The sequence below is a fragment of the Coregonus lavaretus genome (assembly GCF_964263955.1).
Source record: "Coregonus lavaretus genome assembly, chromosome: 23".
Classification (NCBI taxonomy): domain Eukaryota; kingdom Metazoa; phylum Chordata; class Actinopteri; order Salmoniformes; family Salmonidae; genus Coregonus; species Coregonus lavaretus.
The window spans coordinates 28548449-28620537 of NC_140010.1; the positions used below are offsets into that span (position 1 = coordinate 28548449).

The 72089-nt window shown below is 41.6% G+C and overlaps 1 protein-coding gene across 1 annotated transcript; it reads right to left on the reverse strand.

Moving 5' to 3' along the window:
- Positions 1-14318: 14318 nt before the first annotated feature.
- On the reverse strand, positions 14319-35342 carry LOC311098689 (zonadhesin-like; the record flags this gene model as incomplete). The annotated part of the gene is made up of 22 exons (XM_084139227.1): positions 14319-14437; positions 16400-16529; positions 18887-19305; positions 20750-20906; positions 21028-21236; positions 22135-22434; positions 22518-22602; positions 28782-29044; positions 29393-29530; positions 29657-29728; positions 29839-29923; positions 30035-30297; positions 30551-30688; positions 30788-30841; positions 31278-31543; positions 31744-32045; positions 32485-32871; positions 32967-33163; positions 33305-33860; positions 34372-34619; positions 34928-34968; positions 35266-35342. 22 exons carry the CDS (start codon positions 35340-35342, stop codon positions 14319-14321), a joined length of 4506 nt encoding a protein of 1501 aa, XP_083995353.1.
- Positions 35343-72089: the final 36747 nt, after the last annotated feature.

Consider the following 72089-nt stretch of genomic DNA (forward strand, 5'->3'; position numbering starts at 1 on the left):
GAAATTGGTACTTAATGCAGTTAAAAACAAGTATATGTTAATTTCCAAATCACTTAAAAATATATCTGATGATTTATGCATATGTACTTTGGATGATGCCCTCATTGGTGCACATATAAATATCATCCGGATTGATGAAAAAAAGCATGTTGATTAATTTGTTAAGAAATTAAGAATTAAAATAGTATTCTTCTATAAGAACAGGTCCTGTCTTTTGTTAAATAGCAGAAAACAAATAATTCAGTCAACATTCATTCCGGTTATTGACTATGGCGATATAGTTTATATGGGAGTCCCCTGTAGCTCAGTTGGTAGAGCATGGCACTTGCAACGCCAGGTTTGTGGGTTCGTTTCCCACGGGGAGCCAGTATGAAAATGTATGCACTCACTAACTGTAAGTCGCTCTGGATAAGAAGGTCTGCTAAATGATTCAAATGTAAATATGAATTCAACTGTGTTGAAGCCATTGGATGCAGTTTATCATAGCGTATTGTGCGTTAGGTTCAGTGAACGTCATTGCTTTTTGTATCAGAATGTGGGCTGGCCCTCCTAGAAGTCTTGTAGATCGGTTTTTTACGATTGTGTTTTCTTTATGTGTATTGTTGTGTATAATAACGTGTATTTTAATGTGTATATGAATGTGTAGTTTAGTGTGTTTATTGTATGTTAATGTGTATTGTGGTGCTATACAGGGCTCATCTGGAAAAGAGACCTTGGTCTAAGCATTGACTGGTCTAAAAAAAATCAAATAAATACAAGTTAGCCATAATCAAGCCCAAAGTTCCATGCTCCTACTCAGAGCCATGGCCTGAGTGGCATTCCTATGCCATTGCCTTGGGAAGTGATCCCTTGGGAGAAGCAAGCTAATACTGTATGTTCAGAGCTAAAGGGCTGGTCTGATTTCAACCCCTCAGTGACCCCATATGATCTGAGTTTACAAACCAAATGGCGAAAGGCGAACCCTTAGAATTGATCAGTCCAGAGAACTAACATAAATTGCATCTAGCAGGATAGTGGAGATGTGCGCAATGAGAACATACGCTTTCCATTTGCACCACGCACTGCTACAGCGATGCTTTGAAATAAGCAACCAGGATTGAGAGGGGGGACAACGACGACGCCGACGACGAACAACGTATGTTCTGTTCTACCTTTAGCGCCCCCTCCCGAATCCGTGACACGAGACGAGGCTCATATCACCATGGCATTTGAGGCAAATCAAACGCGCGCGCTCTGACCGCTTGTGATAGTGACAGTGCATGGAGCCAACGAGTCAAAGTAACGGATTGGAAACGGTCCAAAATTCCAAAATGCGCTCTTGCATGGTCAGATATTTGGCATGCGTTGGTACACTGAGAAAGTTTAGAAATTCCAGTTGAAACGAAAATAACATTTTTGTTGAAGTATGTTTATGAATTCATTCGCAAATGCAGCGATAATATGTTCATTATAAAAATGTAAGCTATGTGTTTTACAATTAATCGGCAGAGTGTTTGTAACTTAGTTCAGTGTCTTCGGTGGGGTAACCAAGGCTATTGTGGCTGAGAATAGCTGGGTAGGCCTAACCCATGACTGTCGGTACCTTTTAACAGCTTGGTCAAAGGCGGTGAGAGTAGGCCTTGAGGACAACCGAATTTCCCAGGTCAGAGGGAGCAGCATCCTGGGTCAGACCGTGCCTGCACTGTCCTAATTAGATCTAACAGACAGAGCGGGCGTAGTTATAAAAGACAACGCGGTCCCTGGGGCGTTGGAATCTCCTTCCTCTTCTCTCATAATTCGATTTTTGCGCGGTGCTCTTACTGCTCCTGCTTCCTCACTTCAGCGCCTGTTGACCTCTCTGCAGTTTGGAAGACGCGTAAAAGCGTAAAAATTTTTGGCTATGCCTACGAGAAAATGATGTGTAGCGGAAGGATAATATCACGCTGCTCTGGCGGATTTTGTTCTTTCATTTGCGTATACAAATCTGAATCCGTTAAAAACTGCACAAATTCTTTAACCTAAAAACGAAAACATTATGCGTGTATTTTTTTAATAATGCATTTGTTGCACAAATTGCACAAAATAACTTTGTTTTGTAGCCAACAGGTGTAGCGTGCCCTAAGAGACGTCTTTGCATGCCTACAGTTTTTTTGGACAACAAAGTCTACTTCATGAAATTGTAAATAGCTGTTGTATTACAGTTTTTTTTATTTTTTTTTGATGAATAATATTATTGTGACAAAAATGGGTTAAAACGAATATTTTGAAAGTCACTTATGAAAGTTCATTTATTACAGCGTTGAAACAAAAGAGGAAAGCTTATTTTACTGTGCTTCTATTGGAGAGATTAAAAGGTTCTACTGCCTCCTTGTGACAAATGCCCAAACAGCATCATACACCTACAATCGCATATGTCTGGCCAACCTGGTTAAATAAGGTTAAATATAAATAAATACAATAAACAGGCAATAGATTTCATTCGTCTGAAAAAGATATAGCCTGAACCAAAATCAAAATGGCTTAAAAGGGTGACCTGGCATTGTGGATATTCAGAGGTAGGTATATCTGTGGGGTCCAGGCTACACTCTTAGAAAAAAAGGTGCTATCTAGAACCTAAAAGGGTTCTTCGGCTGTCCCCATAGGAGAATCCTTTGAAGAACCATTTTTGGTTCCAGGTAGACCCTAGTTGATTCCACATGAGCCCTTTTGGATTCCATGAGGGTTCTACATGGAACCCAAAAGGGTTCTATCTGGAACCAAAAAGGGTTCTACCTGGAACCTATGGGGACAGCTGAAGAACCCTTCTGGAACCCTAGTGTATATTAGGGTTATAGGATGAGGGATAGTGCCAGGGTCCTCATAAGATTGTTTGGGTTAATGGTTTGGATCAAATGTTAGTCTCATATCCATCTGATGTTTCTGATCCTCAGCGTGCAGTCTAGTCTTTACAGTCCTCCCTCTGTAGAAAGGCTTGGACCTGGGCTGCAAGCTAGGAGGAGAGGAAGAGCAGTATCATGTAATAAATAAAGGCTTTCCTTCCTGGTGTCCCAACAGGTTGATTTAATATAGACTATTTATGGTTTATACCGGTTATGTAGTGATTTCTAATGTTTTATTGAATCATGAAGTCGTGTAAGAGTTGATGATTGTAAGCTTCACTTACATTGTGCAACGCCTCAATGATCTCCTCCTCACTTCTCTCCCCAGCTGAAACAATAGAGACCCTCAAATGGGCCATCAGAGTTTGGGTATCTGTGAGAAAAAAATATCACAATGATCCGTTTTTTGATGATGATCCTACCAATACTGGACAGTAAACTGTGGCCTATACAAAATCAATAATGTAATTCTTGAGCAACTTGGCAGTGGGGACTATAGCCTACCTTTGTAAGAGGTTATGATGTTCTTATGGTCTGTCTCAGTTGTTTCCTTGGAGACAATGGTTGTGATCAAAATGACTTGACTGCTGACTGGTAATGGTATGTATCGGGTTAGACACAGCAGGGATGGTATGTGTTGCTTGATGAGTCCATGTTGATCTAAGGGCTAAAATAATCCATGTATATGATAAACAATTTGTCATTTGCTGCATTCATTCTTGGTGCATACAACTAGGGGAAAGGTGTGATTAGAGGTGTGATTGACCGTTCAGATACTCACCCATAGTGGAGGCTGTGACTTTTGTGAATGTGCTGCTCTCTAGCGGTGATGGTGTAGTATTGCCGCCTCCTGTGACTCATCTGTTGTGAAAAGTGGAAAATGTGAAAAGTGATATTAGTAAGTGAGCACTATTTACAGATGTGGCATTCTTTGTCGAAACTGGTTCTTATCCTGGATCAAATGTTAAACTACACTGAACAAAAATAAACGCAATATGCAACAATTTCAAAGACTTTACTGAGTTACAGTCCATATAAGGAAATCAGTCAATTGAAATACATTCATCAGGCCCTAATCTATGGATTTCACATGACTGGTATGTATCTGTTGGTCACAGATACCTTAAAAGGTTGGGGTATGGATCAGAAAACCAGTCAATATCTGGTGTGACCACCATTTGCCTCATGCAGCGCAACACATTTTGTATTTATTTTTATTTAACTAGGCAAGTCAGTTAAGAACAAATTCTTACTTACAACGACGGCCTACACCGGCCAAACCCAGACAACGCTGGGCCAATTGTGCCCCGCCCTATGGGACACCCAATCACGGCCGGTTGTGATACAGCCTGGAATCGAACCAGAGGGTCTGTAGTGACACCTCAAGCACTGAGATGCAGTGCCTTAGACCGCTGCACCACTCGGAAGCACATCTCCTTTGCATAGAGTTGATCAGCCTGTTGATTGTGGCTTGTGGAATGTTGTCCCACTCCTCTTCAATGGCTGTGAGAAGTTGCTGGATATTGGCGGGAACTGGAACACGCTGTCGTATACGTCGATCCAGAGCATCCCAAACATGCTCAATGGGTGACATGTCGGGTGGGACATTTTCAGCTTCCAGGAATTGTGTACAGATCCTTGCCACATGCGGCCGTGCATTTTCATGCTGAAAAATGAGGTGATGGCGGCGGATGAATGGCACGACAATAGGCCACAGGATCTCGTCACGGTATCTCTGTGAATTCAAATTGCCATTGATAAAATGCAATTGTGTTCGTTGTCTGTAGTTTATGCCTGCCCATACCATAACCCCACTGCCACCATGGGGCACTTTGTTTACAACGTTGACATCAGCAAACCGCTCACCCACACGATGCCATACACACTGTCTGCCATCTGCCTGGTAAAGTTTAAACCGGGATTCATCCGTGAAGAGCACACTTCTCCAGCGTGCCAGTGGCCATCGAAGGTGAGTATTTACCCACTGAAGTTGGTTACACTGCCTAACTGCAGTCATGTCAAGATCCTGGTGAGGACGACGAGCATGCAGATGTATGCCGTATGTGGAAGTCCTGGATTGGCGTAGGTACACGTGGTCTGCGGTTGTGAGGCCGGTTGGACGTACTGCCAAGTTCTATTAAACAACGTTGGAGGTGGCTTATGGTAGAGAAATTAACATTCAGTTCTCAAGCTACAGGGCTCCCGAGTGGCGCAGCGGTCTAAGGCACTGCATCTCAGTGCTAGAGGTGTTACTACAGACCCTGGTTCAATTCCAGGCTGTATCACAACCCTGCTGTGATTGGGAGTCCCTTAGGGTGGCGCGCAATTGGCCCGGGGTAGGCCGGCATTGAAATTAAGAATTCGTTCTTAACTCACTTTCCTAGTTATATAAGAAAACAATTATACAGCTCTGGTGGACATTCCTTCATGCCAATTGCACGCTCCTTCAAAACTTTAGAGATCTGTGGCATGGTGTTGTGAGACAAAACTGCACATTTTAGAATAGCCTTTTATTGTCCCCAGCACAAGGTGCACCTGTATAATGATCATTCTGTTTAATCAGCTTCTTGATATGCCACACCTGTCAGGTGGATGGATTATCTTAGCAAAGGAGAAATGCTCACTAACAGGGATGTAAACAAATTTGTGCACACAATTTGAGAGAAATAAGCTTTTTGTGTGCATGAACATTTTCTGGGATCCATTATTTCAGCTCATGAAACATGGGACCAACACTTTACATGCTGCGTTTATATTTTTGTTCTGTATACATTGTTTTTTTCTACAGGATAGAATACTTGGTTATCATCATACACTCACCAAGAGGAGTGGACGTTGTGACTTCTGTTATTGTACTACCATCTTCTGGTGAAGGTGGAGTATTGCTGTCTACTGTGTTAGATTCTGAAGGTTTAGCAGTGCTGTCTACTGATGGTGAAGGTGTAGTACTGCTGTCTACTGATGGTGAAGGTGTAGTACTGCTGTCTACTGTATTAGATGGTGAAGGTGTAATACTTCTGTCTACTGTATTAGATGGTGAAGGTGTAATACTTCTGTCTACTGTATTAGATGGTGAAGGTGTAGTACTGCTGTCTACTGTATTAGATGGGAAGTTGAAGTAATACTTTCTCCTGTGGTTGTCTCTTGTGTGAAAACAAGGAACAATGGTGGCAGTTAAAAGTCACGATTCAAACAACAGACTGTTGAGAAAACATGTAAAATGTTATGAAATAAGTATGATTTCAACTGGTTGCTATTGTATGTACACTCTCAGAAATAAATGTGAATATTTTTTGCTTGTGGTACCCTGTAAGGTAATCCTTTGTACCTTTAGTTATATGTACAGTGCATTCGGAATGTATTCCGACCCCTTTACCTTTTCCACATTTTGTTACGTTACAGCCTTATTCTGAAATGGATTGAAAAAAAAAAATCCTCCTCAATCTACACAATACCCCATAATGACAAAGCGAAAACAGGTTTTTAGAAATGTTGGCAAATGTATTAAAAATAAGAAACAGAAATACCTTATTTACATAAGTATTCAGACCCTTTGCTATGAGACTCAAAATTGAGCTCAGGTACATCCTGTTTCCATTGATCAACCTTGAGATGTTTCTACAACTTGATTGGAGTCCACCTGTGGTAAATTAAACTGATTGGACATGATTTGGAAAGGCACACACCTGTCTATATAAGGTCCCACAGTTGACAGTGCATGTCAGAGCAAAAACCAAGCCATGAGGTCAAAGGAGTTGTCGGTAGAACTCCGAGACAGGATTGTGTCAAGGCACAGTTCTGGGAAAGGACACCAAAAAATGTCTGCAGCATTGAAGGTCCCCAAGAACACGGTGGCCTCCATCATTCTTAAATGGAAGAAGTTTGGAACCACCAAGACTCTTCCTAGAGCTAGCCGCCCAGCCAAACTGAGCAATCGGGGGAGAAGGGCCTTGGAACTCTGAAGGAGATGGGAGAACCTTCCAGAAGGACAACCATCTCTGCAGCACTCCACCAATCAGGACTTTATGGTAGAGTGGCTAGACGGAAGCTACTCCTCAGTCAAAGGCACAGTTTGACACAAGGCACCTAAAGACTCTCAGACCATGAGAAACAAGATTCTCTGATCTGATGAAACCAAGATTGAACTCTTTGGCCTGAATTCAAAGCGTCACATCTGGAGGAAACCTGGCACCATCCCTACGGTGAAGCACGGTGGTGGCAGCATTATGCTGTGGGGATGTTTTTCAGCGGCAGGTACTGGGAGACTAGTCAGGAAAGATGAACGGAGCAAAGTGCAGATAGATCCTTGTTGAAAACCTGCTCTAGAGCGCTCAGGAGCTCAGACTGGGGCAAATGTTCACCTTCCAACAGGACAATGACCCTAAGCACACAGCCAAGACAACCCAGGAGTGGCTTCGGGGACAAGTCTCTGAATGTCCTTAAGTGACTAAGCCAGAGCCCGGAGTTGAACCCGATCGAACATCTCTAGAGAGACCTGAAAATAGTTGTGCAGCGACGGTCCCCATCCAACCTGACAGAACTTGAGGGGATTTGCAGAGAAGAATGGGAGAAACGCCCCAAATACAGGTGTGCCAAGCTTGTAGCGTCATACCCAAGAAGACTCGAGGCTGTAATCGCTGCCAAAGATGCTTCAACAAAGTACTGAGTAAAGGGTCTGAATACTTACGTAAATGTAATATTTCAGTTTTGCTAAAACCTGTTTTTTCTTTGTCATTATTGGGTATTGTGTGTAGATTGATGAGGGAAAAAAACAATTTCATCCATTTTAGAATAAGGCTGTAACGTAACAAAATGTGGAAAAAGTCTAGGGGTCTGAATACTTTCCGAATGCAATGTACATACCCCTTCAAATTAGTGGATTTGGCTATTTCAGCCACACCTGTTGCTGACAGGTGTATAAAATCAAGCACACAGCCATGAAATATCCATAGACAAACATTGGCAGTAGAATGGCCCGTACTGAAGAGCTCAGTGTCTTTCAACGTGGCACTGTCATATGATGCCACCTTTCCAACATCAGTTCGTCAAATTTCTGCCCTGCTAGAGCTGCCCTGGTCAACTGCAAGTGCTGTTATTGTGAAGTGGAAATGTCTAGGAACAGTAACGGTTCAGCCACAAAGTGGTAGGTCACACAAGGTCACAGAACGGGACCGGCGAGTGCTGAAGCGCGTAGCGCGTAGAAATTGTATGTCCAAGGTTGCAACACTCACTACCGAGTTTCAAACTGTCTCTGGACGCAACGTCAGCACAATAACTGTTGTCGGGAGCTTCATGAAATGTGTTTCCATGGCCGAGCAGCTGCACACAAGCCTAAGATCACCATGCACAATGCCAAGCATCTGCTGGAGGGGTGTAAAGCTTGCCGCAATTGGACTCTGGAGCAGTGGAAACGCGTTCTCTGGAGTGATGAATCATGCTTCCCCATCTGGTAGTCCGACAGACAAATCTGGGTTTGGTGGATACCAAGAGAACGCTACCTGCCGAATGCATAGTGCAAACTCTAAAGTTTGGTGGAGGAGGAATAATGGTCTGGGGCTGTTTTTCATGGTTCGGGCTAGGCACCTAAGTTCCAGTGAAGGGACATCTTAACACTACAGCATACAATGACATTCTAGACGATTTTGTGCTTCCAACTTTGTGGTAACAGTTTGGGGAAGGACCTTTCCTGTATCAGCATGACAATGACATTCAAAATAATGTTTAATATAACTAAATATTTCAAATAAAACCAAAAAGTAAACAAGAAGAGTTTAATTCCAAAAACACTATACAGTGGGGAAAAAAGTATTTAGTCAGCCACCAATTGTGCAAGTTCTCCCACTTAAAAAGATGAGAGAGGCCTGTAATTTTCATCATAGGTACACGTCAACTATGACAGACAAATGTAGATTTTTTTTCTACAGAAAATCACATTGTAGGATTTTTTATGAATTTATTTGCAAATTATGGTGGAAAATAAGTATTTAGTCACCTACAAACAAGCAAGATTTCTGGCTCTCACAGACCTGTAACTTCTTCTTTAAGAGGCTCCTCTGTCCTCCACTCGTTACCTGTATTAATGGCACCTGTTTGAACTTGTTATCAGTATAAAAGACACCTGTCCACAACCTCAAACAGTCACACTCCAAACTCCACTATGGCCAAGACCAAAGAGCTGTCAAAGGACACCAGAAACAAAATTGTAGACCTGCACCAGGCTGGGAAGACTGAATCTGCAATAGGTAAGCAGCTTGGTTTGAAGAAATCAACTGTGGGAGCAATTATTAGGAAATGGAAGACATACAAGACCACTGATCATCTCCCTCGATCTGGGGCTCCACGCAAGATCTCACCCAGTGGGGTCAAAATGATCACAAGAACGGTGAGCAAAAATCCCAGAACCACACGGGGGGACCTAGTGAATGACCTGCAGAGAGCTGGGACCAAAGTAACAAAGCCTACCATCAGTAACACACTACGCCGCCAGGGACTCAAATCCTGCAGTGCCAGACGTGTCCCCCTGCTTAAGCCAGTACATGTCCAGGCCCGTCTGAAGTTTGCTAGAGTGCATTTGGATGATCCAGAAGAGGATTGGGAGAATGTCATATGGTCAGATGAAACCAAAATATAACTTTTTGGTAAAAACTCAACTCGTCGTGTTTGGAGGACAAAGAATGCTGAGTTGCATCCAAAGAACACCATACCTACTGTGAAGCATGGGGGTGGAAACATCATGCTTTGGGGCTGTTTTTCTGCAAAGGGACCAGGACTACTGATCCGTGTAAAGGAAAGAATGAATGGGGCCATGTATCGTGAGATTTTGAGTGAAAACCTCCTTCCATCAGCAAGGGCATTGAAGATGAAACGTTGCTGGGTCTTTCAGCATGACAATGATCCCAAACACACCGCCCGGGCAACGAAGGAGTGGCTTCGTAAGAAGCATTTCAAGGTCCTGGAGTGGCCTAGCCAGTCTCCAGATCTCAACCCCATAGAAAATCTTTGGAGGGAGTTGAAAGTCCGTGTTGCCCAGCGACAGCCCCAAAACATCACTGCTCTAGAGCAGATCTGCATGGAGGAATGGGCCAAAATACCAGCAACAGTGTGTGAAAACCTTGTGAAAACTTACAGAAAACGTTTGACCTGTGTCATTGCCAACAAAGGGTATATAGCAAAGTATTGAGAAACTTTTGTTATTGACCAAATACTTATTTTCCACCATAATATGCAAATAAATTCATGAAAAATCCTACAATGTGATTTTCTGGATTTTTTTTTCTCATTTTGTCTGTCATAGTTGACGTGTACCTATGATGAAAATTACAGGCCTCTCTCATCTTTTTAAGTGGGAGAACTTACACAATTGGTGGCTGACTAAATACTTTTTTTCCCCACTGTATTTCTGATGAAAAAACACAAATGTGTTATCGTGTCGCGTCGAATGCTGGTGCTCATTGCTGTCAAACAAAGGAGTCCGCTCATACTGAACCTGGATCATAAGTTTTATTTATATCACAAGCTTTCAGCATGAGTTACAGACTTGCAGGGTCTGGAGAAACAGCGTCCCAAACATAATCTGTCTGTTTCTGCCGCCTCTTTGTCTAGCCCATACTTATAAACAATGGCAAAAATGGGTTGCTCCCTCTTTCGTCCAATCACCGGTCTCCCCTGGGGCGTCACCCTACAAACGGCTACATTTAAACTAAGATAAACATCCTCTGGTTCCATTAAGAAAGTCATAATCTTTAATACACTACAGTGTAAAATTGGTGGATATAGCGTTTTGGAAATAAACTTCATCCCTCTTTTCCCTACCCGTTGGCAAGATCCCCTGTGGATGGTGAAGCAGCAACAGCATCAGAAACACAATGTGTGCTGTAGGCCCATCCATCCTGCTGTTTGGTAGCCAAACGTGGTAAATGTTAATTTATGTGGGTATGAATGAATACAATGTAAATCATATGCATGGGGGCACACATATGCAGACAAACAATCTAATTGTGTGCTAGGTGCACAAACACCTATTGTGCTTAGAGAAGTTGATAATATCCTATTACCTCAGACTTGACACCACAGTCGTACCCAATCATGTATATAAACCCTGGATTGCTGCTATGTATTGGCCATTGAGAGGCTTTGAAGCCACCGGTCGGCCATATTTGCGCTCCCCAGTAGGAGCAGTCCTCCATAGGAATGAATGGAATTCTACAGTATTTCAATAACATGTATTTAAGTATTTTGTTCTTGTAGTGGGGACAGTAACATTAGTAGTAAAAAAATAATACTTGAAAGAAAATGTTTTTATATATTTTCATTTAAAAAAAAGTTTAGCTCACATAATATAATTTAACAGTATGCAAGGTGTCTGTAATTGAATAAACGTGTCAAAAACGAAAACTAGACATTAATAAATGCATTTCTATAGCTTCCTAAATCTTTTTTACAATGGAGGAGGAGTACCAAGGCATCAGAATGGCTTCAATACAGTACCCCGTCAGTCATCCAGGCTTTATAGACATCACTGGTCGTACCTGTATCCCTAAAAGTCAAAGTGGCATCTAATGATTTACTAACAAGAACATTCTTTTCATTATTGGTTCATGTTTGACATGTAAGGAATGGTGTGTATTTCCTTTGAACAGTGTCCACTGACTAGACCAGTGGAGGCTCCTCAGAGGAGGAAGGGGACGACCATCCTACTCAGTGAATTTAATAAAAATATAAATTGTAATTATATAATTTTTTGATAAAACTATACTAAATATATTCACGTCACCAAATAATTGATTAAAATACACTGTTTTGCAATGAAGGACTACAGTAGCCTCAACAGCACTCTGTAGGGTAGCACCATGTTGTAGCCGGAGGACTGTTAGCTTCTGTCCTCCTCTGGGTATATTGACTTCAATGCAAAACCTAGGAGGCTCATGGTTCTCACCCCCTTCCTTAGACTTACACAGTCATTATGACAACTTCCGGAGGACATCCTCCAACCTATCAGAGCTCTTGCAGCATGAACTGACATGTTGTCCACCCAATCAAAGGATCAGAGAATGAATCTAGCACTGAAAGCATCAGCTACAGCTAGCTAGTACTGCAGTGCATAAAATGTGGTGAGTAGTTGACTCAAAGCGAGAGAAAGACAATAGTTGAACAGTTTTATACAAATACATTTCTTCCAAGAGAGAGCCAAGTCAAGGTAAGCTTTTGGTTTTACTAATTTATTGACACTTGGGCCCGCCGGTGTAAGTGCTAAACTGCTTACTGACTGTACACTGTAATGTTACTGCATGATTGTAGCGGGTTTACTAATGCGTTAGTTCTATTAGCTATGTTGACTATGACGTTACTTGGTGACTACGATGTAGGCTGTGGCACCAGTTATGATATGGTTTGGCTTGGAAAGGTTTATTGCCTGGTCACATACAGCTGATGTGTTGTGCATTGAAGTCCACAAGCGAGGGAAAAGGTGAGAGGAGAGCACATAGATGCGAGAAAGAATACAACGTGGCTGCTAGGAAAGTGAACTGTGTTTATGCGTGATCAGGGGTGTATTCATTCCGCAGATTCTGTTGAAAACGTTTCTTAAACGGAAGCAAACGGAACGAAATGGGGATAAACATACCTGCATTTTTCTAATAGAAACTCTTTTGCAACTGTTGTACTAATGATTACACCTAGATCAGCTAGATGCAGGCAAGAGTGTGCAAGGCAATATTGAATGTGTCACTGTCTGTCACATTACATTTTTCTCTTGACCTGTGTGCACCTACGTTGTAAACTTTCATTCATATGCTAGGTTGTAGCAACCTCAAGATGGGTATAGGGAAAATTTAAGTATCATGTAGCCTAAACCTATCGCAGTTACGTTGAACTGAGTGAATGGAATATGAATGACAGTCATCCAATATGCTGTAATAGAAATAAGGCCATGCTCATGAAAAACAATAATCGTGTTCCCTCATCTTAAACGGCACTGACCGCCACTGGACTAGACCAATGGAGACACACATGATCAGACTGATTGAGACAATAAATAATACACTACAACCAGGGCCCAGAGTTTTTCTAGGTCAAATCACTTGAGTTTTACAACGATGGCCCCTAAGCATTACATTTTTTTACCCCTTATTAAACTTGCCTCTGTCCTATTGTTTTCAACACATACAGAATCGGTGCAGTGTGAATAATAATTTATTATACACAAGATCTCATAAAATGCATATCAAGCATAGATAAATAATTCAAGAAATAAAACATAAGCTTAAACACTTGCATCATTGATTTACATAGTTTTCGATTATCATACAGTAATATTGTACATTACAGTCACTGAAATATTGGAAAGCAGCCTAAAGCTAAAGGAATGTGGGCGTACGAATAAATAGTACACGTTAGCAGTAATACACAAGTATAACCACACATGAAAAATAAACTATAGTATACTATGGTATAAATACTCTAGTATTCACTGTAGTGTTTTTTGCAGACTTTACTGTAGTATTCACTGTAGTGTTTACTGTAATATACTGTAGTATTTACAGTTAACTATGGTATATATACTATAGTAATTCATGTAGTGTTTTTGCGGATTGTAGTATACAGTATTATTTACTAAAGTGTTTTTGTTTTATTATCTTTGACATAGAAGTGGAGGCTTTCTCCTTGAGGAAACCTACTGGAGAAATACTGAAATAACACATTTTCCATAACCTGTAGGTAGGTAGAACTGGGGTCTGAACTGTAGTATTCTATAGTAAACTGTAGTATTTTTTCATGTGGGAAGTGTCATGTGTGTACATTGATTCTTTCACTAGGTAAACTGTGCAAAGAACCTAAGACTGTAAGGCACACAGGTGGGTCATAAGCTGCAGAAACAACAGGATTTAAACCAACAACCCTATAGAAGAAGTCGAATACTTGATTGATCCATTTTCCTTACAGTCCATAAAAACCCAAGCTTTTTTCAACCCAAGTGCTTTCAAATGCACTGTGTCCATTGTAGGAAGGAATGCGTCTGTCTATGAGAAAATAATTACACATTCAATGGTCTTGATGCATTGAGGTCAGGTCAGGTCACTGGCCATAGGCAAAGTTACAAAGGGAAGATGATCCTCTGAAAACATAAAAGAAGAATGAGTCAGTTTTAATGTTGGTGCTCTTTAAAGATGTAACATTTCCTTACAATAAAAAATAAGAATGATCATTAGCTTTTTCCCCAAGTAAGTCAAATATACTGTTGGTTAAGAGATAGTGGTTAAGAGATAGTCAAAAGTGAAACTTGAGATTCGACAAAGGTGAAATGAGAAGTGACAACTGAGGGAGTTCCTAATATGGATGCCATACTATACACCATACACATGATATTGCAGACATTAACATGGTAGTGGTAGCTAGTACTGTCTCTGTGACTTCATGCCTCTCCATGTTATGCTCAGTCTGTCCTTTTCAGCACTCTCCAAATTATTTGACGCTCTTGGCCTGGTTACCGTTCGGCTTCCTCACGTAATTCTTCTTCTTGTCATCAAAGTTGCCACATAGGCCTCCCAATCTCCTCTTGTAGATGTGGGGCAGGATGATTACTATGGAAAATAAATACATGGATGTGAGTTCATTCTGTCAGTATGTCTATGTTCTGTAACAGTTTACTATATATCATAAAGCATTTTACTGTATATCATAAAGCAGTTTACTGTATATCATAAAGCAGTTTACTGTATATCATAAAGCAGTTTACCGCATATCATAAAGCAGTTTACTGCATATCATAAAGCAGTTTACTGTATATCATAAAGCGTACAATACACATCTATAGCACATCATACACATTACATTTTATGGCACATCATACACATACAGTACCAGTCAAAAGTTTGGACACACCTACTCATTCAAGGATTTTTCCTTCTTTTTACTATTTTCTATATTGTAAAATAATAGTGAAGGCATCAAAACTATGAAATAACACATATGGAATCATGTAGTAACCAAAAAAGTGTTAAACAAATACAAATCTATTTAATAGCCACTGTTTGCCTTGATGACAGCTTTGCACACTCTTGGCATTCTCTCAACCAGCTTCACCTGGAATGCTTTTCCAACCATCTTGAAGGAGTTCCCACATATGCGGAGCACTTGTTGGCTGCTTTTCCTTCACTCTGGTGTCGGGGGATTGTGGAGGCCAGGTCATCTGATGCAGCACTCCATCACTCTCCTTCTTGGTAAAATAGCCCTTACACAGCCTGGAGGTGTGTTGGGTCATTGTCCTGTTGAAAAACAAATGATAGTCCCACTAAGCCCAAACCAGATGGGATGGCGTATCACTGCAGAATACGGTGGCAGCCATGCTGTTTAAGTGCGCCTTCAATTCTAAATAAATCACAGACAGTGTCACCAGGAAAGCACCCCCACACCATAACTTATGGTGGGAACTACACATGCAGAGATCATCCGTTCACCCACACCGCGTCTCACAAACACACGGTGGTTGGACCCAAAAATCTCAAATCTGGACTCTAGACCATAGGACAAATTTCCACCGGTCTAATGTCCATTGCTCATGTTTCTTGGCCAAAGCAGGTCTCTTCTTCTTATTGGTGTCCTTTAGTAGTGGTTTCTTTGCAGAAATTCAACCATGAAGGCCTGATTCACACAGTCCCCTCTGAACAGTTGATGTTGATATGTGTCTGTGACTTGAACTCTGTGAAGCATTTATTTGGGCTGCAATTTCTGAGGCTGGTAACTCTAATGAACTTATCCTCTGCAGCGGAGGTAACTCTGGGTCTTCCATTCCTGTGGCAGTCCTCATGAGAGCCAGTTTCATCAAAGCGCTACATGGTTTTTGCGACTGCACTTGAAGAAACGTTCAAAGTTCTTGACATTTTCCGTATTAACTGACCATGTCTTAAAGTAATGATGGACTGTTGTTTCTCTTTGCTTATTTGAGCTGTTCTTGCCATAATATGAACTTGGTCTTTTACCAAATAGGGGTATCTTCTGTATAGAAGGAAAGAAATTCCACAAATTAACTTTTAAGAAGGCACACCTGTTAATTGAAATGCATTCCAGGTGACTACCTCATGAAGCTGGTTGAGAGAATGCCAAGAGTGTGCAAAGCTGTCATCAAGGCAAAGGGTGGCTGTTTGAAGAATCTCAAATATAAAATATATTTTGATTTGTTTAACACTTTTTGGGTTACTATATGATTCCATACGTGTTATTTCATAGTTTTGATGACTTCACTATTATTCTACAATGTAAAAAATAGTAAAAATAAAGAAAAACCCTTGAATGAGTAGGTGTGTCCAAACGTTTGACTGGTAGTGTATGTGTTTGGATTGATACAGTATGTTGCCTTTCTGCAAGCTACGAAAAAAGGTATAAATGTTAATGATATTATTATGATGATATCTGTCCACAGATAAGAGACATATTGGGCAGTAAACACTGTCTGTACAGCTATCTTACTGTCCTATTATCAGAGAGACTGGTGAGATACCAAAAATGTAAACTCTCCTTTGGCTGTGATGTAACAGTGGTGTTACCTGCTCTGCTGTCTCCATCAAACTCCACGGAGAGGCCAAAGTCTGTCTTCAGGTAGATACGAGAGGAGGTCTCCAGAATCCTCAGACCCCCTGTTGGGGAGACAGGGGCATGCGTGCTCCTACCATCCAGCTGGAGAGAGGGAGCGTGGTGGGGAGAGAGAGAGAGAGACGGAGAGAAAGGAAGGAAGGAAGAAGAGAGGGAAGAAAGGAAGAATGGAAGGAAGGAAGGAAAGGGCAAGAGATCATATGTTCAACGTAATTTTGCTTATCTGTCAACAATAGAGGGCAGCAACCAATGAGGAAACAAATAATTGGGCTAAAAGTTAATCTGTTGTTACAGTGGCAAACAAAAGCAGCCAAGCTTGAAAGACTGTTACTGACCCAATGCCAATAAGTCAAAATGTGCTAGCAGTCTACTACACACATATATTTCTTGGGAAAACAATTATTTCACTGTAGGAATATAGCTATGATTTAATAGGTCGACTTAGGGCACAAAACATTTTCCAACTCCGCCCCTTTCTCAATTTTCTAACAGAAATGGGGTGTGCCTTTGGTGGTTCATCGATGTGTCATTCTGTTCATGCGCTCTGCGACCGACGTAGCTAGTTCGTTAGCTAAGCTAGCCACTTTAGTTAGCCAGTAACCTAACATAGCAGGCGTAAAAGAAACACCTGAAACTAGATCCCCTACATACTGGTCTTGACGAGAAGAAAAAAACTGTTGAGGGAGGTTCTGTTCAACCAATCCGGTAAATGTGGAGGAGTTAAGATGGAGTGTTGCCTTGTTAACGTCTAAAAGCGGAAGTCACGTCACAGGCTCTCTTTCCATTTCCCATGAAAACTGGAGCATCCGGTTGTTGGGGACTATGCAGAGGCCAGCTAGCCACACAGCAAACCGGGAACATTCCCAGAACATTAGCTAAGATTCCCATTAAGTTATAGTTAGGGTTTTATCTAACATTAGGATGATAACATCCCAAAAACATTCAGAGAATGTTTTTGATCAAATCTATTTATTTATCAAAAATGTTTTAGATGAAATATCCTTGGAATGTTCTCCTAGCATTCACTAAAATGTTGTGCACAACATCTGTAGCTCAGTTGGTAGAGCATGGCGCTCGCAACGCCAGGGTTGTGGGTTCGATTCCCACGGGGGGCCAGTATGAAAAATGTATGCAGTCACTAACTGTAAGTCGCTCTGGATAAGAGCTTCTGCTAAATGACTAAAATGTAAATCTGTAACAACCACCACAGACCATTCCCCCAAAGTTTGTATGTTTGTATAAAACATTTAGTTGATGTTGCAAAAACGTTCCTATAACACATTTAATCTGTTCTTTAAAAGGTTCCCAGAATGTTACATTAGGTTGTGGGAACAGTCTGGTGGGAACATCACAAAATATATGTTCCCAAAACACAAAAACTGTCCAGTTGTGCTGACATTCAGATAATGTTTGTATCAGGGTGCACAAAACTTTATGATTTTGTTATGCTCCTGTGATTTCTATGGATGTTTACTAGATTACTTGTAGTTTTTCATGTTGTCTGTCTGTAATTGTGTAATGACTTGGTGCTGCCTATCTTGGCCAGGACGCTCTTGAAAAAGAGATTTCAAATCTCAATGAGCCTTTCCTGGTTAAACAAAGGTTAAATATTTTTTTTTTTTAAAGCATAATTTTTTTTATTTAAAGCATTAAATGACCTAGTATGATGGTGCATTGATCAGCTATTTTTGCGTTTTTGCTCAAAGTCGACCTTTAAAGGCATCCAACGTATTTATGTCAGTAGGCCTAGTGAGTGTGTTTTAAGGTCAGGAGGGAAATAGGGAAGAAGTGAAAAAGTTATATATGGCTAGTTCTACATTCCTCTGAAGTTTAATGTACTACAACCCTGTCATGAACCATTTATCTTATCACACCTAGCCAGTGGCTATGAGGGTCAGGGTGAGACACACAGACGCATGCACATACTATAGACCCGGGTTCGATCCCGGGCTGTATCACAACTGGCCGTGATCGGGAGTCCCATAGGGCGGTGCACAATTGGCCCAGCGTCGTCCGGGTTAGGGGAGGGTTTGGCTGGGGTTGGCTTTACTTGGCTCATCGTGCTCTAGCAACTCCTTGTGGTGGGCCGGGAGCCTGCAGGCTGACTTCGGTTGTCAGGTGAACTGTGTTTCCTCCGACACATTGGTGCGGCTGGCTTCCAGGTTAAGCGGGTGGGTGTTAAGAAGCGCAGTTTGGCGGGTCATGTTTCGGAGGACGCATGACTCGACCTTAGCCTCCCGAGCCCGTTGGGGAGCTGCAGCGATGAGACAAGATCGAAATTGGGGAGAAAAAGCGGGGTAAAAAAACAAAAAAACAACCATAAAAAAGACATGGGGTAACAAATCAGAAAGAACATTATAAATAATGTGTAAAGAGGAGTACAGGTTAAGAATGGCCTTATAATTGCCGGATTACATAACGTAGAAGTCCTAAATACTTACAACAAGTTTCCTGTTCTTCCTGAACTCCACTGTGTGGTTGTAGACTCTGATCTTCAGCCCTCTGAGTCGCAGACGGCTGTTGTTCTCTTTTCTATCTTCATCACCGTCCTCATCGCTGTGATCATGCTTGTCTTCATTGTTCTCGCTTCTCATGCTGTCTTTATGCTTGTCATCCTCATCACTGCTATCACCATGACTACTGTCACCATGGCTACTGTCACCATGGCTACTGTCACTATGACTGTCATCACCATCCTGGTTGATGATGTCATTGATGGCCTCGATGTAGATGTCTGGCTGGTTCTTGGACAGGCCTGTGGCCTGGACCAGAACGTAAGAGTTCGTGCCCTCAAAGTCATGCTTCATGTTGTTAAATGTTCTGTACTCCGAGTCTCCCTTGATAGAGCACTCACTGAAGTCTTGAACGCAAAAATAGAAACAAGATTAATACCATAGGAACAACATGTGGTGAGAAAACACATACAGTGACTTGTGCAAGCATTCACCCCACTTGGCATTTTTCCTATTTTGTTGTCTTACATCCTGGAATTAAAATCGATTTTTGGGGGGTTTGTATGATTTGAATTACACAACATGCCTACCACGTTGAAGATGCAAAATATTTTTTTATTGTGAAACAAACAAGAAATATGACAAAAAAACAGAAAACTTGAGCGTGCGTAACTATTCACCCCCCTAAAGTCAATACTTTGTAGAGACACCTTTTGCAGCAATTACAGCTACAAGTCTCTTGGGGTATGTCTCTATAAGCTTGGCACATCTAGCCACTGGGAATTTTGCCCATTCTTCAAGGTAAAACTGCTTCAGCTCCTTCAAGTTGGATGGGTTCTGCTGGTGTACAGCAATCTTAAAGTCATACCACAGATTCTCAATTGGATTGAGGTCTGGGCTTTGACTAGGCCATTCCAAGACATTTAAATGTTTCCCCTTAAATCACTCAAGTGTTGCTTTAGCAGTACGCTTAGGTTCATTGTCCTGCAGGAAGGTGAACCTCCGTCCCAGTCTCAAATCTCTGGAAGACTGAAACAGGTTTCCCTCAATAATTTCCCTGTATTTAGCGCCATCCATCATTCCTTGAATTCTGACCAGTTTCCCAGTCCCTGCCGATGAAAAACATCCCCACAGCATGATGCTGCCACCACCATGCTTCAATGTGGGGATGGTGTTCTCGGGCTGATGAGAGCTGTTGGGTTTGCGCCAGATATAGCATTTTCCTTGATGGCCAAAAAGCTCAATTTTAGTCTCATCTGACCAGAGTACCTTCTTCCACATGCCTTTTGGTGAACACCAAACGTGTTTGCTTATTTATTTCTTAAGCAATGGCTTTTTTCTGGCCACTTTTCCGTAAAGCCCAGCTCTGTGGAGTGTATGGCTTAAAGTGGTCCTATGGACAGGGTTATCTTTGGTGTCTTTGTTGCCTCTCTGATTAATGCCCTCCTTGCCTGGTCCGTGAGTTTTGGTGGGCGGCCCTCTCTTGGCAGGTTTGTTGTGGTGCCATATTCTTTCAATTTTTTAATAATGGAATTAATGGTGCTCCTATTTTGTGTATGTCCATTACATGAAATCCAAATAAATATCCATTAAAATTATAGGTAGTAATGCAACAAAATAGGAAAAACGCCAAGGGGGGATGAATACTTTTGGCACTGTAGATAGGAACTATGATAGAAAACAGTGAAGGTCTATGAGACTTAACTGTTCTGGATTTGGTTTTAGAAAACTAGAGAACTTTAGGCCTTGACAGAGGTCTGTAGGTGATTGGCATTGAATGCAATTGAATGTCTGTTGAGTTTATGGGAGCCAGTTCCTAAGAGAGTCAAGTTTCTGAGAAGTGTGGCCTACCTGTTGACTTGCAGAAATACTGTCCGGCTTCATTCTGAAGACAGATGGCATCCCCATCCCACTCATATTCATCATCGCAGTCGATCTCCCCCACACCATCATCTTCAACACATTCACACTTCTGATGGCAGTGCTCAGTGTACCAGCTCTCTTTAAACTGAAATGAAAGTCCATCTTTAAAGTCATTACACTGCAGATTTCACACATGTAACTATGGGCACTGGGGCTACACCAAACATACTTCTAAAGCAGTTCTCATTGTGTGCTAGGTTACTTACGTGATGGCTGTTGCCATTGCTGTCCACACAGCCACACTGCTGGATGGGCACACACACCCTCTGTTTGAGCACAAAGCCGTCATCACACACACAGCCCTGTATGCAATGCTCGTCAGAGTGGCAGTCGGGTGGGCCGTGGAGGTGCTTACAGGTGGGCTGGCAGTCGGAGATGCAGGGGGTGAAGTGGCTGTTCTTTGGGCACGATGGTGCTAGAGAGCAAAGAACAGATGAAGAGTTTATTTCCATTAACGCTCTATCCACCAATTCTTCACCAGAAATGATTTCTTATTATGGGTAAATTGATGTGTGTAAAATATTATTGTTCTCAGATTTTTCATTCATAGGTTTTAGATGTGTATGAAAATGTAAACATTCTTTGGGTGCAAATGCTATATATCCATTTGCTTAGCTGGAATGTAATGTTTGTATCCTGTATATTTGACTGATGTGTGGTTGTCTCACCTAGCTATTTTAAGATGAATGCACTTACTGTAATTCACTCTGGATAAGAGCATCTGCTTTACTAAAATGTAAATGTTTTACATACAAATCTCATATTACTGTATTAAATATATTTTTTAAACATTAAATATTGATGTCACAAATGTATCATTTGTACATTTCTTTATAAAAGATGTAGTAATTTGTTACATTTCACTGTGTAAAACCTAGTAGTACTACTTATTCTCTGAGAGTGAGGCAGATATATAGCATTTAGCAGAAAACATGATTATTTGTCTCTCTGAAATGAAACCAAGTGATAGATTTGAAACAAATACATGTCTGTCATTGGCCAACCCCATGCCATGATTAGATAGTGAAAAAACACACCAATCTCTTTCATAATTTCTTTAAACAATAAAAGCTAATTTACCAACATTTCTGAAAATGGATATATAGTGTTTTGAATTAAACTCTTCAAATATAATGTTGAGTGTATAGAATATGTAGCACACTGACTGCAAGAATAAGTACAGATTACATTTTCTTTGTACTTAGTGTCTTTCCATTTGTAAAATACAGATTGTATAACACTTGTGTTAGAGAGGGGTCTGTAACGAATGAAGATTGTAACTTTGTGTTATCAAAGGGCACATAAAGACTTACTTGGTCTTGCTGTGATGGGCGGTTGTGGTCTTGCAGTTGTCGGTCTTGGTGGTCGTGCTATTTCAGTTGTGGGTGGTGCTGGTGTTTCTGGTCTTGATGTTTCTGGTCTCATAGTTGTTGGTGGTTGTGGCCTAGCAGTAGCTGAGGGTTTAGGTGTCATGGTTGAGTTAGTTGGAGCTGGTGCAGTGGTTGTTGGTCTTAGTGGTACTGGTCTCATGGTAATTGGAGCTGGTGGTGGTGCAGTGGTAGACTTGTCTACTGGCACAGGTTTTTCGGTTGGTGTTGTCGACTTAATCAGATCTAGGGATATCAACATTATAACAATTACCCCAAATGTGGTTGTGTTGTTCACCAATATGGACTGTGGAGGGAGTGACCCTTACCTTCACACTGTCCACGATGCAGAGAAACATCATCTATAGCCACATCAGATTGATCAGTGGTGCCTCTTCGGCCCTCGAAGATGATCTGAGTTCAAAGTAATAGCCAGGGAGAAACATTTATAACAGCGGATATATAGTTGAAGTCGGAAGTTTACATACACCTTAGCCAAATACATTTTAAACTCAGTTTTTCACAATTCCTGACATTTAATCCTAGTAAACATTCCCTGTCTTAGGTCAGTTAGGATAACCACTTTATTTGAAGAATGTGAAATGTCAGAATAATAGTACAGAGAATTATTTATTTCAGCTTTTATTTCTTTCATCACATTCCCAGTCGGTCAGAAGTTTACATACACTCAATTAGTATTTGGTAGCATTGCCTTTAAATTGTTTAACTTAGGTCAAACGTTTCGGGTAGCCTTCCACAAGCTTCCCACAATAAGTTGGGTGAATTTTGGTCCATTCCTCCTGACAGAGCTGGTGTAAATTAGTCAGGTTTGTAGGCCTCCTTGCTCGCACACGCTTTTTTATTTCTGCCCACTTATTTTCTATAGGATTGAGGTCTTTGACTTTGTTGTCCTTAAGCCATTTTGCCACAACTTTGGAAGTATGCTTGGGGTCATCGTCCATTTGGAAGACCCATTTGCGACCAAGCTTTAACTTCCTGACTGATGTCCTGAGCTGTTGCTTCAATATATCCACATAATTTTCGTTCCTTATGATGCCATCTATTTTGTGAAGTGCACCAGTCCCTCTTGCAGCAAAGCACACCCTCAGCATGATGCTGCCACCCCCGTGCTTCACGGTTGGGATGGTGTTCTTCGGCTTGCAAGCCTACCCCTTTTTCCTCCAAACATAACGATGGTCATTATTGCCAAACAGTTATATTTTAGTTTCATCAGACCAGAGGACATTTCTCCAAAAAGTACGATCTTTGTCCCCATGTGCAGTTGCAAACCGTAGTCTGGCTTTTTTATGGCAGTTTTGGAGCAGTGGCTTCTTCCTTGCTGAGCGGACTTTCAGGTTATGTCGATATAGGACTCGTTTTACTGTGGATATAGATACTTTTGTACCTGTTTCCTCCAGCATCTTCACAAGGTCCTTTGCTGTTGTTCTGGGATTGATTTGCACTTTTCGCACCAAAGTACTTTCATCTCTTGGAGACAGAACGCGTCTCCTTCCTGAGCAGTATGACGGCTGCGTGGTCCCATGGTGTTTATACTTGCGTGCTATTGTTTTTACAGATTAACGTGGTACCTTCAGGCGTTTGGAAATTGCTCCCAAGGATGAACCAGACTTTCTGAGGTCTTGGCTGATTTCTTTTGATTTTCCCATGATGTCAAGCAAAGAGGCACTGAGTTTGAAGGTAGGCCTTGAAATACATCTACAGGTACACCTCCAATTGACTCAAATGATGTCAATTAGCCTATTAGAAGCTTCTAAAGCCGTGACATCATTTTCTGGAATTTTCCAAGCAGTTTAAAGGCACAGTCAACTTAGTGTATGTAAACTTCTGACCCACTGGAATTGTGATACAGTGAATTATAAGTGAAATAATCTGTCTGTAAACAATTGTTGGAAAAATTACTTGTGTCATGCACAAAGTAGATGTCCTAACCGACTTGCCAAAACTATAGTTTGTTAACAAGAAATTTGTGGAGTGGTTGAAAAATGAGTTTTAATGACTCCAACCTAAGTGTATGTAAACTTCTGACTTCAACTGTATAGCAAACAGTTACAGTAAGCACATTTTGTCAAAGGGACCTTCCGGATGAATAGTGGTACACATGTCTGAGTTAGTCCAAACTCGTCTGACTTTTTAAGATTACAACACAGCATTAACAATGCTGCTTAAAGGCCCAGTGAAGTCAAAATTGTGTTTTTCCTGTATTTTGTATCATATTGCACAGCAGATGATGAAATGAACACTGTAGAAGTGTGAAAGATTTTGATCAGTGTTATTTCCTGATAGTTGCTGGTTGAAAATACAATCTACACAGGACCTTCTAATCAGCAGATTTGCATGGGCGGGAGATTTGGCTTTCTACAGTGACATCATCATGCGGTAAATTGGATAATATTATCTGGTTTATTCAGATCCTCATGAGCTTTTGCCGAAGCAGCAGCTATTCTTCTTGGGGTTCACACAAAAACATAAAACACGACAAGTAACAAAACACTGATAGACAAGAACAGTCACACAAATATAAAATACAACAATATTCAAACAATACTACTAAAGAATAATGTATGTAGATTGTGCGTGTTAGAGTGTGATAGTGTGTCTGTGTGTGTGTCATTTCACAGTCCTTATTGTACCATGAGATGTTGTTTTATCCATTTCTTAAAGGTAATTTTGCTGTTTGCTTGCGTAAATGGAAGGGAGTTCCATGCGATCATTTCTCTGTATTATACTGTGCGTTGCCGTGAATTCATTTTGGACCTGGGGACTGTGAAGAGACCCCTCGTGGCATGTCTTGTGGGGTATGTATGAGTGTCTGAGCTGTATGTTATTTGATTATGCAGACAACCTGGAATTTTCATCACAGTAATATTGATGTTAGTTCTTTAGGTGCAGTTAAGGGCAAGGTGTGCTGCTCCGTTTTGAGCCAGCTTCAGCTTTGCTAGGTCTTTCTTTGCTGCACTTGACCATATTACCAGCCAGTAATCAAGATGGGACAAGACCAAAGCTTGAACAACTAGCACAGTTGATTTTTGTGAACAAAACGCTTAACATATTTTTGTAACAGACATAGCCCTCCACATCTTCACAACAACTTTGTCAATATAACTTGACCATGATAATTGACCATCCAATGTTATACCTAAGAGTTTAGCTTCCTCAACTTGCTCAATGGTCACACCCTTTATACGAAGCTTTCATTGAAGAACACTCTCTGGGTTCTATTGGATAAATAACTCTCCAACCATGTGATGGCAGGTGATGTAAAACCATTGCAAGTTAGTTTTTTCAATAATAATTTATGATCAATAAGATTTAAAGCTGCACTGAAATCTAACAATACAGCTCCACTATCATCTTATTATCCATTTATTTTAACCAATCATCAGTCATCTGAAAAATAGCATTGTATTTGGTCAAACACAATTCTTTGCATCAGTCTACTAAAACAGGTAGCAAACTGATTGGGTGGCTGTTAAAGCCAGTAATGGGTGCTTTACTATTTGTAGGTAGAGGAATTACTTTAGCTTCCTTCCACACCTGTGGACACACACACACACACACACACACACACACACACACACACACACACACACACACACACACACACACACACACACACACACACACTCCTTAAGGTTAAAGATATAGCAAATAGGTGTGGCAATACAGTCTGCTACCATTCTCAATAGTTTCCTATCAAGGTTGTCTATACCTGGTGGCTTATCATTATTGATGGATAACAATAGTTTTTCCACCTTTCCCACACTAACTTGACCAAATTCAAAAAAGCAATCCTTCTCTTTCATTATTAGATATTTTATACAAAAATGTGATGGTTCACTGTTCAATGTTGTCATTTCACTTCTGAGTATTTCCACATTACTAGTGAAATAGTCATTGAAATGATTGGCAATATCGAAAGTTTTTAAAAAATAAATTACCCGATCAACGTCAATGAACAATGGAGATGAATTGGGTTTTCTGCCCATGATGTCATTTAAGGTACTCCAAAGTCTTTTTCCATTGTGTTTTATGTCATTCATCTTGGTTTTGTTAATATTAGTCTCAATTTACAGTATATCAACCAATCAACTGAGCAGCCTGACTTGTTTGCCACCTCTTTTGCATAATTTATTTGAACCATACCATTTTTCAATTTATCATCAATCCAGAGTACTCTAACAGTTCTCACAGTACATTTCTTAACAGGTGCATGCTTGTCAACAATTGGCATTCATTATTTTACAAATACTTCCAGTGCTGCATCTGCATTCACTTCCTCATACACATCAGACCAACATACATTTCATACATCTTCAACAAAAGAGTCCTAAGAAAACATTTAGTATGATCTCTTATAAATTACTTCAGGCCCAACCTTTGGCACTTTGGCTTTATATAATATAATAATATGCCATTTAGCAGACGCTTTTATCCAAAGCGACTTACAGTCATGTGTGCATACATTTTTTGTGTATGGGTGGTCCCGGGGATCGAACCCACTACCTTGGCGTTACAAGCGCCGTACTCTACCAGCTGAGCTACAGCTTGTTTTTGCCACAATGTTATGTTCACTACAGCCAATGGGAACTGATATTTATTTAGAGCAAAGCTCTGCAGCATTAGTGAAGATGTGATGATATTCATATGATGATATTCATATGATATGAACTTGCAACCACGACACTTGGCATGAGATCCTAATTAGCTTTACAGGAATATGGCTCTGAACATCTACAGCAACACCTCCCCCATCGCCATGCCTGTCTTTTCTGTATATGTTATATCCTTGTATTGCTACTGCTGTATCATCAAAGGAATGATCTAAGTGAGTTTCAGAGATGGCTTGTATATTAATGTTATTCAATGTTAGCAAGTTATTGATTTCAAGAACCTTATTACTAAGGCTACATATTGTATATTAATATGGGCTATTCTTAGCTCTTTCCTGGGTAGCTTATCAGAGATACATAATATTGAGATTTCCTTTTAAACATTGTTTGGCTAATAGAGTCAGTCTATCAGGCTCTTGTGAGTGTCAGTTGGTGTGTGTGTGTGTGTGTGTGTGTGTGTGTGTGTGTGTGTGTGTGTGTGTAATGTTGGGCTGAAGCTACTGACCCGGAAGCTTGGCTCTCTCACTCCTCTCAGGCTTTTGGGAGGGAGGTTGGACAATGAGCTTGTCAAAGTGGATTTAAGTAATGCCCCCACGCTCTCTGGCAGCTTTCATAGCTGGGATAAGTTATTTCCGCCTCTGGCGCACAACTTCAGAGAAGTCCTCCTGAGGAAGATGTTGGTTCCTTTGAAGTTCTTGGCTCTCTCCAGAACAGCCATCTTGTCCTTAGGAACTTGACCACTATCGGCCTGGGTCTGTCAACTGGGCTGGATACAGGTTTTCCAGACCTGTGGGCGCACTCCACCTCAATCTTTCTATGATCCTATAATTTGTATCTCTTTCTCCTCAGACTCTGTCCAGTTCTCATATGGAGTCTCTGGTATGCCATCCACAACAATGTTATTCCTCCCGGATTGTCCCTCTAGATAGTCTGTTTTCCCAGTCATTTGTAATAATGATTCACAGACAGTGCTGATGTCATCTCGTGTGGACTTACAGTTGATTGTAATTTTGCTGCAAGTCTCTTTCAGGACATCCACCTCTCCCTGGGAGAACTGAACACTTATCTTAAGGTCTTGGACCTCTCTGGTCAGATTGCCCATTATTTTGTTAGTTGAGTCCACCAGTATTTGGACAAAGCTCCTGAAGCTATTTTCCTGTTACTGTAACAATTGCTTGTAGACATATTTTTGTTGATTTAAAATATCATGCAGCTGTGATAGCAAAACACTGTCCTCTCCATTACTCCAATCTTCTTTATCTTTGGGCGGCATGATAGTAGCAACATAGGCTAACGCTGGTACTCCATGCAATTCCAGCCAGCACAGCTCGCAGGGCCGATGGAAAAAGCAACAAATAGCAGAGATTTAAACAGTCACAAGCCCAGGACTATCCACGGTCCCAGCCACAAGGGCTAACCGCTTTGCGGGCTGTGTTCAAACTGTCAAGGGAACCTGGCTAGATTAATAGCTAGCAGCTAGTCTAGCTGCTTCGCCAAGCAGCAGCTCTTCAGACTTTAGGGTTTGGCTGTATCCCGGGACAGATAGTAGCAGTCCCAGCAAGTGATCCAAATTAAACAGGTAGGCTAGTAACCTATTTGATTTCAAGGACTTTTTCAGAAACGTTCAAAACAACAAACCGAACTCTCTCTCGTTCCGCTTTCAGCATGCGCCAGGCTCTGATGATGTGGGACCAAAAACAAAGAGAGTTCCAAACCTCTCTGCCAATGACAGCGAGTTTTCAGTTTTCCCCTCCCCACTCAGACCACTTGTAGTCAGTCCTAGCAAAATTATTGCTTGAGGCATATTTTTTTGCTAAAAAGCTATTTTGCCAATTTTAATGGAAATCTATTACCGTAAGGTACTTCATTGTTACCATAAAAAAACGGCTGCATTGGACCTTTAATGTTCCAACCTCCAGAGGGAAGATTAAACCAAGACCACACATAACATAACTCACTCACCTGGAAAGGTCCAGTGGTCCTGAGGTCCAGCTGGGCTAGTTGCCAGGAGTCTCCCTGATTGTTCCTCTTCCACCATACCCTGTCGGCGTAGCGGTCCTGGAGTAGGTAGATGTGCAAGCCCATGGTTTTCGCTGAACCGGACATGTGGTACCAGAACTGCAGACACTGAAGACCGGGGTCAGAACACTCAGAGCTGAGGAGGCGAGCCGTGTCTCCGTTAGACACACTGTTGGCTTCGATGTACAAGTAGTGACCAACTGAACCTGAAGATTATAGGCAAGAGTAGATTAGATAAGATTAGAGATATGGTCACAGATTAAATTTAGATAGCAGTAGATTTTATTAGGGGTTCTTTCTGGAGTTCATACAGCAATGGGACAGGTCAGATTGTTTATGTGAGGATGTAGGTCTTGCAATACAGCCATTGAAGTTAATGGAGCAGAAAGAGTAGTACAGGGTAAGTCCTTTAATCCAATTTTGACTTTCAGGTTTGTTGTTTGAGCATTAGAGTTTTTGCAATCGTTCAGACAAAGCATTACAATGTCCAACAATGACAGCAATTAATATATTTTGTTATTCAGTTTGGGGTAAAAGTCCTAAGAGCACCCTACTTCCTTGAGTGTGGTCAGCTGATGGCCCAGTCATCGCAGTGGGGGTGGAGCCACTGTGCCTTGTCCAATCAAAAACATCCGTCATCAATTGGGTAAAACTGCAGAGGTCCTGCTCGAAAGTGCAATCGAAGTTGCAGACTGAACGGGGAACATGGGAAACATTTGTAAAAGTCAATGTGTCCAAAATTATAACACGTTATTCTGAAGTACCATAGAGTTTTTTTTTTTTTTTCATAAGAAAATGAGTCTATAGATGTAATATACCTGGGTGTGGGAAAAATGCTCCTTCAACTCGGGGAGGAACTGAAGGTCCTCCAATACCACCTGTTGAGGAACCTGCCAGAGGAAGCAGAGGAATGGCATTGGTCATAAAGGGTAAATGTTTCCTCATCTGACATCCAGTGTTTAGATGTAGCATGCGTCCCTATGATAGTTACAAAGTTCACCTGAACATGATCCATACTGGATGGAGACGTCGTCAAATGCCACGTCAGACTGAAGGTCAGAGCCTCGGATTCCCTCCATGATGATCTGAAACAGAGCCATTTTGTGTTGGGTGAAAAACAATCTCCCCTCTCTTGGTAAAACCACAATCATTTCACACTATTTAACCCTCTAAAAACCTCTGATACCTTCTCCTACCTGGAATGACCCATCGATATTGATATCCACTTTTGCAGGATACCATGTGGCGCCCTGGTTGTTGGCTTTGGACCACAGTTTCCTGTGTCTGTCGTGCTCGTCAAGCTGGTAGACATTGAGAATCATGGCCTTGGCCTGTCCGTACATGTGGTACCAGAAGTGCAGGCAGTATTGGGTCGCCCCTTTTTGGCACTTAGGGCTTATCATACGGGCAGAGTCTCCGTAATACACACCATCGCCCTCAATGTACATGTAGGAGCCACCTGACCAACAAACACACACAGACACTCTTTATCATCATGACTCCCAGCATATTAGCTCTGAAATGGCTAGCTTCCATGGTGTCTATGGTGTCCACTATGTAGATAGGTATTGATATATCACTGTTTGTACAAGTCGATAGGCTACAACCATGTATTGTCGCATTCATTGAATAATGTGCAATCTCAGAAACAGTGGATGATGCACTTTGGTCATTTCAGATTTTTTTGGGGGCACAACCATGTAACCTCTCACCTCCTGTGGTATGGTCCTGGGTTGGCCCTGTGAGGTCAGACGGGGTTGGGCCTCTCTGTCTCCTCCAATCAAAACTGTCCTGAACAATTTGCTCCCACCCACACTCGCTGTTGTCAAAGTTGCAGTCTAGAGGACAAACTGTAGGATGCCATAGAAAACTCAGTCACCAAATAAACCAGCTGGTATCAAAGGAATGGAAATGCTGCCATTGGAAAATCATGTGGTCAACGTTCTTACATTTCTTGTCAGGTGTAGTAACTGGTGGTTTTGTGGGAGGGCCAGGTAGACTATCTGCAATAATAAGACAGAGCAGGGTTTTTCACAGGAACACATTGGACAAGCCTCAGTTGGATGGGAGGAAGGGGAAAGTAAGAGGAGGAGGAGGGGGGAGGGGAGTAAAAAGAGGGCAGGAATAAGGGATGGAAGAGGGGAAGGAAAATAAGAATAGAGGAAGGAATGAAGAATCCAAGTTGAAGACCACAGCAAAAACCAAAGTGTAGGATGATGGATGGGGTGAGCAACCTCCATACAATCATAGTACGGTGTTGATATTAGGACAGCCTCACCGTAGTAGTGGGTCTATTACCAAATGTAAGTCAGATTAAAACCTAATGATTGGCTCTACATTAACTAAACCCAATCCGTCAGCATCATCATCATTGCCATCATCATCCTCAGCAGCAGCAGCATCATCATTATGAAAACAATCACACCATACCACACTCACCACAGGCAGTGTCATTACACCAGGGAGGCAGGGTAACATTGGCCACCTGACAGGCGGTCACGTAGGACTTCAGGGAGTAACATGTCACATGCATGTCCCCGCCGGAGGCACAGTGGTCGGACATACAGCTGTATATGTAGGACGTGGGGTGGACAAATGGGTGGCAGGGCTTGAAGGTGTCACGCAGCAGCTTGGAACACTCCTGGTAGCCCTGGTTGTCCAAATGGGGGTCACATGGTTGGGGGGCAGGTGGGGAGGCAACACAGCTAGAGGAGAGGGGAAATGAGAGGAGATCAGTGGTGTTATGTATTGGATTTATTGATATGTTAAAAGATTAGTGTTGATGATACAATGACGGTTCCGCATTTTTCAGTTGATGGCTGGATACGCTTATCCACTACAAACGTAATGGTAACATAATGTACAGTATGTTACCGTTATGGTTCAAAACATCCAACCCACTCACTGATCGTCCTCCGGACTCTTCACTCTCCAGCTGTTGGCGAACGTGACCACGTTGGTCTCGGGTTTGGTGCCATTGGGGGTCAGGAAGTCATCCCCCTGGTCGTCAGAGTAGGTACCACAGAGGCCGCACATCTCACCCTTGTAGCGCTCGTCCAGCTGCAGGAAGAGCCTGTGATGATCATCCAGCAGCATCTGGAGGCCAAAGGTTGTCTCCATGACAGTGTACTGCTTCTTCTTGTACAGCTTCACCTCGCCGTATGTGCCGTTTACTGCAATAGGAAGATGCTGCCAAACATGGTTCACCTGCAGTGGAGAGTAGGGATGGGTAGGGCAGAGTAAGGTAGAGTGGAGCCAAGTAAAATAGATGACAGTAGAACTGAACTGAATTAAATTGAATTGTTGTTTAGAGTAAAGTATGTCTCCACTGTCTCATTGGACAAATTGTAGAAACTAAAGTACACTGAACTGTTGCAAATACAAATAAAAACATAGAAGTGATAGGTATAGTTAGATTCTCTAGTACTAGTCTATATAGTTTATTTGACCTGTTGTACCAAAGCGACACAGGGAAGTGGGGAGGGGGTGGGGGTTAATAGGAGGGCAACGTCCAGTGGGTCAGCAATGCATGTTAATGTAACAAGTAAATAATAGGCAGAATCTACCGCACACTCAGAGCTGATTAGTGAAAGTTCTGGAGGCATAAATAAATATTATTTCAAAATGTCGTAGTTTTCATTCTTACAGTGGTGCTGCAGTTATCCATCTTCAAATGCAGACCGTTGGTCTCCAGAACCACTGCGGCCAGCTTAGCATTGCTCTCGCTACCCGGGTTCCAGTTCTGTCCCGTCACTGAGAACTGGACGGGTGTGTGTGTGCCGCATGTCTTGGCCAGGGTGTAGCTGCAGCCCCCCTGGAAGGTGTATGCCTTGCCGTCAAAGGTGATATAGTGGGGGTCTCCGTAGACGCGGCAGATGGCCGGGGTGGAGTGGAAGCAACCTTTGACCCCCTCTTTGACCTTGCACACCTCGTCAGCCGCGCAGGAGGAAGCAGAACACTGGAATCTGCCCCCGCCCCCGCCCATACACTGGCACACACGATCACACTCACCGTCCATGAACGTTGCTCCTTTCTGAAAAAAAGTGAAGAAAAGAGATGTGTTTGTGTGTGTGTTCTTACTGTCTGTCTGTGTTGATATTTTGCTATCAACCTAAATCTATTCCTTACCTCATAGTGCTCTCCGTTCATCCAGCAGCCACAGTCCTCTGCAGAGACACACCTCCCCCCACTGAGCTTGAAGCCCGGGTCGCACTCACACCTCTCCTCACAGCTTCCACATGCCCCTTGGGTGTCCATACTGGAGCAGGCCTCAGGGCAGCCCTCAGCACAGGTGTTGTAATGGCTGTTCGCACCACACTCCAGGGCTGGGGAGGGAAGGAAAGGGCAGAGAATTTAGTCAAATGTCTAGAAGGCTATCGTCATCATCATCAAGTTGTTTCCAACTTCAATAGTTAATAACAGCAGGATGGTTAGTAATCAAAAGAGGAAACCATAAAACAACTTACGACACATAGTCAAGTTCCTCCAGGCAGGTACGAGCCCCCCGGCCTTGAGGCACATATCAGCATAGGACTGCAGGGCCTCACACAGCACCTCCAGGCCACCACCTGCTCCACACATCCCCGCCACACAGCTCCGGAAGTAGCTCTCGGCTCCCAGGACAGACTGGCATTCTGCGAAGGGCCCGTGCCTGGAGACCAGGGACCCACAGTAGGGCTCGCTAGAGTACTCTGCCTCCTCCATGGGGGGACACTCATGGGGGACGACGGTTGACTGACAGGCCTTCTGGCTCTGCCAGCTCTGGCCAAACGTGGTAGCGTTGGGGGCCTCGGAACCGTCAGCTGTGCGGTAGTCATCGTCACTCAGGTGGTTGAAGTTCCCGCACATGCCGCAGACTTTACCGGAGTACGAGGCAGGGACGGTGATATGGACGGCACAGGTGTCATCGTAGGATACAAAAAGGTTGAAGTTAGTCTCCAGGATGATGGAAGCAGCATTGCCTCGGATGTTGATGGTACCACCGTTGAGGCTCAGTGGGAGTTTCTTCCAAATGCCGTTGACCTGAAAACATGATAAAGATTGGTTTGCTTCAAAGACTTTGGTCTTTCTTTGCCGTTCACACAGTAATCTACGGTAGCATGTAATAAATATTTACCGGATCAATGTGTTCAATACTTTGGAATAGGGGACAAAATACAAATCCTCTTATGTCCCATATAACTTTCAAAAACCTGATAAGGTTTCATATTCTTGTACATTATTGCGTAAACCAACTCTGAACTTTGTTGTACTGTAGTAAATACTCTTTCAGTTGATCAGTTCATGGCAGATACAGTATATGACCTTTTAGACCCAGTGACTAACTAAGTTTAGCACTATTATGCAGTGACTGTACAATTACTCAATTACAAATAGCACATTTTCCTGGGTCTAGATACATTACCTAACATTAACGTGGCCAGTTGGAATGTGAAAGGCCTAAATCATATGTGAAAGTGATTAGAACCAATAAACCATTATAACCCATTGTATAGTGAATAAACCTTATAATAACAACCAATATTGTACTCACCATGACCCGGTGGTTCTGTCTCTTGTGCAAGGAGACCCTGAGGTTCTCCACCTCCACGTTGACCTGCAGAACAGGAGACACAGAGGAGTTCCCTCGCAGCTCGTTCTTCACCTCCACACTGAAGTGGGACAGGGGCGTCTCAGAGGGCGAGCACACCCGGGCCAGGACGTAGGTACAGGGGACAACGAAGCGGAAGTTGGCCCAGTCAAAGGTGCTGTAGTGGAAGTCGCTGTGGACAGTGCAGGTCCCTGAGAGAGAGCGAGCGAGAGAGAGAGAGAACAAGAGAGAGAATAATCAATTAAAATAGTAAAGTAAATTTTTGAGAAACCTATTCTTTGTTTAGGCTTTTAATAAATAGTTAATTTGGGGTGTGGATGACACTGGAATTAACAACGTAAACCGCACAAAGGTGTAGCCTATAAGTCAGACTGATGAATAGGTTGCTAGTTCTACTGACAAATCTCACTTCTCCTTCAGCAATCATTGTGTTGGTTTGAGAAAAATAAAAAAAGCAAAACAACACTTAGCATTCTTTCTCCTTCATACTATTTCATACCTGCATCTCTCATTGTAACTGATGATCTGTCACCCTCAACACTGAAAGAAGACATTAGGATCAAATCAAAACAGTGGGAGAGAAACTGATATCAAAGTAAAACACTTTATTGCTAGCCTACACATCAATAAATCAACATCATAACCTCTATGTCATGGTGCATCAGAGAACAAGTTACAAACTAAAGTTCAGCATTTTTATTATTAATACTAATGTTGACATAATAATAACTAAGACAGTAAATCGTAGAAGTGAAAGAGTAAGACACAGCCAGGGAGAGTAACTAAGAGTATGTTAGATGTTAAACAATAGACCAACATTATGACAGTGAGACTCACCTTCCGCAAGTCCCTGCCTGTAGCAGACAGAGGAGGGCTGCTGTAGCCAGCAACCCAGTGTAGGTGCCTCCTAGCATGGCTGTTCTTCTTGCTGTGGTCCCTTACGGAGGCTAAGATAAAATACTCTTTACACTGCCTGTGTAGAGAGAGTGAAGAGTACTGGAGTCTCACTCTAATTCTGACTAGGGAGGGGAGAGCGTGCAGACTTTTATAAGGGTCCTGGGGACCCAGAGCAGTGGGCGGGGAAAGGGGGAGGGACAAACAGGAAAGGACAGTTCAAGTTTATGGCGTCAAAAAGACATCGAATTGACAACATTGATTAAGACATAGTTACTGTAAAGGGTGTCAGCAACCAGTTACAAATTTAATAATTTAATTAAAGATTGCTGATAATCAAACAAAGCAGTTTTATTATGGGGAACCCAGACTGTTTTTCACTTCTTAGGAGCTAGCTAGACACATCTAAGAATCATAAGGTTAAAGGAACAGACAATGCATGTACTGTATTGAACTTGGCATCACTGCATGACACTTCCTCCTTGGTTAAAAAGTGAATCTGTTATTCAGAGACACCAGGGGTGGAAATCAGGGGAAACCAGGTTCTGTGAGTGAATTTCCAGCAGTAGAATTTAGCTTTACATTTAGCAGACATCCACAACGACTTACAGGAGCAATTAGGTTTAAGAGCCTTGCTCAAGGGCACAGACTTTTCACGTAGTCGGCTCGGGGATTCAAACCAGGTGGAGACCCTGAGGTTCTCCACCTCCACGTTGGCCTGCAGAGCAGCAGACACGGAGGAGTTCCCTCTCAGCTTGTTCTTCACATCCACATTGAAGTGGGACAGGGGGGGTGTCAGAGGGCGAGCACAGTCGGGCCATGATGTAGGTACAGGGGACAACGAAGCAGAAGTTGGCACAGTCAAAGGTGCTGTCGTGGGAGTCACTGTGGACAGTGCAGATCCCTGAGAGAGAGCGAGAGAGAGAGAGAGAGAGAGAGATAACAAGAGAGCGAATAGTCAAGTAAAATAGTAAAATTTTTTAGAAACCTATTCTGTGTTTAGGCTTTGAATGATATAAGCAAGTTTGGTAGTACTGTTTGAAATCAGAACTTTCCCTTTTCCTCTTGTCGTATCTGATGAATGGTGGTCATTATTGCTGTCAACAAAGAGTCCGTTATGCTGTATCGTGTTAGAGGTTTTTATTAAAATCACGAGGTTTACAGCATAAGTACAGACCCGCGGTGTCCGGAGAACGGCTCCTCCGATTGCTATGGCCGTTCTGACGTCTCATCGTTTAACCCCTATTTATAAACAATGCAAAAAGAGGGGTGGCTCCCTCTTCTGGCCAATCACCAGTTTACAACACACTTCCTGTCTATTATGTGACATTATACTAAACATTGCCTTTTGATACTAACATAACCAACATTCCATTTCTTCATGAAAAACATTTAACAAAGGCATAATCTTCAGATACGATATTCCCCCCTTCGAGACGAAATAAACGTCTCGAAAACAAACAGAATAGGATTATGACTATTAACCATTTATCTTATTGAGTATCTTTAACATTAAACCAAACACATTCTCCTCTAGAGTGTAAATACCTTTCTATGAAATACCTGTTTATGAAGTGTGAATACATTACTATGACATATGAAGTGTGAATACATTACTATCTTTATGAAGTGTGAATACATTACTATGAAATATGAAGAAATCTCTATGGAGTGTAAGAGCGAAAAACTGTCCGGCAGCCATCTTTTCAGATATCCATCCATCAATCAAGACAGTAAAATTCTCTCACGGTCCCTCTGCCCCAGGCAACCACCGTCGGTACTCCAGATAACCTCATTAACCATGTAAATGCATTTGAAACTATGATGCAATTAAATACACATGTAAGCCCCTGCAAACAAAATCCTATCCAATAACATCCATTGTACGGCTGGTCAACCCATAGGACCGTACAATGAAACTCTCCCTTCCTAGCCTCTCTGTCCCTAAACATTCACGAAATAAACAAAAACATCTAGGATCCTCCCATGTATTCAATAACATCAAACATCATTCTACAAAAATTAATCCCTAAGGCTATGACACAATTATGTATTACACATGTCTATATTTCATTGCAGACACTGGAATGTAGTCCACTACACTTCATCTCCCCGTAGTCCCCTCTTCCAATGGACTTGTTGATGATGGAATCAGCCACACCCTCCTTGTTTCATCTCCTCCAGTCATATTGTCCCTTCATATTGTCTTTGTTTGAGTATTTCAATCTCCACATGTTCCCCCAAATGCCTCTGGAATGAAAAGAAAAGAAACGACCAAACAGTATCTTTTGCAAAACAACCACTTTCAAATTAAACCTCAATTTCACCTAAGAATTTAAAAAATGATATATAAATGATGTATGAATCACATAAACCTATTCCCCCCTTTGATTCATAAATCATACCAACATCACCCCAATATTGAGAGAATTTTTTTTTTTTTGAAAAATCATCCAATAATCAAAAATTATATTTATCCATCAGTTCCACGTGTCCATCTTTATCCAGATCAGGAACAGTCAACACCGGCATCTGAGTGTTGTCTCCAGGCATCACTCTCCAACCTATCTCAATATCATCACTTTCTCAAAGGTAAGTAACAAATTCACAGTGTTATCAAAGCTGAAACTAAAATCTGACCCATCACTGCCCCTACTGGCCTAACTGATTTTGCAACCAAGTCTTCCAAATGCATCCCTTATTTCCTTCAATGCATATCAATATGATCTTCCCAAATGTTACACCATACCATGAACAAAGTCCCCCCTTCTCCCTTAGACTTATCCTTCAATGATAGGCTTGAAGCCTATGACATGTCGCCATGTCACCCTTTTAACCCTAGATTCAGATTAATCTGTGTTCGGTGCTACCCCTCTTATAATGGTAAAAACCTCATATGGAAGCTTCAATGTTGACATGTAACCAAATCCTGTCCATCCATAATGTAAGAATATATATTTTATCATCACAAACCCACCAAATATCTCTAAAATTCTCCATAGTCACATTGTCAGTCAAAAGCTAATCGTTTAACCATCAACGTCCTGCTCTTCTTACTACCTGGTACCTAAAAAGTAACATATTTCTCATTACTACCCTTAAGGTCATGCTTATCCAAAGTTATCATATAACATCCCAATCTGATCTTCCCATAAACACACCCCCTACCTCACATGTTTCAGTAGAACAAAAACAACTTTTAGCCCTCAATGTTTCACCTGAATACTTCAGGATTCCGTTGTTACCTGATTTTCCTTTCCCATTTAACAAATGCACCCAAATTAATTCACTTAACCCAATTCCACCTACCCCTAGGCTTAAACCACTGTTCTGACAGCGACATTCTTTTATCTGTCAATGACTGTTGCTGATACCACAGTCATGACAAAGCATAAGACTGAACCACACCTGATAGAGGCCGCGCGACCGTCTAACATGTTTGGTGTTGGAATCCTCAACAGACATGGACCCTCAAGATTCCTCACTGATCTTACAGAATGAGTTAATCTATCTCTAATTTCCACAACAGAAGAACGAGCGGTACTGATCAGATACCTCTCCTTGTCTGTCATCAAAATCAAAGATCTCATCCTGTCCTCCATGATGAATCTATATTCTCTCTACTACTATCTGTTCTCCTATTTTAACCCCATTCGTACTATCATTGACAGCACTCTCCATCCATAACATAACCCATGAGTCTAAAATTCCCCATTTAATTTCAGAAAAGTTGTTGTCGATGTCATACTCCCTCTTTTGCTATTGCCATCGTATCACTAATCCCTTCCAAAGTTACCATTAAAGTAGTTGACTTAGTTGCTGTATCAACCCTAATTACTTCTAGTGCAAAGGTTCCCATTATCCTCTGTGTCTTATCTACTGTTGGAGTGACTGTAATCTACTCTTCCTGAACTCCTTTGGTGACTGTGGAGGCTACAAACCTTAACTCTTCCATTATAAGCGTTACTTTATGAATTACATAGTCCTTTAACCCATACTTCCTAACCGGAACAACTTCTAATGCTTGCACTAGATAAGTACACATATCTTCTCCCTGACCTTTCTCTGTAACACTACGCAACATAAGTGAACAGTCCCTCCTAACCCTCTTCCAAACTATACCTCCTTTGACTAGGTGCAACAGCTTCTACTCCTGGTCCTGATAACAATACTTATTCTCCATAATTATCTCTCCATGTGGGAGGAACGTCCCCATCCTAACCCCTAATAAGTATTTTTTCCCCTAAAATTGGTGCTGTATTGGTTCCCTTATAACCAAATGCGATATATTTATGGCTTTAATAACTATCAATGTTGAAAGAGTTAAATTGCTTCTCACTGTTGTTATAATAGACTGAAGTGTTAATGTCCTTAGTTACTCCTAATTTTCCCCAGTTTTCCCCTAAGACTTTGAACTCTTTACTTGTACTTCCATCGATCACCACTAGTGTCACTTTTTCCCCAAATCTCCGTCCTTTCTCTAAATCCCTGACTTTCAAACTACAAAATACCCCTATAATTACCTTGATCTCCCTGCTGGGAACTGTAACTATAGATACTCAATCACCCTCAATCTTTTCTTATCATTCAGCAACACATACTTTCTCAATGCATCTGCCCCTAACAGATCTAACCTCCTACCATATCTTCCCACTAAACTTCTAAAAATGTCATTCACCACTTCTCTCTCTGTCTTATTACTAACTTTGAAACTTAGCTTACTGTCTCAGAGTTCCTTCAACCCTAATCTACTCCTAACTTATTTTAATCTAATCTTTTCTCTCATAACATTTACAACTTTTCCCCCTGATTTTTCACACAATCCCTTACCACCAAATGTTTAGAATATGTGATTGGGAAAGTTCCCCACCTGCTTCTGACTCATTACACCCAGACTTGGCAAACGTCTAAACACCTTTTAGCCTAGCCTGAAATCCCTTAGTGTAAGAATGTAACCCAGAATAATAGTCACCCCCTTTTAACTTTATTTTCCCAGACAGATCGTCTAGTGTACATTTTATTGTACAATTCAATTTAAACAATGCATCTCTTGCCAACACTGCAATAACAGTTTCTTCTAATATTAGTATGTCTATTTTGATTTCTCTTTGATTTTTATAGCGGAGCTCCATTGATTCCCTAACTTCAATTGTTAGCTATTTTCTCTTCTTCTCTAATCAATTCCCTCAGCAATGCACCCCCCTTCCGGATCTTCTAGACACTAACAGGTGATCTTCACTTGCTACTTCATCTTCCTCTGTTGTTTTCTCCCGACTCATTTTCATCACAGGTAAAATACCAATCTGTCCACAATTATAACAGTCTTCTGAAAGTTGCTGAAAGTGTAGCTGAACTCTTCCTCCTTTTTCTCCTCGTCAATTCTGTGTCTGTCCAAAAACTGGCTTTGGATATGAATCAACTGGTACCCCCTTGGCTGGTACAATTGCATTTGATATTGTTCAGTTGAAGCTGTAACAGTAATTGTTGATTTGGTTCACTCTGATCTTCTCCACCCGTTGTATGATTGAGTTTTCTCCAAACAATGCATCTCTTCGTCCTGTTCTTTCTTGCTCTCCAATTCTTGGGATCCTCTCAGCAGTTTCTCCTCTTCTGTATCTTCAGCGTCTCGAGCTGTTCCTCTAGCTCTCTTACCTCTCCCAAAGTCATCACTTCCTCCAGGCCTGATAAACATCGGTCTATTTCTCCTTTCTTCTTTGCTAGTCATTATAGGATAAAATCCTCTTAAACATAAAGCACCTTTAATCTCCAAATCTTCATCGCTTTCTTCATCAGAACTCGAATCTCTTGTCTCCTTCTTTGTCTCTTGCCAACTTCCTTCTGATCTTGTGTACACTGAAAATACCCATAAACAAAGCCTCTAACCCTATCATTCCTCCAATTCCCATAAACCCCTTGCTCTATCAGATAAGTTATCTTTAAATCATCTTAAATTTACAGAATAATGTCAGTCCTGGATCCCAACAGAACTCCAATCAAACCCCAGTGATACACAGAGCCACCAAAATGCAATTTTTAATGAAATAGTATTTGCCAAGCCTATGTGAAATTGTCATAACATCACATATTTTGTTAGGATGATTTTGTGTACTAGCCTGATCTGATCCTCTCGTCTGCCTCGTCACACCTTGTCACGTGACGCACACGTCAGCCCCTTCTCTCTCTCTCCTCTCGTTCCATATTCCTCTCAAGATTTTTATTTCAAAAAAACATAGAAACAGACAAGATTTCAACAGTTACTGCAATCACTGAGTATTTCCAACCATTCAATATTCGTTCGTTCTACATTATTCACTCTAAGACTAAACTCAGAACTAAATAGATCGCTCAAAAAACATTTTTATTTTAATCCGTCTTTAATTTAATTCACTTTATTATAATCCGTTACCATATATCTAATTTATAAATTCAATAGGTCACAAAACAAATTTCATCTTTAACCAATCGCAGTTTAAACTAGAATCATCGTGTTAAAATTTCTCCTCTGTCTATTTTCCCTTGCAGGGTAACGCCAAATGGGACCTATGACCTGTACCCACCATTTTGTTTTGTAGGCTTAGCCCAACCTCATGTCGTAGTTTTTTAGCCCCATAAAATCAACACGTGTCCTAATCTCGTGTCATAAACTCCCCCTTTCTGTAGGGTAGTATCGCAAAATTAAACGCATGCGCATACCCATTCCTCAATACAATTTCACCGTGGACGGGCGATTTTCTACTCCCCCCTAGTCAAACAGAATAACAGTCCAGCTGTACCTCTCGTTTCCCCCTCCTAGTCAAACAACATTTAACAGCGCTCACAAAACATATAACCTGACTTACAGACAGTGACAAGTTTAAGAGACTTTAATCCATCGCAATGGAATCTCTAAGGATATCCGTTAACATGTAGCACGCAACACAATTAGCATTAGCCTCTAGCCACGATGTACCATGTAGCATGAAACCCACTCCCATTTAGCCTTGACATTAGCATTAGCCTCTAGCTAACTGCAGCCTATTACACAAAGACATATCCTGCACTGGCCTATTTATTTTTGAACCTATTTCTCCTACCGTTTTTGTTGCCGAGAATTGACGACCATTACACCGAGAAATCAGACCTAATCAAACACCCCGTCGGACGAGAGTCAAATCATAATCACAATCAGATAAATTCCACCAACCCGAGTTCTCTTCAAAAACTCACCGAATATACATTCTATCGTACACACGGGTTTGCCAGCCCATTATCTAAAATGGCCCCCTCGGGGTCTTCAAGCGGTCCAGTGCCCTAAAGAATGCGCATATCTGAATTTACCAACCATTGTCACCCGTTACCAATGAAATATACACTTTCAATACTTAAATCCTACCGTTTAATGCTCTACATTCCAATTATCTGCCGTTTCAATGGAATAACATTTTAGCAGACTCTAGTCGACCAGCAACAACGCCACCCGAGGCAAGGTCGAAATGGTACATCTCTCCAGTGTACACAAGTCGTATCCAATCTAACAAACTCCGAAGCGGTAAGAAAAACTCACCCTTTCGGCCATGCTTCAGAGCAGGTTAGCCTGGCGATTGACTGAAACAAGGAAGAGACGCAAACCCAGCCCCACGTTGGGCGCCATTATGTCGTATCTGATGAATGGTGGTCATTATTGCTGTCAACAAATAGTCCGTTATGCTGTATCGTGTTAGAGGCTTTTATTAAAATCACGAGGTTTACAGCATAAGTACAGACCCGCGGTGTCCGGAGAACGGCTCCTCCGATTGCTATGGCCGTTCTGACGTCTCATCGTTTAACCCCTATTTATAAACAATGCAAAAAGAGGGGTGGCTCCCTCTTCTGGCCAATCACCAGTTTACAACACACTTCCTGTCTATTATGTGACTTTATACTAAACATTGCCTTTTGATACTAACATAACCAACATTCCATTTCTTCATGAAAAACATTTAACAAAGGCATAATCTTCAGATACAATACTCTACAATCAATATTAACCTGGTTTATTTAAATCAATAATGGCAAAACAATATCATGCAGAACTTAGAACCATCTTTCGTGGCACATCGGTCATAGACAATAAGAGTTATTTACTCAATGGTTACTACCACCAGCATCATGGATTCAATGTATTGAAAATGAAGGCACATACATACATTCATTAGGCCCTAATCTATTTCACATGACTGGAAATACAGATATGCATCTGTTGGCCACAGATACCTTAAAAAAAGGATGAGCGTGGAGGCATAATATGGCGCCGGAGGGGATGGCTGCCGTTTTACGGGCTCCCAACCAACTCTGCTTTTATTTTATTATTTTTTGCATTGTTTGTAACTCATTTTGTACATAATGTTGCTGCTACCATCTCTTATGACCGAAAAGAGCTTCTGGACATCAGAACAGCGATTACTCACCTTGAACTGGACGAAGAGTTTTTCTTTAATGAGTCCGACGTGAAGGATATACTGCTTTGTCGAGACAAGGCCCAAATCTCTGTCATCCACGTGAAGAAAAGACGGAGAAAAAGGGGGAGGAGGACGGGGTGCCTTGTAAGAATTTTCCGCCGAGTAGGTAAACCACCACTACCCTCCATATTATTGGCCAACGTGCAATCATAGGAAAATAAACTCTAGACCACCTTTACTCCACACACAGAGACGCATACAAAGCTCTCCCTCGCCATCCATTTAGTAAATCTGACCATAATTATATCCTCCTGATTCCTGCTTACAAGCAAAAACTAAAGCAGGAAGTACTAGTGACTCGCTCAATACGGAAGTGGTCAAATGACGTGGATAATACGCTACAGGACTGTTTTGCTAGCACAGACTAGAATATGTTTCGGGATTCATCCAATGGCATTGAGGAGTATCCCACCTCAGTCACCGGCTTCGTCAATAAGTGCATTGACGACGTCGTCCCCACAGTGACCGTACGTACATATCCCAAACAGAAGCCATGGCAACATCCGCACCGAGCTAAAGGCTAGAGCTGCCGCTTTCAAGGAGCGGGACACTAATCCGGACGCTTATAAGAAATCCCGCTATGCCCTCAGATGAACCATAAAACAGGCAAAGCGTCAATACAGGACTAAGATTGAATCCTACTACACCGCCTCTTACGCTCGTCGGATGTGGCAGGGCTTGAAAACTATTATGGACTACAAAGGGAAACCCAGCCTCGAGCTGCCCAGTGACGCGAGCCTACCAGACAAACTAAATGCCTTTTATGCTCGCTTCGAGGCATGCAACACTGAAGCATGCATGAGAGCACCAGCTGTTCTGGACGACTGTGTGATCACGCTCTCCGTAGCCGATGTGAGCAAGACCTTTAAACAGGTCAACATTCACAAAGCCGCGGAGCCAGATGGATTACCAGGACGTGTACTCAAAGCATGCAACTGGCAAGTGTCTTCACTGACATTTCCAACCTCTCCCTGACCGAGTCTGTAATACCTACATGTTTCAAACAGTCCACCATAGTCCCTGTGCCCAAGAAAGCAAAGGTAACCTACCTAAATTATTACTGCCCGTAGCACTCACGTCGGTAGCCATGAAGCGCTTTGAATGGCTGGTCATGGCTCACATCAACACCATTATGCCAGAAACCCTAGACCCACTCCAATTCGCATACCGCCCCAACAGATCCACAGATGAGGCAATCTCAATCGCACTCCACACTGCCCTTTCCCACCTGGGCAAAGGGAACACCTATGTGAGAGTTAATTGACTACAGCTCAGCATTCAACACCATAGTGCCCACAAAGCTCATCACTAAGCTAAGGACCCTGGGGCTAAAAACCTCACCCTGCAACTGGATCCTGGACTTCCTGACGGGCCACCCCCAGGTGGTAAGGGTAGGCAACAACATATCTGCCACACTGATCCTCAACACTGGGGCCCCTCATGGGTGCATACTTATTTCCCTCCTGTACTCCCTGTTCACCCACGACTGCGTGTCCAAGCACGACTCCAACACCATCATTAAGTTTGCTGACGACACAACAGTGGTAGGCCTGATCACCGACAACGATGAGACAGCCTATAGGGAGGAGGTCAGAGACCTGGCAGTGTGGTGCCAGGACAGCAACCTCTCCCTCAATGTGAGCAAGAAAAAATGAGCTGATCGTGGACTATAGGAAAAGGAAGGCTGAACAGGCCCCCATTAACATCGATGGGGCTAAAGTTGAGCGGGTCGAGAGTATCAAGTTACTCGGTGTCCACATCACCAACGAACTATCATGGTCCAAACACACCAAGACAGTTGTGAAGAGTGCACGACAACACCTTTTCCCCCTCAGGAGACTGAAAAGGTTTGGCATGGGTCCCCAGATCCTCAAAAAGTTATACAGCTGCACCAACGAGAGCATCCTGACCGGTTGCATCACCGCCTGGTATGGCAACTGCTCGGCATCAGACCGTAAGGTGCCACAGAGGGTAGTGCGTACGGCCCAGTACATCTCTGGGGCCAAGCTTCCTGACATCCAGGACCTATATTCTAGGTGGTGTCAGAGGAAGGCCCAATAAATTGTCAAAGAAAATTACCTCGACTAACCTGTACCCCCACACATTGACTCGGTACCGGTACCCCCTGTATATAGCCTCATTATTGTTATGTAATTTTTTTACTTTAGTTTATTTAGTAAATATTTTCTTAACTCTATTTCTTGAACTGCATTGTTGGTTAAGGGCTTTTAAGTAAGCATTTCACGGTAAGGTCTACACCTGTTGTATTCGGCGCATGTGACAAATACCATTTGATTTGATTACATTTGATTTGATCAGAAAACCAGTCAGTATCTGGTGTGCCCACCATTTTCCTCATGCAGCGCGACACGTCTCCTTTGCATAGAGTTGATCAGGCTGTTGATGACTTGTCTGGTGATCATGCAGACCATGGAAGAACTGGGACATTTTCAGCTTCCAGGAATTGTGTACAGATCCTTGCAACATGGGGCTGTGCATTATCATGCTGAAACATGAGGCCGATGAATGGCACGGCAATGGGCCTCAGGATCTCGTCACGGTATCCCTGTGCATTCAAACTGCCATCGATAAAATGCAATTGTGTTCGTTGTCCGTAGCTTATGCCTGCCCATACCATAACCCCACTGCCACCAGTGGTACTCTGTTCACAACGTTGACATCAGCAAACCACTCGCACACGACTCCATACACGCCGTCTGCCATCTGCCCGGTACAGTTGAAACCGGGATTCATCCGTGAAGAGCACACTTCTCCAGTGTGCCAGTGGCCATCGAAGGTGAGCATTTGCCCACTGAAGACGGTTACGATGCCGAACTGCAGTCAAGTCAAGACCCTGGGTAGGACAATGAGCACGCACATGAGCTTCCCTGAGACGGTTTCTGACAGTTTGTGCAGAAATTATTCGGTTGTGCAAACCCACAGTTTCATCAGCTGTCCGGGTGGCTGGTCTCAGACAATCCCACAGGTGAAGAAGCCCGATGTGGAGGTCCTGGGCTGGCGTGGTTACACGTGGTCTGCAGTTGTGAGGCCGGTTGGACGTACTGCCAAATTCTCTAAAATGACGTTGGAGGTGGTTTATGGTAGAAAAATGAGGCATTGTGGCATTGTGTTGTGTGACAAAACCGCACATTTTAGAGTGGCCTTTTATTGTCCTCAGAACAAGGTGCACCTGTGTAATAATCATGCTGTTTAATCAGCTTCTTGATATGCCACACCTGTCAGGTGGATGGATTATCTTGGCAAAGGAGATGCTCACTAACAAGGATGTAAACAAATTTGTGCACAAAATTTGAGAGAAATAAGCTTTTTGTGCATTTGTTTTTTAAGCTTTTGAATACAGACTTCTGGTGCCAAATTCATCTGTAAAAGTACACTTTAGAGATTTATGCTTGTGGTCTTGAGCCCATTTTGAGAAATCATATGAAACTTCTCAGAATCATACTAGACTACTCAACTGGTAGAGCACGGCGCTTGTAACGCCAAGGTAGTGGGTTCGATCCCCGGGACCACCCATACACAAAAATGTATGCACGCATGACTGTAAGTCGCTTTGGATAAAAGCGTCTGCTAAAAATGGCATATTATTATTAATAATGCATTATAATGATAAGTACAACTTAAACTTTTCATTCTTTCCCCTATTGTGACCGATGGGGTTAAATGGGTTAATCTGTAATCCAGGGACTACTGGTATCTTCATTTTGACCATTATGATAACATTGTTCCACCAGTAGCAGTAGTAACATCAATGATGGTAACACCAATGAGACGTTTGAGGTAAATTAGGATTTTCTGAAAAGGAGGCCACAAATGCTCAAATCTAAGGTAATCAATCCTTTGATTTTATTAATCATTTTGCCCACAATGTTATTTCCCTTAATTTAAACTGACTAACACCAAGTGACACTTGTCACGGATCCCCCCGGTACTGCTGCTCATTCCGTTCACCAGTTGCGGAGGTCTAAGTCACCGGCTTTCTAGGCGTCACTGACATGGATCATTACCACCAACCCTGGACTGTCTTGTCTCATTACGCACACCTGGTTCCCATTTCCCCTGATTAGCATGTGTATATATGTGCCCTCTGTTCCCATTGTCCTTGTTGATTATTGTCCCATGTCTGTTGGTCTCGTGAGTACCTTGTATTGTGCTATTGCTATTACGGGTCTCGTCCCGTGTATTGTTTAGAGATTGTGCTCTTGGTATTACGGGTCTCGTCCCGTGTATTGTTTAGAGGTTTACACCCCGCTCTTTTGTTTGGGTTACATCCCTGTGTAATATATATATATACAGTGGGGAGAACAAGTATTTGATACACTGCCGATTTTGCAGGTTTTCCTACTTACAAAGCATGTAGAGGTCTGTAGTTTTTATCATAGGTACACTTCAACTGTGAGGGACGGAATCTAAAACAAAAATCCAGAAAATCACATTGTATGATTTTTAAGTAATTAATTTGCATTTTATTGCATGACATAAGTATTTGATCACCTACCAACCAGTAAGAATTCCGTCTCTCACAGACCTGTTCGTTTTTCTTTATGAAGCCCTCCTGTTCTCCACTCATTATCTGTATTAACTGTACCTGTTTGAACTTGTTACCTGTATAAAAGACACCTGTCCACACACTCAATCAAACAGACTCCAACCTCTCCACAATGGCCAAGACCAGAGAGATGTGTAAGGACATCAGGGATAAAATTGTAGACCTGCACAAGGCTGGGATGGGCTACAGGACAATAGGCAAGCAGCTTGGTGAGAAGGCAACAACTGTTGGCGCAATTATTAGAAAATGGAAGAAGTTCAAGATGACGGTCAATCACCCTCGGTCTGGGGCTCCATGCAAGATCTCACCTTGTGGGGCATCAATGATCATGAGGAAGGTGAGGGATCAGCCCAGAACTACACGGCAGGACCTGGTCAATGACCTGAAGAGAGCTGGGACCACAGTCTCAAAGAAAACCATTAGTAACACACTACGCCGTCATGGATTAAAATCCTGCAGCGCACGCAAGGTCCCCCTGCTCAAGCCAGCGCATGTCCAGGCCCGTCTGAAGTTTGCCAATGACAATCTGGATGATCCAGAGGAGGAATGGGAGAAGGTCATGTGGTCTGATGAGACAAAAATAGAGCTTTTTGGTCTAAACTCCACTCGCCGTGTTTGGAGGAAGAAGAAGGATGAGTACAACCCCAAGAACACCATCCCAACCGTGAAGCATGGAGGTGGAAACATCATTCTTTGGGGATGCTTTTCTGCAAAGGGGACAGGACAACTGCACCGTATTGAGGGGAGGATGGATGGGGCCATGTATCGCGAGATCTTGGCCAACAACCTCCTTCCCTCAGTAAGAGCATTGAAGATGGGTCGTGGCTGGTTCTTCCAGCATGACAACGACCCGAAACACACAGCCAGGGCAACTAAGGAGTGGCTCCGTAAGAAGCATCTCAAGGTCCTGGAATGGACTAGCCAGTCTCCAGACCTGAACCTAATAGAAAATCTTTGGAGGGAGCTGAAAGTCCGTATTGCCCAGCGACAGCCCCGAAACCTGAAGGATCTGGAGAAGGTCTGTATGGAGGAGTGGGCCAAAATCCCTGCTGCAGTGTGTGCAAACCTGGTCAAGACCTACAGGAAACGTATGATCTCTGTAATTGCAAACAAAGGTTTCTGTACCAAATATTAAGTTCTGCTTTTCTGATGTATCAAATACTTATGTCATGCAATAAAATGCAAATTAATTACTTAAAAATCATACAATGTGATTTTCTGGATTTTTGTTTTAGATTCCGTCTCTCACAGTTGATGTGTACCTATGATAAAAATGACAGACCTCTACATGCTTTGTAAGTAGGAAAACCTGCAAAATCGGCAGTGTATCAAATACTTGTTCTCCCCACTGTATATATACAGTGGCTTGCGAAAGTATTCACCTCCTTGGCATTTTTCCTATTATGTTGCCTTACAACCTGGAATTAAAATGGATTTTTTGGGGGTTTGTATCATTTGATTTACACAACATGCCTACCATTTTGAAGATGCCCCCCCAAAAAATTCTGAACTTGAACGTGCATAACTATTCAATCCCCAAAGTCAATACTTTGTAGAGCCACCTTTTGCTGCAATTACAGCTGCAAGTCTCTTGGAGTATGTCTCTATAAGCTTGGCACATCTAGCCACTGGGATTTTTGCCCATTCTTCAAGGCAAAACTGCTCCAGCTCCTTAAAGTTGGATGGGTTCTGCTGGTGTACAGCAATCTTTAAGTCATACCACTCACAATTGGATTGAGGTCTGGGTTTTGAGTAGGCCATTTCAAGACATTTAAATGTTTCCCCTAAAACCACTCAAGTGTTGCTTTAGCAGTATGCTTAGGGTCATTGTCCTGCTGGAATGTGAACCTCCGTCCCATTCTCAAATCACTGGAAGACTGAAACAGGTTTCCCTCAATAATTTCCCTGTATTTAGCGCCATCCATCATTCCTTGAATTCTGACCAGTTTCCCAGTCCCTGCCAATGAAAAACATCCCCACAGCATGATGCTGCCACCACCATGCTTCACTGTGGGGATGGTGTTCTCGGGGTGATGAGAGCTGTTGGGTTTGCGCCAGACATTTTCCTTGATGGCCAAAAAGCTCAATTTTAGTCTCATCTGACCAGAGTACCTTCTTCCATATGTTTGGGGAGTCTCCCACTTGCCTTCTGACAAACACGTGTTTGCTTATTTATTTATGGCTTTTTTTCTGGCCACTTTTCCGTAAAGCCCAGCTCTGTGGAGTGTAAGGCTTAAAGTGGTCCTATGGACAGATACTCCAATCTCCGCTGTGGAGCTTTGCAGCTCCTTCAGGGTTGTCTTTGGTGTCTTTATTGCCTCTCTGATTAATGCCCTCCTTGCCTGGTCCGTGAGTTTTGGTGGGCAGCCCTCTCTTGGCAGGTTTGTTGTGGTGGAATTTTTTGAAACAAGTCATTTTTTCATTTCACTTCACCAATTTGGACTATTTTGTGTATGTCCATTACATGAAATCCAAATAAAAATCAATTTAAATTACAGGTTGTAATGCAACAAAATAGGAAAAACGGCAAGGGGGATGAATACTTTTGCAAGGCACTGTACATGTTTGTTTTGGGCTTCGTCCCCGTCGTTGTTCATGACGTACCTTGAGTTGGGTGGAGAAAATAAAACCCCTATTACGTATTCCTGCGTCTGTCTTCAAATCCTTATATAACGTGACAACACTTTGAATTCAGACAGACAATTAAATCCTCTAATTTATGACTTACTAGCTAATAATTCTCTTTAATATGGAACCCTTCCCAGATAACAGTTTGCCACTGGACAGAATGCTCAAGGTCCTTGTATATCTTTGTAATCATTAATTTTCACGGCTGTAACACCAATCACGTAAAACTGAGGTACACACATTATATTAGTAAAGATTTGATATTGATCTATACAATATATTAAATACTTTTGTTTACTGTCTAGCATTCTATCTAATCAAAATAATATAGATATCTCTGAATCCCCAAAACATGTCACTACACCTCAACACACCACCAGTGGGATGAGCCAATTTGCTAGCTCCCAGTCTTTTCTACAAAGCATACAAATAGATGTGTTGCCGTATAAGACTTACGTATGTTTTCTTATTAAATAAAACCGTAATTCAAGAATGACCCATATGCATGTCCAGTTACTCAACCCTGCACCTTAGAGGCTGCTGCTCTATGAAAATAGACCTGGAATCACTGGTCACGTTAATAATGGAACACTGGTCACTTTAAACATGGTTACATACTGTTTTACTTATTTCATATGTACAGTTGAAGTCGGAAGTTTACGTACCCCTTAGCCAAATACATTTTAACTCAATTTTTCACAATTCCTGACATTTAATCCTAGTAAAAAGTCCCTGTCTTAGGTCAGTTAGGATAACAACTTTATTTTAAGAATGTGAAATGTCAGAATAATAGTAGAGAGAATGATTTATTTCAGGTTTTATTTATTTCATCACATTCCCAGTGGCTCAGAAGTTTACATACACTCAATTAATATTTGGTAGAATTGCCTGTAAATTGTTTAACTTGGATCAAACGTTTCGGGTAGCCTTCCATAAGCTTCCCACAATAAGTTGGGTGAATTTTGGCCCATTCCTCCTGACAGAGCTGTTGTAACTGAGTCAGGTATGTAGGCCTCCTTGCTCGCATACGCTTTTTCAGTTCTGCCCACAAATTTGATATAGGATGAGGTCAGGGCTTTGTGATGGCCACTCCAATACCTTGACTTTGTTGTCCTTAAGCCATTTTGCCACAACTTCGGAAGTATGCTTTGGGTCATTGTCCATTTGGAAGACCCATTTGCGACCAAGCTTTAACTTCCTGACTGATGTCTTGAGATGTTTCTTCAATATATCCACATAATTTTCCTTCCTCATGATGCCATCTATTTTGTGAAGTGCACCAGTCCCTCCTGCAGCAAAGCACCCCTACAGCATGATGCTGCCACCCCCGTGCTTCACGGTTGGGATGGTGTTCTTCGGCTTGCAAGCACCCCACTTTTTCCTCCAAACATAACGATGGTCATTATGGCCAAACAGTTCTATTTTAGTTTCATCAGACCAGATTACATTTCTCCAAAAACTACGATCTTTGTCCCCATGTGCAGTTTTAAACCGTATTCTGGCTTTTTTATGGCAGTTTTTTCATCTTTAGGAGACAGAACGCGTCTCCTTCCTGAGCGGTATGACGGCTGCGTGGTCCCATGGTGTTTATACTTGCGTACTATTGTTTGTACAGATGAACGTGGTACCTTCAGGCATTTGGAAATTGCTCCCAAGGATGAACCAGACTTGTGGAGGTCTACACATTTTTTTCTGAGTCTTGGCTGATTTCTTTAGATTTTCCCATGATGTCAAGCAAAGAGGTACTGAGTTTGAAGATAGGCCTTGAAATACATCCACAGGTACTCCTCCAATTGACTCAAATTATGTCAATTAGCCTATTAGAAGCTTCTAAAGCCATGACATCATTTTCTGGAATTTTCCAAGCTGTTTAAAGGCACAGTCAACTTAGTGTATGTAAACGTCTGACCCACTGGAATTGTGATACAGTAAATTATAAGTGAAATAATCTGTCTGTAAACAATTGTTGGAAAAATTACTTGTGCCATGCACAAAGTAGATGTCATAACCGACTTGCCAAAACTATAGTTTGTTAACAAGAAATTTGTGGAGTGGTTGAAAAACAAGTTTTAATGACTCCAACCTAAGTGTATGTAAACTTCCGACTTCAACTGTATATTCTGTATTCTAGTCAATACCATCCTATTCAAATGTTGCTGTATATATACTATTCTATCCTACATATTCTACAGATCCACATATTGTCAATAATGTCTATACATCCCATCCCACACACACACACACACACACACAGTACCACTCAAAAGTTTGGACAAACCTACTCATTCAAGGGTTTTTCTTTATTTTTACTATTTTCTACATTGTAGAATAATAGTGAAGACATCAAAACGATGAAATAACACATATGGAATCACTTAGTAACCAAAAAAGTATTAAACAAATCAAAACATATGTTATATTTGAGATTCTTCCAAGTAGCCACCCTTTGCCTTGATGACAGCTTTGCACACTCTTGGCATTCTCTCAACCAGCTTCATGAGGTAGTCACCTGGAATGCATTTCAATTAACAGGTGTGCCTTCTTAAAAGTTAATTTGTGGAATTTATTTCCTTCTTAATGCATTTGAGCCAATCAGTTGTGTTGTGACAAGGTAAGGGGGTTATACAGAAGATAGCCCTATTTGGTAAAAGACCAAGTCCATATTATGGCAAGAACAGCTCAAATAAGCAAAAAGAAATGACAGTCCATCATTACTTTAAGACATGCAGGTCAGTCAATATCAAACATTTCAAGAACCTTGAACGTTTCTGCAAGTGCAGTCGCAAAAACCATCAAGCGCTATGATGAAACTGGCTCTCATGAGGACCACCACAGGAATGGAAAACCCGGAGTTACCTCTGCTGCAGAGCACAAGTTCATTAGAGTTACCAGCCTCAGAAATTGCAGCCCAAATAAATGCTTCACAAAGTTTAAGTCACAGAGACATATCAACAATAAACTGTTCAGAGGGAACTGTGTGAATCAGGCCTTCATGGTCGAATTGCTGCAAAGAAACCACTACTAAAGGACACCATTAAGAAGAAGAGACCTGCTTGGGCCAAGAAACACGAGCAATGGACATTAGACCAGTGGAAATTTGTCCTATGGTCTAGAGTCCAGATTTGAGATGTTTGGGTCCAACCGCCGTGTCTTTGTGAGACGCGGTGTGGGTGAACGGATGATCTCTGCATGTGTAGTTCCCACCGTAAAGCATGGAGGAGAAGGTGTTATTGTGTGGGGGTGCTTTGCTGGTGACACTGTCTGTGATTTATTTAGAATTCAAGGCACACTTAACCAGCATGGCTACCACAGCATTCTGCAGTGATACGCCATCACATCTGGTTTGGGCTTAGTGGGACTATCATTTGCTTTTCCTTCACTCTGCCGTCCGACTCATCCCAAACCATCTCAATTGGGTTTAGGTCGGGGGTTTGTGGAGGCCAGGTCAACTGATGCAGCACTCCATCACTCTCCCTCTTGGTAAAATAGCCTTTACCCAGCCTGGAGGTGTGTTGGGTCATTATCCTGTTGAAAAACAAATGATAGTCCCACTAAGCCCAAACCAGATGGGATGGCGTATCGTTGCAGAATGCTGTGGTAGCACTCTGCAATCTTACCTTAAAATTAGATCCGACGGATCAGCTCCAAGAGAGAAATTATCACCTATGGCTGCAAATATTGAGGCGGCTTATTCTAATGCTTAGTTTATCCACTAAATTGAATATTTGGCACATTATTGCGCACATGTTGTTACACATCATGAAATTGACGCAAAAGTTACAGACAGTAACCTACAATTAGCCAAATGGAACTGAATTGATTGAACATTAAATTGATTTCAATATGATTTTATCTTTTAATGCAGTCATCTCTGTTTTCATTTGACACATATTTTTACCCTTTGCTTGTTTATAACAATTGCAAAGACATTGGCAACTTTATATTGTAGTCTACTTCATTCTGAAGTTATCGGCAGTCACAGAGAGATAGATAAACATCTTGATTCTATGTTTAGCTGAGATCTTCTGTGTATTAAGTGGCGCGGAAGGGCAAAAAAGCACCTAATGATGGAGATTTTTTAGTAAACTATTGGATAACCAAAGTTAATTACACACATGACAAACAAGGAGTAAATTTAACATTGGTACATTGCTGTTGCTAGGCAAGAACTTAGTGAATTCCTCTCACTAGGTTTGTGTGTGTGTAAAATGGGCATCTGACCTGTCATTGGGTCAAATTCTACAGTTGTCTTATGTTATCTGTGACTGCAACCAGACTATGACCCTGTGGCTCTCCTTAGGCATATCCCTGGAACGAGCCAGGGTTGAACAGAGTTCAGGCTAAACCTTTGTCTCCACTTGGCTATCTTCTTGATTGATTACAGCATGATGGGGTGGGGTTTGTGTATGTTTGAAAGATTAAGTATGGACCTGTCATGTCCAACAATCAATCTTCAGGTCAAGCCTGGGAGAGCTGGGGTTGAACAGAGTTTAAACTGAACATGAGTGTTTTTGCAAGATAAGGGATAGATTGATTGTATTACTATTGATTCTGAACTGAATAAAAGTCCAATTTAGCCGCTATCATAGACTAAGGGAGTGGGCGGAGCGGTAGAGAGAGGGAAACCAGAATGGTGGTAGGGGAACACCAAGAGGGAGGGGCTTTAAGCTAGGATGTGTGTGAATATGACTATATAAACAGAGAGCCAAGGGAGAGATGGGGGTGCTCTGCTGACCATCACAGCTTTGTCCATTGTAATAAAATCAATCTTGATTATACAAAAACTCTGGAAGAACTTTGATTTTAAATAAAGTATAGCGATTATTTTCCACATCACTAACAACCTAGTTACCTGTTCTACGAGTGGTTTGAGGCAGTCGGTAAATAACAAGTGTTTTCAAGTGCAGCTTTAGTAACCATTTTTTGAGGGAAACAGTTCAGAGATTTAACGATGCCCTTACGAAGGTTCTGAAAATGTACTTAGCCTTAAGATGGTTTTGGGAAACCAGGCCCTGGAAAATACATTATATTAGACAAAACACATCAATGTTTTAAACATCATTTGAAGCACAAATTACATTTTTTAAATACATCTTTTGATTGTGGAAATGTTGTATAATTTTTTAGAAGCCATACAAAATAAATAACAAAAATAAAATAAAATGTTATAAGTGAGAAGTAGGGATTGGTCTGAAATTCAGGAGTGCCACAATGCCTACTCCACCCATGCTCTACCAAGGTTTTCCAGCACACAGCTTTGACCTACTACAGTAGCTACAGTGGGGAAAAAAAGTATTTAGTCAGCCACCAATTGTGCAAGTTCTGCCACTTAAAAAGATGAGAGAGGCCTGTAATTTTCATCATAGGTTCACGTCAACTATGACAGACAAAAAAAGAAAAAAAATCCTGAAAATCACATTGTAGGATTTTTTATGAATTTATTTGCAAATTATGGTGGAAAATTACGTATTTGGTCAATAACAAAAGTTTCTCAATACTTTGTTATATACCCTTTGTTGGCAATGACACAGGTCAAACATTTTCTGTAAGTCTTCACAAGGTTTTCACACACTGTTGTTGGTATTTTGGCCCATTCCTCCATGCAGATCTCCTCTAGAGCAATGATGTTTTGGGGCTGTCGCTGGGCAACACGGACTTTCAACTCCCTCCAAAGATTTTCTATGGGGTTGAGATCTGGAGACTGGCTAGGCCACTCCAGGACCTTGAAATGCTTCTTACGAAGCCACTCCTTCGTTGCCCGGGCGGTGTGTTTGGGATCATTGTCATGCTGAAAGACCCAGCCACGTTTCATCTTCAATGCCCTTGCTGATGGAAGGAGGTTTTCACTCAAAATCTCACGATACATGGCCCCATTCATTCTTTCCTTTACACGGATCAGTCGTCCTGGTCCCTTTGCAGAAAAACAGCCCCAAAGCATGATGTTTCCACCCCTATGCTTCACAGTAGGTATGGTGTTCTTTGGATGCAACTCAGCATTCTTTGTCCTCCAAACACGACGAGTTGAGTTTTTACCAAAAAGTTCTATTTTGGTTTCATCTGACCATATGACATTCTCCCAATCCTCTTCTGGATCATCCAAATGCACTCTAGCAAACTTCAGACGGGCCTGGACATGTACTGGCTTAAGCAGGGGGACACGTCTGGCACTGCAGGATTTGAGTCCCTGGCGGCGTAGTGTGTTGCTGATGGTAGGCTTTGTTACTTTGGTCCCAGCTCTCTGCAGGTCATTCACTAGGTCCCCCCGTGTGGTTCTGTGATTTTTGCTCACCGTTCTTGTGATCATTTTGATCCCACGGGGTGAGATCTTGCGTGGAGCCCCAGATCGAGGGAGATTATCAGTGGTCTTGTATGTCTTCCATTTCCTAATAATTGCTCCCACAGTTGATTTCTTCAAACCAAGCTGCTTACCTATTGCAGATTCAGTCTTCCCAGCCTGGTGCAGGTCTACAATTTTGTTTCTGGTGTCCTTTGACAGCTCTTTGGTCTTGGCCATAGTGGAGTTTGGATTGTGACTGTTTGAGGTTGTGGACAGGTGTCTTTTATACTGATAACAAGTTCAAACAGGTGCCTTTAATACAGGTAACGAGTGGAGGACAGAGGAGCCTCTTAAAGAAGAAGTTACAGGTCTGTGAGAGCCAGAAATCTTGCTTGTTTGTAGGTGACCAAATACTTATTTTCCACCATAATTTGCAAATAAATTCATTAAAAACCCTACAATGTGATTTTCTGGAGAAAAAAAATCTCAATTTGTCTGTCATAGTTGATGTGTACCTATGATGGAAATTACAGGCCTCTCTCATCTTTTTAAGTGGGAGAACTTGCACAATTGGTGGCTGACTAAATACTTTTTTTCCCCACTGTATGTTGTTCTATTGTACTTCAAACAATGTGCATGCAGGTTGCTTAGGATTCAAACCTTCTCAAACAGCCTAATTCCTACTCTTCAGAGGAAAAATTGACTATACAGTGTCCTGCAATTAAAATAATGTGTGTACAGTATATACAGTGCCTTCAGAAAGTTGTGTTACAGCCTGAATTTAAAAAGGATTAAATTTAGATTTTGTGTCACTGGCCTACACAAAATACCCCATAATGTCAAAGTGAAATTATGTTTTTAGAAATGTGTACAAATTAATTAAAAATGAAAAGCCAAAATGTCTTGAGTCAATACGTATTCAACCCCTTTGTTATGGCAAGCCTAAATAAGTTCAGAAGTAGAAATTTGCTTAACAAGTCACATAATAGGTTGCATGGACTCACTGTGTGCAATAGTAGTGTTTTTAACATGATTTTTGAGTTCCTACCTCATCTCTGTACCCCACACATACAATTATATGTAAGGTCCCTCAGTCGAGCAGTGAACTTCTAACACAGATTCAACCACAAAGACCAGGGAGGTTTTCCAATGACTCGCCAAGAAGGGCACCTATTGGTAAATGGGTAAAATCCACAAAAAAGACACTGAATATCCCTTTGAGCATGATTAAGTTATTCATTACACTTTGGATGGTGTATTTATACACACAGTCACTACAAAGATACAGGCGTCCTTCCTAACTCAGTTGCCGGAGAGGAAGGAAAACGCTCAGGGATTTCATGAGGCCACAATGGTGACTAAAACAGTTACAGAGTTTAATGGCTGTGATAGGAGAATACCGAGGATGGATAAACAACATTGTAGTTACAACATTGTAGTTATACTAACCTAAATGACAGAGTGAAAAGAAGGAAGCCTGTACAGAATAAAAATATCCTGTTTGCAATAAGGCACTGAAGTAAAACTACTAAAAATGTCCTGAAGACAAAGCATTATGTTTGGGGCAAATCCAACACAACACATCCCTGAGTACCACGCTTCATATTTTCAAGCATGGTGGTGGCTGCATCATGTTATGGATATGCTTGTCATCGGCTCTGTCAAGTTGGTTGTTGATCAGTGCTAGACAGCCATTTTCAAGTCAAACCGTATATTTTTAAGCAGATTTAAGTCACAACTGTAACTAGGCCACTCAGGTACATTCAATGTTGTCTTGGTAAGCAACTCCAGTGTATATTTGGCCTTGAATTTTAGGTTATTGTCCTGAAAGATGAATTTGTCTCCCAGTGTCTGGTGGAAAGCAGACTGAACCAGGTTTTCCTCTAGGAATTTGCCTGTGCTTAGCTCTGTTCCGTTTCTTTTTATCCCCCCAAAAACTCTGCAGTCTTTGCCGTTGACAAGCATATCCATAACATGATGCAGCCACCACCATGCTTGAAAATATGAAGAGAGGTACTCAGTGATTTGTTGTGTTGGATTTGCCCCAAACACAATGCTTTGTATTCAGGGCAAAAAGTTAATTTCATAGCCATTTTTTATTTCAGTATTACTTTAGTGCCTTATTGCAAACAGGATGCATGTTTTGAAAAAACAACAACAAATATGTATAGACTTCCTTCTTTTCACTCTGTCATTTAGGTTAGTATTGTGGAGTAACTACAATGTTGTTGATCCATCCTCGTTTTCAGGGGTGCAACTTTCACTGGGGACCCCTCCACATTCTGAAATTGAATTTTTGTCCCCCCCAGTTTTATAATTGCATTTTGATACAAAACGCATCGGTATGCTTTAGGACCATGCGGACGCCTCAGAGCGGTCGGGTAGGCTGTTTGGTGGTTTCAGCTGGCTGGATTTAGGGCCGCGTGGACACCACAAAGCATGTGAACAGAGACAGCTGTTGTCTGTGTGTGTTGTGCTTTTTCTCAGCGTTGAAAAAGAAAGCAGAGCATAAACTGGCTACTCTTTATTTGACTGATGTAGCTGGCAAGTTCGCTGATATTTGACTTAACATAAAAAAGTATTTATTCCCAGTGCTGAGCTAGTAGTGTAACTGACATGTAACATGTTAGCTAATGTTTCATTCTGAAGTGAATGAACAAGCTAGCTAGCTAGTAGCTACCCCAGCCAGTTCAGCTCTAGCCTCTAGCTATTTGTCAAGTAGCAGTATCTAACAGCTGTTGCATGTATGGAAATGTTTTGTAGCCTTTGTTTTGTCTAGTTTCAACAGAAGTAAATTAACTTGGTAACATTAGAGCTAGCCAAAAGTTAGCTAACGTTAGATATAATTTTTGCCCCAATCACAGTCAGTATAGGAATGTAAAGTTATTGATCTGTCAGTTTCCCTAGTTAATTCCCTACTTTTCACACTGACACGGTATAAACAGGTCTACAGGCTACACTGTCATGGTGCACAGTCAGTACACAACACTATGGTCATCATGTGTTAGCAAGATCAGATGGTGACAGGTGTCCCAGCAGGGTCAGACAGCCAGGGATGACCAGTCTACGGAGCTCAGGTGAATTTTGCAGGATATTATAACAATCAGTGAATGGATACAAACTTCCGTCTTGAGTTGATGGGTATGCTACAGCCTGGGATCTGTGAATAATGGTAATTTCAATTATTGAACCATTGATTCTATTCTTGGATAATATCATGTATAAATGTTTGAGATAACTATACTAAATATATTCACGTCACCAAATAATTGATTAAAACACACTGTTTTGCAATGAAGGTCTACAGTAGCCTCAACAGCACTCTGTAGGGTAGCACCATGGTGTAGCCGGAGGACAGCTAGCTTCCGTCCTCCTCTGGATACATTGAATTCAATGCAAAACCTAGGAGGCTCATGGTTCTCACCCCCTTAAATAGACTTACACAGTCATTATGACAACTTCTGGAGGATGTCCTCCAACCTATCAGAACTCTTGCAGCATGAACTGACATGTTGTCTCCCCAATCAATACATCTAGTACTGAAAGCATAAGCTAGAGATAGCTAGCACTGCAGTGAATAAAATGTAATGAGTAGTTGACTCAAAGAGAGTGAAAGTCAATAGTTGAACAGTTTTCAACAAATCCATTTCTTCCATAATGAAGGAGAATCAAGAGAGAGATAGAGAGAAATTGGCATTTTTTTCAGTTTCACTTACTTAGCTAGCAAATGCAGCTTGCCAGTTTAGCCTACTCAAACACCCTGCTCAAACAGAAGAATGCTATGTTAGCTAGCTGGCTATGACTATCCAAAACAAGACTGGAACTCTTCCAAGTCAAGGTAAGCTTTTGGTTTGACTAATTTGCCACCGGAGTCCGCCGGTGTAGAGTTGAAGTCAGAAGTTTACATACACCTTAGCCAAATACAATTCCTGACATTTAATCCTAGTAAAAATTCCCTGTCTTAGGTCAGTTACGATCACCACTTTATTTTAAGAATGTGAAATGTCAGAATAATAAAAGAGAGAATGATTTATTTCAGATTTTATTTATTTCATCACATTCCCAGTGGTCAGAAGTTTACATACACTCAATTATTATTTGGTACCATTGCCTTTAAATTGTTTAACTTGGATCAAACGTTTTGGGTAGCCTTCCACAAGCTTCCCACAATAAGTTGGGTGAATTTTGGCCCATTCCTCCTGACAGAGCTGGTGTAACTGAGTCAGGTATGTAGGCCTCCTTGCTCGCACACGCTTTTTCAGTTCTGCCCACAAATGTTCTATAGGATTGAGGTCTTTGTGATGGCCACTCCAACACCTTGACTTTGTTGTCCTTAAGCCATTTTGCCACAACTTTGGAAGTATGCATTTGGAAGACCCATTTGCGACCAAGCTTTAACTTCCTGACTGATGTCTTGAGATGTTGTTTCAATATATCCACATAATTTTCCTTCCTCATGATGCCATCTATTTTGTGAAGTGTACCAATCCCTCCTGCAGCAAAACACCCCCACAGCATGATGCTGCCACCCCCGTGCTTCACGGTTGGGATGGTGTTCTTCGGCTTGCAAGCAACCCCCTTTTTCCTCCAAACATAACGATGTTCATTATGGCCAAACAGTTATATTTTTGTTTCATCAGACCAGAGGACATTTCTCCAAGAAGTACGATCTTTGTCCCCTTGTGCAGTTGCAAAACATAGTCTGGCTTTTCTATGGCGGTTTTGTGAGCAGTGGCTTCTTCCTTGCTGAGCGGCCTTTCAGGTTGATATAGGACTCGTTTTACTGTGGATATAGATACTTTTTTACCTGTTTCCTCCAGCATCTTCACAAGATCCTTTGCTATTGTTCTGGGATTGATTTGCACTTTTCGCACCAAATACATTCATCTCTAGGAGACGGAACACGTCTCCTTCCTGATCGGTATGACGGCTGCGTGGTCCCATGGTGTTTATACTTGCGTACTATTGTTTGTACAGATGAACGTGGTACCTTCAGGCATTTGGAAATTGCTCCCAAGGATGAACCAGACTTGTGGAGGTCTACAATTGTTTTTCTGAGGTCTTGGCTGATTTCTTTTGATTTTCCCATGATGTCAAGCGAAGAGGTACTGAGTTTGAAGGTAGGCCTTGAAATACATCCACAGGTACACATCCAATTGACTCAAATGATGTCAATTAGCCTATCAGAAGCTTCTAAAGCCGTGACATAATTTTCTGGAATTTTCCAAGCTGTTTAAAGGCACAGTCAACTTAGTGTATGTAAACGTCTGACCCACTGGAATTGTGATACAGTGAATTATGAGTGAAATAATCTGTCTGTAAACAATTGTTGGAAACATTACTTGTGTCATGCACAAAGTAGATGTCCTAACCAACTTGCCAAAACTATAGTTTGTAAACAAGAAATTTGTGGAGTGGTTGAAAAACGAGTTTTAATGACTCAAACCTACAGTTAGTGTATGTAAACTTCCGACTAAGTGCTAAACTGCTTACTGACTGTACACTGGAACGTTACTGCATGATTGTAACGGGTTTACTAACGCATTAGTTCTATTAACAATGTTGACTATGACGTTACTTTAGCTAATATGTTGACAGTGATGTAAGCTTTGTGTAGCGGTTATGATATGGTTTGGCTTGGAAAGGTTTTTCTGCCTGGTCACACACAGCTGAACTGTTGTGCAAGTCCACAAGCGAAGGGAAAAGGTGAGAGGAGGAGCGCGCATAAATGCGAGAAGGATCACAACGTGGCTGCTATGAAACTGTATTTACGCGTGATCAGGGGTGTATTCATTCCGCAGATTCTGTTGGAAAACGTTTCTTAAACGGAAGCAAATGGAATGGAATGGGGATAAACATACTTGAATTTGTCCAATAGAAACTCTCGTTTGCAACTGTTGGACTAATGATTACACCCTAGGTCAGATAGATGCAGGCAAGCGTGTGAAAGGCGGTATTGAATGTGTCACTGTCTGTCCTCGTGTCACAGTCTGTCACCTCAAATTTGTCTCTCGACCTGTGTGCACCTACATTGTAAACTTTAATTCATAGGCTAGGTTGTAGCAACCTCATGATGGGAATAGGGAACATTTGAGTATCATGTAGTAGCCTAAACCTATCGCTGTTACATTGAACTGGGTGAACGGAATATGAATTACAGTCATCCAGTATACTGTAATAGAAATAAGGCCATGCTCATGATTTTAAAAAAATCATCCTCCCTCATCTTAAATGGCATGAACGCCACTCATGTACACCAAGGTAATTCTTTGTCATGCCTCATCTGAGCAGTATAAATCGGACGCTTCTTCTCAATTTCCTCCTAAAATGACATACCCAAATCTAACTGCATGTAGCTCAGGACCTGAATCAAGTATATGCATATTCTTGATACTATTTGAAAGGAAACACTTTGAAGTTTGTGGAAATTTTAAATTAATGTAGGAGAATATAACACATTAGATCTGGTAAAAGACAAAAACAATTTAAAAAAAACATGCGTTTAAAAAAAGGACACACAATGACCTAGGAAGCTGGGTGTAATTTAGATGTTGTATACAAGAGGGCAGCAGTGTGTGTGCAATGTTTCAGACTGATACATTCAAGAATGAGAGCTCTACATAATATTTTGTATCAAGTCTCCCAGGTGTCCCTCACGAGTTTGCCCAAATGTACCCAAGTGGCCGAATTGGTCAATTGATACATTTCCAAGTACATAACTATAGAGAACATACAAAAATGCTAAGGTAATAAAACATTTAAGTTTACACACTCACAGGAATGTCATACATGATGGATCATTAGCTTCCCTACATAAAAGTTACTAACCTTGACACCTCTAGATGGCCGGGCGGGGGTGGGTGTGGAGCCAGAGACAGCAGAGGGGTCAGACTGGAGAAGCCAGATCCTACATTTTAATGAGTGGGGGATGGAGGACTTGAATATGGTCTCTTTGAAGTTGGCTCCCACAGGTCATGTTACTCTCTTCCACTATTGAGGATTTAAAAAAAATCTGTTAGAACTCAAGTTTAATATTACTTATTTTATTTCACCTTTATTTTAGCAGGGGGTGAGCACTGCATCAATACATCAAATACACACCACATATCTATAAACATATATATAGTATATAGAGTATGGGGAACACAATCACTATAATGAAATATGTGGATCAATAGGCAATAAGATGCATAGACTATACAAACATTTTGTATGCCTCAGGTCTATATATTATATATACATATATAGAAATCAATGACAAATATCTTAAATGAATATGCAACCATTTAAACAACTGGATTAGCACGAGAAGCAAAAAGGTATTTTACTTACTGATCTAAAATGAACGCTACCTTCTGCTTCCAATCTTTCACTCTCACGGTCAATTTCTGCAATAATCTCATCCAAATGTGTATACTTGAAGTTCGATTTTGTGTTTATACTCTTAGTAGCCATGTTGTATTTTTTACGTTTTGAGAAAACTTTGTAGAAGAAAGTGAGCACTGCGTAACGTAAACTCCCCTGTGTCCTGTTGATTTTCAATGGAGAATGAATCGCGTTGCGCGCAGCCATAGGACTATGGCCGTTTCTCCTACAAAGGGCCATCACATACTCATGTAAAGCCCAGATCATTGGCTATCTAGCTAGCTATGTTTCAAAATGATAGGTGGTCATTGGACCAAGAGACTGTCAATCAAGTGAACACCGCCCATCTCATTGGTGCATAATGATGTCTGTCCTTCGTGGGCTAATAGAGGTGTTGTGTAGCCAATACGTAATGTAGAATGATGAAACAAAGTTTGGTTGCCTTCTAGAGTGTCTGAGGATTGCACAGAAACCGAACTTGACCGGGTGAAATAAGGTTTAGCTGTTTAGATTTTATAGATTGTTTTGTTGCAAGTTGAAAGAGTCGGAATTCATGCGAAACACTGTATACATGGATCGTGTTAGGATACATTTTATCTCTGGGACCCTCAGGATGACAAATCAGAGCAAGATTACTGAATGTAAGTACATTATATACCGTCAGAGGTGAATGTATCAAACCAGTTGCCTTGATAAGTGTTTTGTTGTTATGCGCTATCCGCAAACAACAGCATGACATTTTTTTGTGCTGTAATAGCTACTGTAAATCGAACACTGCAGTTAGATTAACAATCATTTAAGCTTTCTGACCATGTAAGACATGTCTATGTCCCGGAAAGTTGGCTTTTGTTTACAACGCCATTCTAGTCAAATATCGCATATTGACCAGCAACTGTCCCGATTTCGGGACACTGATCCAGTAGAGGATAAGATGGTGACAGGGGTCTCAGCAGGGTCAATCAACCAGGGAAGACCAGCCTGACGGCGCTGAGGTGTACTTTTGCAGCTGCAACATTTTATTCTCTCTGTGCAGCATACACTGGACAAGCCAGAAGCTGCAAAGATTTATACTATTTTAAGGCAGTCTGACAATCCTCTAAAGTTGATTTCCAAACTGTATCAAGCTTTGATAGAGGCTTTTCCCGATGACACAAAACATATAAAACAAAAATATGAGGAAGACCGGAGACATTACTGATGATGAATGGATACAGATATGTTTGAATGTTCAGCCATGTTCATATAATCTCATATATAAATTACTGCAATTTAAGACCATTCATCGAACATGCTATATGCCAGTGAAACTGAATATCATATACTCAGAAATGTAATTCTTCTGCTGGAGGTGTAAAACATAAAAGGGGACACATTTCAATATGTTATGGTCTTATGAAGGCTGGCTGAATTTTGGCAAAGAGTATGTTATTTTATCTCAGCATGCCTACAAATTCTCCCTTCTCCCTGTTTTCGTTTGCTTGGAAATGATACTGGTGTAATGAATACTCAGGGAGAAAAAGGTGTAGATTCACGTGCAGAGCGCGGCGGGTGTTTATTACGCCGTCGCAGAAGGCAGGAATCGTGGTCACAGGCAGGCAATGGTCATACACAGGTAGGCAAACAGGCAGGGGAAACAAAACTAGGACTGGTTCTCACAAACGAGCTAGGAAAAGGCTTAGGAGAGTCCAAACGAACAATACCTCACAAAGCACAAACAGAAAGAACTGAACTAAATAAGGAGCTGATGAGACCAGGTGAGTAACTAACACAGGTGAAATCAATGAACAAAAATGAAAGACGGCTACATTCAAGAACACAAAGAAACAGGGCTACGTACAAGAACACAAGGTGAACTAAGAAAACAAATACAGAACCTTACAACTGGAGACTGTTATCAGAAGAAACTGTGTAACCTAGCATTTATAGCGGCTAAGAAATACATTACCATAAATTGGAAGGTTGCTTATCCTCCCACAATGTCATAATGGATGGCAGAAATGCCAAGTTATGTATCACTAGATTTGATTTATTACAAGATTAAGGGTACACTGTGCAACTTTCATAACGTCTGGATGCCTTATATGGAACACTGTACGACAAAAGGAGTCTGTATTGAAAACATGCACACGTCAGGGGAGATACACTTCTACATTCATGTGGACACTACCATGATTACGGATAATCCTGAATTAATTGTGAATAATGATGAGCGAGAAAGTTACAGACACACAAATATCATACCCCAAGACATGCTAACCTCTCACCCCAATAACAGGGGAGGTTAGCATTATTTTGGGGGGTATGATATTTGTGCATCTATAACTTTCTCACTCATCATTATTCACGATTCATTCAGGAGTATCCATAATCATGGTAGCATCTATATTCAAGTGTTCAGAAACATGTTCTATTCTTATTTACAATAAAAGTGTCCCCAAAATGACCCCAAAAGGTTCATATTAGACTGTGTTGAAATGCAGGAAATGAGCTTTAGATGCCCCAAAAATTCTGAGGGAGGAACCCCAGACCCCCCGACAGGTTATGTCCCCCCCCCCACTTCTAAAACCAAAGTTGCGCCCCTTCTCAGTTTTCTCCTATCACAGCCATTAAACTCCATAGCTGTTTTAACATCAGCATTGGCCTCATGGTGAAATCCCTGAGCGGTTTCCTTCCTCTCTGGCAACTGAGTTAGGAAGGACGCCTGTATCTTTGTAGTGACTGGGTGTATTGATACACAATCCAAAGCCTAATTAATAACTTCACTATGCTCAAAGGGATATTCAGTGTCTGCTTCTTTATGTTTACCTATCTACCAATAGGTGCCCTTCTTTGAGAGGCATTGGAAAATCTCCCTGGTCTTTGTGGTTGAATCTGTGCTTGAAATTCCCTACTCGACGGAGGGACCTTACAGATAATTGTAAGTGTGGGGTACAGAGATGAGGTAGTCATTAATACATAATGTTAAACACTGTTATTGCATACAGATTGAGTCCATGCAACTTATACTGAACAAAAATATAAACGCAACACGCAACAATTTTAGTTAGAGTTCATATAAGGAAATCAGTAATTCCTGCAGTCAGCGTGCCAATTGCACTCTCCCTCAAAACTTGAGACATCTGTGGCATTGTGTTGTGTGACAAAACTGCACATTTTAAAGTGGCCTTTTATTGTCCCCAGCACAAGGTGCACCTGTGTAATGATCATGCTGTTTAATTAGCTTCTTGATATGCCACACCTGTCAGGTGGCTGGATTATCTTGCCAAAGGAGAAATGCTCACTAACAGGGATATAAACAAATTTGTGCACACATCTTTTAAGAAATAGGCTTTTTAAACGTGTGAAAAATGTTGGGGATTTTTTATTTCAGCTCATGAAACATGGGACCAACGCTTTACATGTTGCGTTTATAATTTTGTTCAGTGTGTGTTACTTGTTAAGCAAATGTTTTCTCCTGAACTTATTTAGGCTTGCCATAACAAAGGGGTTAATACTTATTGACTCACGACATTTCAGCTTTTCATTTTTTATTAAATTGTAAACATTTCCAAAAACATAATTCCACTTTGACATTATGGAGAATTGTGTGTAGGCCAGTGACGCCACATTTAAAATTCAGGCTGTAACAAATTTAAAATTCAGGCTGTAACACAACAAAATGTGGAAAAAGTCAAGATGTGTGAGTACTTTCTGAAGGTACTGCATGTGATAATGCTGTTAACTGACTATAGCTCAGCCTTCAACACTATTGACCCCTCCAATCTCATCACAAAGCTTAGGACCCTTGGACTGAACACCTCAAGTGGATCCTGGACTTCCTGACGGGCCAACCCCAGGTGGTGAGGGTAGGCAACATCACAGCCGCAACGCTGACCCTCAACACCGGCCGCACAGGAGTGTGTGCTTAGTCCCCTCCTGTACTCCCTATTCATCCATGATTGCTGGGACAACAAGGGGGTGGGGGGGGGGGCACGCCCCCATCCACATCGACAGAGCTGCAGTGGAGCGGGTGGAGAGCTTCAAGTTCCTCGGTGTCCAAATCACTAAGGACTTAAAAAGGTCCAGTCACGCGCGCACAGTCGTGAAGAAGGCACAACAGTGCCACTTCCCACTCAGGACGTTGAAAAGGTTTACAGCTGCACCATTGAGAGCATCTTGACTGGCTGCATCACTGCTTGGTATGGCAACAGCACTGCCCTCGATCGCATGGCGCTACAAAGGGTGGTGCGGCCAGCCCAGTACATCGTTGGGGCCGAGCTTCCTGCCATCCAGGACATCTATATCAGGCAGTGTGAAAGGAAGGCCCGGAAAATCGTTAAAGACTCTAGCCACCCAAGCTATAGACTGTTCTCTCTGCTTCCACACGGCAAGCGATAGCGGTGCATCAAGTCTGTCTCCAACAGGCTTCTGAACAACTTCTATCCCCAAGCCATAAGACTGCTAAATAGCTAACATAATGTTTTTGCACTGTCTGTATGCGCACTCACAGGACGCTACACACTCACACACACTGACACTCCAACACACATATAACATGCTGACTCTACACACACGCATACATACACAAATACAATCATAATTTACGCTGCTGCTACTCTATTTATCATATATCCTGATGCCTAGTCACCTTACCCTTATACATATCTACCTCTATCACTCCAGCATCCTTGCACATTGTAAATATGCTATTGGAACTGACCCTATATATAGTCTCTTACTGTCTCGTGTTCTTCTTCTTATTTTATTTATATATTTGTTGTTATGATATTGATTACTGCATTGGTGGATTTGGAGCTTGCAAGAAAGGCATTTCACTGTACTTGTGCACGTGACATTACAACTTGAAACTTAACTATCTTAGCTGGCATGCCTGCTTGCAAGGTTGGTAGACTTTAGAAAAGCAAACAATTACTAAATGTATTAAATAAGACTCACATTCCTTTCAATCTTTTAACCAGATTTTAGCAGAGATGCAGAGAATAATATTTCGTTTCTTTTTAAAAAGAAATACCAGTCAGGAGGATAAAGACCGCTCAAGAGGTACAGTGCCTGCAAAAGTATTCATCCCCCTTGTAGTTCTTCGTATTTTGTTGCGTTACAACCTGTTATTTAAATAGATTTTTATTTGGATTTCATGTAATGGACATACACAAAATAGTCGAAATTGGTGAAGTGGAATGAAAAAAATAACTGTATCAAACAATTCTAAAAAATAAATAACAGAAAAGTGGTGCGTGCATATGTATTCACCACCTTTGCTATGAAGCCCCTAAATAAGATCTGGTGCAACCAATTACCTTCGGAAGTCACATAATTAGTTAAATAAAGTCCACCTGTGTGCAATCTAAGTGTCACATGATCTGTCACATGATCTCAGTATATACAGTGAATTGCGAAAGTATTCACCCCCCTTCGTATTTTTCCTATTTTGTTGCCTTACAACCTGGAATTAAAATGGATTTTTTTGGGGTTTGTATCATTTGATTTACACAACATGCCTACCACTTTGAAGATGCAAAATATTTTTTATTGTGAAACAAACAAGAAATAAGACAAAAAAACAGAAAACTTGAGCGTGCGTAACTATTCACCCCCCCTAAAGTCAATACTTTGTAGAACCACCTTTTGCAGCAATTACAGCTGCAAGTCTCTTGGGGTATGTCTCTATAAGATTGGCACATCTAGCAAATGGGATTTTTTGCCCATTCTTCAAGGCAAAACTGCTCCAGCTCCATCAAGTTGGATGGGTTCCGCTGGTGTACAGCAATCTTTAAGTCATACCACAGATTCTCAATTGGATTGAGGTCTGGGCTTTGACTAGGCCATTCCAAGACATTTAAATGTTTCCCCTTAAACCACTCAAGTGTTGCTTTAGCAGTATACTTAGGGTCATTGTCCTGCTGGAAGGTGAACCTCTGTCCCAGTGCTTTCTTGAGCAGGGGGACCATGCGGGCGCTGCAGGATTTCAGTCCTTCACGGCGTAGTGTGTTACCAATTGTTTTCTTGGTGACTATGGTCCCAGCTGCCTTGAGATCATTGACAAGATCCTCCCGTGTAGTTCTGGGCTGATTCCTCACCGTTCTCATGATCATTGCAACTCCACGAGGTGAGATCTTGCATGGAGCACCAGGCCGAGGGAGATTGACAGTTATTTTGTGTTTCTTCCATTTGCGAATAATCGCACCAACTGTTGACACCTTCTCATCAAGCTTCTTGTCGATGATCTTGTAGCCCATTCCAGCCTTGTGTAGGTCTACACTCTTGTCCCTGACATCCTTGGAGAGCTCTTTGGTCTTGGCCATGGTGGAGAGTTTGGAATCTGATTGATTGATTGCTTCTGTGGACAGGTGTCTTTTATACAGGTAACAAACTGAGATTAGGAGCACTCCCTTTAAGAGTGTGCTCCTAATCTCAGCTCAATACCTGTATAAAAGACACCTGGGAGCCAGACATCTTTTGGTGTTCTTTCTGATTGAGAGGGGGTAAAATACTTATTTCCCTCATTAAAATGCAAATCAATTAATACAATTTTTGATATGCGTTTTTCTGGATTTTTTTGTTGTTATTCTGTTTCTAACTGTTCAAATAAACCTACCATTAAAATTATAGACTGATCATTTCTTTTTCAGTGTGCAAACGTATAAAATCAGCAGGAGATCAAATACTTTTTTTCCCTCACTGTATTGCAGAACTCACCATTTAATATCATATTTTTTGGGGCAGTTGCTCATATCAGGAAATGTTGCCCATGGAGGATGACATACTGCACTTCTCTACAATGTGGAAGTGTAGACCAAGTCAACTAATCACAAAACAGTTGACTCTTGAGTCTATGGTGTTCGGCTCACCGCACTTCATTTCGCAATCTGCGCATTACCCCATCACCCCTCCCCGCGCTGAACAGGTAGTGTAATGAATACAGGTGCAGTGGTTCTGCACTGCCTATCAGGGAGACATTATCAATACAGTAGGCAGGCAGCGTTTAATTGTATTTTGTTAACACAGAGCCTCTCTCTGAGGAGTGGAGGAGAGGGCCCTCTGCTGTTCGTCATGCTCAACACAATGTAATATATTCCCATTCATAGCCTGAATTGATAGGAAATACAGCGCAACAAGCACAACCTTTTTTAAGTTGCTAAAGCTGAATAGGTGAGGATGTGTGTGGTGCAGACGGAAGGTTATGGTTTGTTCAAGTCAAATGCATGCTTGCTTGTGTGTGTGTTTGTGTGTGTATCTGCATAAATGTGTATGTGTACGTGCTTGCTCATGTATGTATCTGTGTGTGTCTGTGTGTGATCTCTGTGTGACCGTTGAGAAAGTGCATACATTTGTATTCATATATATTTATTTCAGTTTGCTGACTATATGGATTCTAGAATGGTTTTGTGGAGGGCATTCTATCATTCAACCAGAGGGTGGCACTCTTTCTCTTTCAGAAATCCAACAGTCAGTT